The sequence below is a fragment of the Volvox carteri genome (assembly GCF_000143455.1).
Source record: "Volvox carteri f. nagariensis unplaced genomic scaffold VOLCAscaffold_89, whole genome shotgun sequence".
Taxonomy (NCBI): domain Eukaryota; kingdom Viridiplantae; phylum Chlorophyta; class Chlorophyceae; order Chlamydomonadales; family Volvocaceae; genus Volvox; species Volvox carteri.
This window is the reverse complement of record NW_003307632.1, coordinates 147,595-211,739: the sequence shown is the minus strand read 5'-3', so window position 1 is coordinate 211,739 and position 64,145 is coordinate 147,595. Positions and strand designations below refer to the sequence as shown.

General features: G+C 52.7%; 8 protein-coding genes across 8 annotated transcripts; 3 read left to right on the top strand and 5 right to left on the bottom strand.

The window, feature by feature from the left end:
• Window positions 1–18,042: 18,042 nt before the first annotated feature.
• On the bottom strand, window positions 18,043–21,959 carry VOLCADRAFT_108052 (uncharacterized protein; the record flags this gene model as incomplete). The annotated part of the gene is made up of 3 exons (XM_002958227.1): window positions 18,043–18,794; window positions 20,887–20,982; window positions 21,896–21,959. The coding sequence occupies 3 exons, from the start codon at window positions 21,957–21,959 to the stop codon at window positions 18,043–18,045; spliced, it is 912 nt and encodes a 303-aa protein (XP_002958273.1).
• Window positions 21,960–23,112: 1,153 nt separating this feature from the next.
• Window positions 23,113–27,347, top strand: VOLCADRAFT_99517 (uncharacterized protein; the record flags this gene model as incomplete). The annotated part of the gene is made up of 6 exons (XM_002958245.1): window positions 23,113–23,214; window positions 23,291–24,187; window positions 24,287–24,439; window positions 26,224–26,343; window positions 26,542–26,714; window positions 27,272–27,347. The coding sequence occupies 6 exons, from the start codon at window positions 23,113–23,115 to the stop codon at window positions 27,345–27,347; spliced, it is 1,521 nt and encodes a 506-aa protein (XP_002958291.1).
• A 4,315-nt stretch (window positions 27,348–31,662) lies between these two features.
• Window positions 31,663–35,359, top strand: VOLCADRAFT_99516 (uncharacterized protein; the record flags this gene model as incomplete). The annotated part of the gene is made up of 8 exons (XM_002958244.1): window positions 31,663–31,698; window positions 31,763–31,907; window positions 32,856–33,054; window positions 33,565–33,805; window positions 34,089–34,145; window positions 34,670–34,964; window positions 35,098–35,210; window positions 35,264–35,359. The coding sequence occupies 8 exons, from the start codon at window positions 31,663–31,665 to the stop codon at window positions 35,357–35,359; spliced, it is 1,182 nt and encodes a 393-aa protein (XP_002958290.1).
• Window positions 35,360–36,091: 732 nt separating this feature from the next.
• Window positions 36,092–36,511, bottom strand: VOLCADRAFT_119908 (uncharacterized protein; the record flags this gene model as incomplete). The annotated part of the gene is made up of 1 exon (XM_002958226.1): window positions 36,092–36,511. One exon carries the CDS (start codon window positions 36,509–36,511, stop codon window positions 36,092–36,094), a length of 420 nt encoding a protein of 139 aa, XP_002958272.1.
• A 694-nt stretch (window positions 36,512–37,205) lies between these two features.
• VOLCADRAFT_121696 (uncharacterized protein) lies at window positions 37,206–46,065 on the top strand (the record flags this gene model as incomplete). The annotated part of the gene is made up of 11 exons (XM_002958243.1): window positions 37,206–37,407; window positions 38,010–38,141; window positions 38,461–38,543; window positions 38,796–38,871; window positions 39,087–39,169; window positions 42,692–42,748; window positions 43,019–43,096; window positions 43,379–43,480; window positions 43,824–43,929; window positions 44,061–44,356; window positions 45,478–46,065. 11 exons carry the CDS (start codon window positions 37,206–37,208, stop codon window positions 45,658–45,660), a joined length of 1,398 nt encoding a protein of 465 aa, XP_002958289.1. The 3' UTR covers window positions 45,661–46,065.
• Window positions 46,066–51,589: 5,524 nt separating this feature from the next.
• Window positions 51,590–55,049, bottom strand: VOLCADRAFT_99514 (uncharacterized protein; the record flags this gene model as incomplete). Its single annotated transcript, XM_002958225.1, has 2 exons — window positions 51,590–52,212; window positions 54,914–55,049. The coding sequence occupies 2 exons, from the start codon at window positions 55,047–55,049 to the stop codon at window positions 51,590–51,592; spliced, it is 759 nt and encodes a 252-aa protein (XP_002958271.1).
• A 1,168-nt stretch (window positions 55,050–56,217) lies between these two features.
• On the bottom strand, window positions 56,218–57,110 carry VOLCADRAFT_108050 (uncharacterized protein; the record flags this gene model as incomplete). The annotated part of the gene is made up of 1 exon (XM_002958224.1): window positions 56,218–57,110. One exon carries the CDS (start codon window positions 57,108–57,110, stop codon window positions 56,526–56,528), a length of 585 nt encoding a protein of 194 aa, XP_002958270.1. The 3' UTR covers window positions 56,218–56,525.
• Window positions 57,111–60,913: 3,803 nt separating this feature from the next.
• Window positions 60,914–62,464, bottom strand: VOLCADRAFT_99512 (uncharacterized protein; the record flags this gene model as incomplete). The annotated part of the gene is made up of 4 exons (XM_002958223.1): window positions 60,914–61,021; window positions 61,529–61,611; window positions 62,195–62,290; window positions 62,377–62,464. The coding sequence occupies 4 exons, from the start codon at window positions 62,462–62,464 to the stop codon at window positions 60,914–60,916; spliced, it is 375 nt and encodes a 124-aa protein (XP_002958269.1).
• Window positions 62,465–64,145: the final 1,681 nt, after the last annotated feature.

Genomic DNA, 64,145 nt, shown 5'->3' with positions numbered 1-64,145 from the left:
CACGGCCGCCATAGGCGCCACCACAACTGCCACCGCGGCCTCCGTAGCGGCCACCTTGGTGGTTGTGATGTAATGTAATGTAATGTTACAGAGTGGGAGGCTTCTGGGCCGCTTTATCACATTGTCAGTTCTAGATCATTTATCACCTTATAGCACCATCCACCACTACCACACTGTACTTCGCCATACGAACTGTAAGTCCAAGGCGGCGGATCCAGCCTTCAGGGACCCCTCCTCATCCATTCACCCGAACACCCTAAGAGACAGAGGGTTCGGCAATCGCCACCAATCCAGCGTGCGAATCTGGTCCATCAAATGTGACCTCAACTCCAAATCTCAGCAGCTAGCCATAATCTCGCGCTCCCGACTAATTCGGGGGTCTCCCCAGGAATCGAACCCAGGACCTTAAACCGCTACTTGCAGTAGTGTCAACCCAGACCAGACCAGGTGGTTGTAGTCGGCCCAGTGGCTGTATCCACCCGGTTGGGTGTGCTTGCCGTGGCCGCCATTCTGTCAGGGTTGTGCAGGGGCATCATTAGTGGCTAAAAAGTTCTTGCAGTAGTGTCAACCCAGACCAGACCAGGTGGTTGTAGTCGGCCCAGTGGCTGTATCCACCCGGTTGGGTGTGCTTGCCGTGGCCGCCATTCTGTCGGGGTTGTGCAGGGGCATCATTAGTGGCTAAAAAGTTAAGTCATGCTGTTTGCACCTTGCCTGCCTTGTGGCTCGTTTGTGCACCTTGGGCAAAGTTAATTAATGTGTCGAATGCAAACCAGTTATTGCCGTTGGCATCCGTGGCGCATTCCTGCCGCAGTTGCGGTGGCGTACCATAAACAAGCCAAGTGCACAAGTCAATTTGAGACATGTTAGGGTCGCCACGCATAATTCCACGAAACCGTTGCACATAATTCGGTATGGACTCGCCAGGTTTCATTGTGTGTATGCCGGCCAGTAGTTGCATTCATACATGGTGAGGGGTGCAGCGGCGCACATCACTGAAAAGCAACACAAAGTCGTCACACATGCCCTGAATTGTGAGCATGGAGCCTTTGTGTGTGAATAGGTCATGGTACCACTCTGCAGCTTTGCCCATAACATAATATCGCATGCCCATTATGGGATTGCTGCCCGATCGCGTCATGTAGTCAACGGTAGTATCAAACCAGATTTCAGGTTTTGTGACCGAGGTACTGGGCACTCCTGTGAAGCAAGGAGGCTGCCTAAAGTTCTTAAGACTTCGGTGGTTGGCATTTTGCACACTAACGGATTGTACATCCTTGCAACCCACTATCCCACTATCATGGCCAGCTTGGGCAGCTGCTGGCTCACATGCGGCCGGTGGCGCACAGTTGGCAGCCGGTGCGGCAGGGGCGACAATTGATGGTGGCACTGGTTGTGGTGCCTGGTCGCTGGCCTGCGCCGGCTGCACTGGTGCAGTGATCGCCAGCAGTTCTGCAGCCGTTGGCTGCACGTTGAGGCCTTCTTCTGCTGGTATGATGGGTGTGGACGGAGGAGGAGGTGCGGCTGCTTGGGCCTGTACATGCGCCTCTATGACGTCCATTCTCCTCGACATTTGGTCGAGTTTTTCCAACACCAGCTTCTTGTAATCGTCACCACGTGGGGCTGCACCTGTTGGGTGTACCGCATGGTCCATAGTGTCAGTTCGCGCAATAATATGTGCAACATTTTGTTGTGGGGACCTAAGCACCAATCGACATGGTGGCATTGCGCCAATTGGGCGGTGTGGGTGGGAAAGTGGTGGCAACCCTCCCTCAGGCAGGACGAGGTTAGCTGCAGTGATGTCGTCACGTTCAACCTCTTCACACAACTCACCCTGCCATGTGCCGCGTTGCGGCTGGAGCATGGCAGTGGGCAAAGTTACAGGCTCCACAGTACATGGGCACGATGGTCCTGGACCTGTTGGGTCGTGCGCTCCATTGGCATTGTTGTCAGTGTCATGCGCTGCAGTGGCTAAACGCTCCTGCAGTTCGCAGCTTTTCTGCACACCTCATTAGCTTCCATTAGGAAGCCTAGTGTGGAGCGATAGTCTTGCTTGTCACAGAATTGTCTGACTTTGTCAAACATGCGTGACAGCAGTGTGATGCCCCTATGTTGGGCACGCCTCACGTACTTCTCACACATTTCCTGGACCCTTTGTACCAGTTTCCTTGCTTTAGAAGGGCTCACCTGGCACAGTTGGTAGTGCTCGTGGTCGGCCTCCGCCGACTGGGCGTGTTGGGGGTTCCTTGCCGGACTGGCCATGTGAGTCAGATAGAAAATTCTTTCAAAGGCTGAATGTGCTTGCGGAAGCGATGGAGTGCTTGACAGCGAGGTTGTTTGACCGGTTGGTCTAAGATACCAAATTGTAACAAAGCTCAGCAGTTGGCGAAGCAGATATGAAGAGAATTATCCAACGATAAAAGGTGGTATTGATAAATACCGTTTGGTATTGGAGTATTATGAATATTTCTTGGATGTACCATTGGCATCTGCCTTCATTTAGGGTACAAATCCGTTGCCAGATCCATACATGCTAAAACTTTGCCTGCTGTGCAAGGCAAACATGGCCACATCATTCTAATATTTAGCTGAGCAGGACGGTGCCCTGGATTCTGCCCAAGCCTCAGTAATTCTTGCAACTAGTCTGGGTAATTACCCAGAATTAAAGGGTGTTATAACACCCTTTAATATGTATAAAAAAAATTTAGTGCCCTTGGGGGGGAAATTTCGACCCCTCGTACCATTACCTATTAACGACAACATATTTGACAATCTGTGCACGCTTTGAACTCCGACCACATTACTTGTCGCACCACTGCGGTTTATTTTGGAAAATGAGCAAGGATAATGCCGCTTGTTGCTCGCCTGCTCTCGACCGCTTAGATAGCAAATATGTAACCAGTTGCAGTATCAGGGCTGAAGCCACTGCCTAAACAGCAAGTCGACCGCACTTCCAGCGCTGCATCCCACACGCGCAAGCACTGCCATCGAAAATTGAACATATTCTCAAGGTTGTCAAAAATTTCACCCATAGCGGCCGCTAGGGCAAACACCATCGCGGCGCGCCATTGCAGAAGGCAGGGCCACCGAAAACCCTTTAATTATACATGGTGACTCTAAGGGGATCTACTGTGTGTGTGTGTTGTGTGTGTGTGTGTTACATGGTTGGGGGTGCGTGACCCCATACCTGTAAGACTACCCATACGAGCCGAAGGCCCAAGGGCAATACTACAACGCCTAAAAGCCACGGAGAAAAGGAAAAACACCGCACATCAGCCCAGACTAGCGTCCAAAGGGGGTAATTGAGTTTCGGTGAGCCCACATACGTTCCAACATCCTCACCAGGCGTGCGGGTTCCCATTGCATGGCCTCCAACATACTCTGTTGATGATCGAATCCCTCTTCAGCACGAATATCATTATAGGCTGGGCATTCCAATAACACGTGTTTTTCATCCTCAATTCGGCTATTAGGACCACAACAGTGGCAAAACCGCTGCCCCCTGGGGACATGGTACTTGCCCCTTCGTGCTCTGTTCGCCTCCAAAGCCCAGCAACATAAACGAAACTGCATTAGCTTACGATGTGCTAAACGAGGAATGAAAACCTTAGCATGTGTTGGCCACATGACGGCTGCGGCTCCCGAAAAGGGCAGCCCCATCCAGTGCTTATACTTCGCCATTTGCACTCCCGGTTGCTTCCCATCTGATGGGTACTCCTCTGGCAAGACAGTCAGACGCGTATGGTCCCAGCCGCTCATCAAACGCTCTCTTAGTGCCGTTATTATCACTCCTTCTGGTAGAGGTCTACTCAACAACCAGTCAACACGCTCCTTTACCCCCACGACTTCTTGCGGTATTCCGCTCCAAATGTTGCACTCCAAGAAGGAAAACAGTCGTAACATTGAGATTCCCCAACCCTCCCATTCCGGGTTGGTCAGGGCATCGGTTATCTCCTGCCGTAAAACTGCATGAGCAATGGATCCCACTTGCTTTTGAAGGCGGTTCCAGAAACGGAGAATCTGCTTCACCATGTAATATTGTAAGGGGAGTTCAGCCAGCTCCGCGTACAACAGCCTGTGGGATGGCCGTGCCGTCCCCACTACCTGCCTCATGAATAAAATCTGCAGCTGGACTGCACTATCCTTCAAACAGGCTTCGAACATGCCCTCCGCAAGGTTGGCTTTATCCCGCCGCCTTCCCGCACTGTCCACGACCTCTGCCAGCGCAAAAGGGCCCCACGCCTGGCAGCCATACAACAGAATTGCTCGGACTTGGGTTGCAAAACACCGCATTCGCACATCGGGGGCAAACAGCTTCATTTTGTCCAGCTTTGCGCTTAAGGAAAACATAGCGGACCGACCTGTATCACACAACTGCTGACGGCACGCACTAAAAGGCCGTTCTGGCCCATATACCAAGCCCAGATAGCGAGCGCTATCTTTGGCAGGTACTACCTGGCCTGATAGCCGTAACTGTTGACATCTCCCGCTAAGTTCCGACTGCTGGGTGCCGTCACATGCAAAAACAAGCCTTTCACACTTTGAGACATTTGGTCGCATCCCAAAAGCTTCACAAAACAAGTCCACAAGATGTAGCAACTCAGACATTCGCTCTACTGACGTCGCTAGCAGACTAACATCGTCTGCATACAACAGTATGGAGACGCGCTTGCTGTCCACAAGGGGTGCGTCACACTTACGTGCACCAGCTTCTACAAGGTCATGAGTATCAATCAGATCGGCTAGTGTCTCGATGAAGAGTCCAAACAACTCCGTAGATAAAGGACACCCTTGCTTCACTCCTTGCTTAGACTCAAACTCTCCCCCCTCTTTCTCATTTACCTTCATCACCATGGACACCTTCTCGTACGCTTTTCTCAGAGCACCTAGCATGGGGCCGCTAATCCCCCTCTCCTGCAACCGAAGCCACATGTGCTCGCGAGGCACCCTATCAAAGGCCTTCTCAAAGTCAATCTGTACTATTATCAACGGCGGTTGTCCTGCGATCCGATGCCGCCTGACCAGGTGTTGCTTGACAAAGAGGTGGTGAGCAGTGCCAAAACCCCGCCTGAAACCCGCTTGGCATGGGTGCCGCAGGTCCAGTATTTCCCCAGCACGTACCAGGCGGTTAAGGATCACTGACGCATAGCATTTCGCAAGTGCTCCTCCAACTGCAATGCCCCGATAATTTCCTGCCACCAACGGGTCACCCTTCTTCAAAATAGGGGATACCACCGTTTTGGTAAACTGCTGTGGAAAATCACCAGTTGCCCTGAATCTACTGAAGTGGGCCCCATTACGGGGACCATGGGTCCATAGCCAGTTTACATGCTGCGTTGCGTTATGAAAACTTATAAGTAAAAGTGGGCCTGAGAAAGTTACCCAGTTACATGGGACGTTACGATGACGTTGTGTTCGTTGTTCGTTGGCACAAGCTTTCCATGGCCAAAACATTCCATAGCTTTCCATTACCAAAACTTCAGCAGATCCCCTACCAAACATAATTATCGGTTTCAAGAACGACAAAGACACGAGTGCTTCATAAGGCTGTCACAACAGGAAATGGCGCACGGGTGCTGTTATTCCAGTGAGTCAGTGGCGATGTGATTTTTTCGTTGGGATCACAAGCTTTGCAAACGCGCACAGCATGTGAAGCAGGCTGCCCATCGCGGGTCTGCTTGGTGACTTTGCGCTGTATCATGTAACGGTTATGTGGGCACTCCTTGACTCCCGGCATGTCATCTATGTGTTGCTCAGTTGGCACTTGTGATTTAACAACCATTTGCTACTGCTCGTTAAGTTGCCCTAGTAAACAGCTGAGCACACAGGGCACATGAGCACGTTGTCTAGGCATTGTTGCATGTGAGTTGCCAACTGATTCTTGAGATTTACATAGATATTAATGTCCTGGTCAGATATGGGGCATTTCCATCCCCACTCACCTTGATCTGTTTGATGTGCGGGTGGCAGCACCGCTGTTGTAGTTGTTGTTGATAGTTTGTGGATGCTGGTTCTGTACTGCTGATAGTGGTGCGGTAGTTGTCGTGAACGGGTGGACCATTTGTTGGAGTGGCTGTGCAATCGTCACGGCTGCAGATATGTGTTGCTGTGTTGATGGAGTGGATATGCCAGCGCTAGCAGTAGTGTCTACAGCATACCAGGATACATTTCGATCGTAAAGTCGTTGACACGCCTGCGTTTCCGCTGCTGGTTCTCATTGGTTGCAGATGTACCTGTTTTGACGATGCCATGCCATCAGTAAGAGGGGTTTATCTCGGGCATTAAAACAGCTGTGATGCACGGACAAGCGACCAATATACCGATCATACAGATTCATATTGCGAAGGGCACGGTATGTAAAAGAACATGTACAATGGTTCTTACTACCAGAGACTGCTCTTTATTAGTTCGCGGTTCACAATCAGTTATTGGAACAATGCGTTTGTACGCTTCAAAAGCGTTGTATGATACAATTCGAACAACGCAGTCATTCCATAACTCACCAGGTATTATCATCAGTAATAGCAGCAACCCAATAACAAGGACAGCAGCGCCCAGCGCTGCAAATGATGTTGGATGTTTTCGCCGTTCTTGGTCGAGCAACCGAGTATGTTGCATCGGCTTATGCCGTTGCGCACTTGCTGACAGAGCTCCTTGAACTGTAGGTCAAAATTTTCATGAGCATTTGATTATATTTCTAGATATAAATTAATCCACATGAATGAATGCCATGGACTGTAGAGGGTTTCGCATGCAGGTAGGCAAGGTGAACGAGGAGCACAGACGTGAACGTAGGCGCAGTAGAAAGCGATCTCACCGGCAGCCAGGTTGATTAGCGTTGCAGCGAAAAGTGCTGCTAAGGAAGTCGTTAAATGTGACAACGTAGATGATGATCGCGCATCACGTTAGCGACGGCCTCGACGTATACTGAATTCCTGATAAAGACTGAGTTCATTAGCAAAGAAGGTAGAAGGCATAGTAATAAGCTCGGTGACTTCGTACGACTAATACCGAAGCGCGCGAAAATGACTAGGGAGAATCTCCGACAAGTGCCTTTTACGACAGAGATTACGGATTTGCAGTTCGAAAATGACTGGCGAGACTCTCCCTAGGGGTGCCTGTACGACACGGATGAAAATGACTAGCGAACGTAATAAAAGGCGGGGGCATGTATGGGCGGGGGCATCGAGGGAGCCTCGTTAGAAATTTTTATGTCTTAAATCTAATAAAATGTTCGTGAAAATCTGAATCTCGTTGCAAACACAAAACGGCATAAGCCGATGCAACGGCAAAAGAAACCAATGTCATTCGCAGCGCTGAGCACGGCTGTCCTCGTTCTTGGGTTGCTACTATTATTGCACCCAAGGCTGGCGGGTGGCGGCACACTCGTGGTCTGGCGCAAAACACACAGCGGGCGTACTGATCCTCGTCTGGCAGGCCCTTGCAGCAGCCCTGGAGCCGCCACCGAACACAACCCGTCAAGCATGCATGTAAGGCCGGTTCACAGAGTGTGTGCTCCGCTGGAAAGGCCACCGCCTGCACATCTGCAATGTCTACCTCCCCACTTGCTCCTCAACAATGGCAGCAGATGCACGACGCCTTTTGTTCAGCAATGTCCTGGCTGCCACTTCAACGAAAGCTGCCACTCCAGACAGCGATACAACTCTCACCTGGTCGGGCGACTTCAACTTTGTAGAGAACCCGGAACTGGATTCCTCAGCGGGCCCAGAGGGCCGACGGGGAGACGGACCGATAGCGACATAAGGAGACAGGCGGGCCCCACCATGGTCGACACCCACCACCACTTCCACCCCACGCGCCGAGACTTCACCCACCTATACCGCGCGCCCACCCCGGGGGGCTCCCGTCTCGACCGCATATACATCAACCAGCCCAAGCTGACCTATGTCTGCCACACGTCCGTCACCTTCCACACACCGTCGGACCATAGGATTGCGACACTGCACCTACTGCCGTGCCGGAGTGAGGAGCGGGGCCCAGGGGTCCGCCGAGTCCGCCTTGCCTTCACGGCACACGAGGACCTTTCGTCCAGCATGGACACGTGGATCCGCAGCCAATGCAAGGAGGCACCATCTGCCGAAGACAACCCAGCTGGCCTGATCGCCTGGTGGCCAGGCTTCAAGCGCCGCCTTGCCACCCTGGCCCATCGACTCAACAAGGCAGCACAACAACGCCGACGACGGCCTGGCACCCGTGCCCGGGAAGCAATTGCTGCAGTCCAGCGGGCTCAGCAAGCAGTCGATGCGGCGCCCACAGCACCCCAGCCACTGCAGCAGCTAGCGGATGCACAAGCAGCACTGGCTAGGGCGCACCAGGAGGATGGCAGCATGGCAGCCAAGGAAGCACGGGCCCACTGGCTCCGGGCAGGTGAATGGACCGGCCCTGCCCTGACAGCCTTCCTTAAAGCCCAGGCGGCCGAACAGCAGCCTGCCCCAGTCGCACTCCAGGCGCACAGCGGCCGCCTAGTGACCAACCCAGCACAACTGCCACAGGTCGTGGCAGACTACTGGGCTGAGATCAGCTGAGCTCCTGACTTCATCAGCCCCAGTGCCCGACAGGAGGTACTTGCCCAGCTGTCTGCGGCCAACACCAGCCTCCCTGCAAATGCAGATGAACAGCTTGGCTCCAAAACCATCACAGCAGCGGAGCTACAGGTAGCACTGGTCAAGAGCCAACCCAGCAAGGCACCAGGATGGGACGGCATCCCAGCCGACTTACACCGCAAATTCTGGTCCGGCATTGGCAACACCATGGCGGGCCTCTTCACCACCATAGGCGCAACGGGCCAGGTGCCGACCGGGTTCCTTGAGGGCATTATCACGGTGCTCTACAAGAAGGGCGACCCCAAGCAACCCGGTAACTACCGCCCTATCACGCCACTATGCGCCGACTACCGCCTGCTCGCCAAGGTACTGGCCAACCGCCTGGGGCCGGCCCTGGGGCGCATCATCACCCCCGAGCAGTCAGCCTTCCTCCCCAAATGGCTCATCGGGGCCAGTGTGATGTTCCTGCACCACCTATCCCACCCCCTCTGCAAGCAGAACTGCCGGGGTCTCCTGGCGTTCCTGGACTTCGTGAAGGCATATGGCACGGTGGACTGAGGCTTCTTGCTAGCTGCAATGGAGGCGATGGGGGCGGGCCCGCAGCTGTGCAGCTGGGTTCGGCTGCTGCTCAGCAGCACGCAGGCACGAGCCATGGTCAATGGCTTCAAATCAAGACTGGTTGGGATGGAGGCAGGCGTGCCTCCTCGCGCCTCTGCTGTACCTCTTCATCGCCCAGGCCCTGCTCTGCTGGCTCCGGAGCCGAGATGTTGTGGTCAAACTACGGCCGAATGACCAGGACCGCGTCACAGCCTGCCAGTTTGCCGACGACACTGAAGTGGCGCTGGAGGGCGAGGAGTCAGTACCGTCGTTCCTGGAAGCCATGGAGACCTTCGCCCGGGCATCAGGCCAGCGCCTCAATGTGGAAAAGGTGGAGCTGTTGAGGGTGGGTGCCGAGAACCAGCAACAACAACAGCAGCCACAACAGCCGCAGCACCAGCCGCAACCGGTGGGTAAGCAGCAGCGGCAGCAGCCACTACATCAATAGCCGCAGCAGGAGACAATTGGTGGACTCATAAGTGGTCACCACCGCCACAGCCCTGAACTTGCCGGTAGACAACCGGCCCACACCCCCACAACCTGAATGGCCCAAGATACTGGCAGGAACCTACAAGTGGATGCAGCAGCTCACCCGCTTCCCACTGTCAGCCTTCAGCAGAGCCACCGCCACGTCCGCCTACGGCCTGCAGACGGTCACCTGGCACATGGAACATGGCGGACCCCCTCGAGCGGCTGACGGCCCGCCTGGTCGACCGACAACAGGGGCCAGAAGACCCAGGCCAGCGCCTCACAGGTGTACCCAGCAGCCTTCTAGTAGGCCATCCGTCAGCCAGGGGTTTTGGCCTGCTGCCGTTCCGACAGCACATCCACACACACCATGCAGTCTGGGCCGTGTGATTCACTGCACAAGCCCTGCCAGCAGCAGGTTGTGAAGGTAGAGTTGCGGGTGGGGAAGTAACTGGGGGAGCAGGCGGGGACGAGGAGGTGGCAGTGGCAAGCAACAGTGAGGCCCGGGCCTACACCCCTGGGTGCGCACGCTGTCCGCCTACCTGGAGCTCACCCACCCTGCACTCCAGCCTTGGGCTCTGACAACCGCCCGGGCCACGGGACCATGGCTCGGCAGCAGCGACCTTCCCGCAGACATCAGCTGTATCGTGGGGGCACTGGGTCACTTGCAGCCTTTGGAGGACATTGGCAGGACCGCACTAGAACCCGGTGATTGGTGCTGGGCGGCGGCGCTATGGGGCAACCCACTGCTGCCCAATTCGACCAATGCTGCAAGCACCGAGGGCCCCAGCCGTCGACCAGGCCTGGAAGCATACTACGCGGCACTGACACCATGCAGGAAACCGTGCACGGTGGGGGACCTGGTACGGGTGTGGGAAGCAGCAAACAATAGCCAAGCCACCACCCTCCAGGGAGCAGCCTGGCATTCGTGGGCCCGTGAGCACCTCGACCCAGCCACAGGCCCCGCCCAGCTGCAGGGCAAGGATGCCGCCCTTGCAGCTCTTGGAGCCCTGCACAGCTACATCAGCCCGGCCTGGCTGGAGGCAGCATATGCGGTGGAGATCAGGCTGCGACAGCAACAACCAGTGGAGGAGGAGGGGCCCCAGCAGCAACCACCAGCACCGGCAACGACATGGCCAGACTGCGCACAAGTGATGACCATGATCATTGGGCGCCTGGGGTGGCGCCTCCCTGGGGTGACGGACGCTGTGCCGCTCTGCCGACTAGCAGTCAGTCAAGCGACACAGCTACAGAACGGGCATGTGGACGACACAGCTACAGAACGGGCATGTGGACGAGTGGCGAATACGCCTGATGACCGACTTCGTGCATGAGGCCCTGAACACGCCCGACACCCAGGCCCAGCCTGACAATTCTCCCAAGCTTAGCCACTTTCAGGCAACTCTGGCACGCTTGTGGCATGGGGTGCGCTGCAGTGTTTTTTTAAGTAATATATTCCTTAAAAGGAATAAACAGGCCATTTTGGCCATTGGAAAAAAGGAATGAATTGAGGCCGATCCGTACATTTTCATTCCTCCAGCCAAAAACGTCCATTGCTGCCAGATTGCTCCGTAGTGTGCAGAACTTAGTATTCCAACCCGAGCGCTCGCAGTGCCAAGCGGGCTCAGACACAGCGAATCCGCAAGGGCCAGAGCGACGGTGTATGGCGGGACAAGCAGAAAGAGAACCCCCACAGATGGCAGATTGCCTGGGAGTTGTAACTTATCGGGGGGAGTCTGGGGGGGCTGTAGGCCCCCCAGCGCCCCACACTTAAGGAATAAATTACGACGACCCTAGCAACTTTGTTACTTAGGTCGGAATAAATTGAGACCCGCCCTAAATGAAAAAAATCACTGGTGCGCTGGGAGAATGAGAACAAGGAGACCATGTGGCGTCTCGCCGTGGATGGCGTGCCCCTACCTGGCAACACGCACCTAGCCCAGGTGCCCACTGAGCCATGTGGGTGTGGGACCTATGGGGGCGCCGCCGGCCGACCCTGCCCACCGCGTCTGCACCATTTCTGGGAATGTCCAGTCGCACGTGCCTTATAGGAGCAGATCGACAGGCACCTGCCACACACTCAGACAACAGTAGGGGCCACCACCACTGGCAGCAGCTCTGGCTTGCCCAAGCGCCACCCAGGTGCGAGCAAGGCCCCTGGGATGTGATCGCCCTAGCAGCGCTATCCGCCATGGAAGTCGGCAGGTGCTGCCTCCGAGCAGCAACCCGGCGACAAGGATGGATGGGGGCGACAGCAGCAGCAGCGACAGCAACAGCGACAGATGATGGGGCAGCCCCAGCAGCAGAGGTCCCGCCAGCGGGCCATCACAGACTTCTTCACCCCAGCTGGAGGTGCAATGCAGCAAGAAGGACCCCCCCTAAACGCCCCAGCGGATGACGGGCCAACGCAGGAAGCAGGGGCGGGAGGGGGCGAGGTGGCGGCAGAAGCAGCAACAGCGGGTGCAGCAGGAGCCTCGCCACTGGCCTGCACACGCGCCCGGGTGGTGGCAGACTTCTGGGCGCGTTCGCGCTCATTCGCGATGCTGGAGACCCCCAGACACGGCTGGGACAGAGTCGGGCCGCAGCACCCCATCCTGGCGGTCGTGGAGGAACGGATGCGGTGTTCAGCATCGGTGGAAATCACGGCCTAAATAGCCGTACTGGAGTGGAGTCACTGACTCTTTTTGGAGGGGAGCAGGGAGAGGGAGGGAGAGGGGGTGAGAGAGCCAGCAGTAGGGATAGGTGGGAAAGGTGAGGAAGCGAGGAGAGCAGGGAGGCCCTGGGCAGTTGGAGGGCTGGGCAAGAGAGCAGTGTCCTGGCCTAGGGTCGTGTGGTCTAGCAGAGGGAGGTGTGGAGGCGGGCTGTGTGTGTTTGTGTGCTCGTGTGTATGCCCGCTGCCCAGGAATTGGGGCCCGTCGAAGAGAGGGGACTGGGTTCTATACTGTCTGGCATCAGAGTAGAGACGGTGTAGGTGGCTTGTGGGAGTGGAGAGGAGGTGGGAAAGCGGTGGAGGAGAGTGGTTTGGAGGTGGAGAACAGGTGTTGCTGGTCCCAGCCGGTCAGGGTCAGGAGGGGAGGGGTCTCGGTGTGGTAAGTGGGAGCAGGCAGCGTCTGTGAGCCGTGCCTTTTTCGGGCTTTGTAGGGGGGCGCCGTGCTGGCTTGTCATCCCCCCCGCAGCAATAGGTGATTTTGCTGTGTCTTGCACTGGGCTGCACCCGGGAGCCTGCAAACCCCAGGAGGAGACTGACGTGCGGACCAGTTTTGCCTCGTTTGTGAGTGGACCGGCGAGGTAGTGGTGGCAGCCCTCGGGAAGTGTTCTTTATTCGGTGCTCGTGGTAGTCGAACGGCTGGCCTTCAAGGACCAGTGTGTGAGTACTCGCTCTGTGTTTGTCCTCTCGGTGCAACCGCGTCTCGGTTTGTGGCTGGCCACGCGAAGTGGCGCCTCTCGTGCGGCTCTCACTTGGTTCGGTTCGCAGTCTTCTGCGCCACTGTGTTGCCTAGTCAGGGGCTGGGAGAGTGTCCCGGTTGGCGTGAGTGAGGGAATGAGGCGCGCGCGAAGGAACAGAGCCGCGCGCCCGTCCCTGCGCTGTGTTTCGTCCCGGTCAGGGCCCCCGGTGCTCGTCCTTTCCCGGGCGAGCCGCCCACAGTGTAACACCCCATCAACCAACAACCTAACTGGCAAACACCAGTTGCGCAGGAACGCTTGCGCAGTAATATACCAAACAATACCATCTCGCCGCGTCAACCAAATGAGTGAACTGCCAAACATGACATCGCTGATACGGACACTTAGTGGCCAGCCGAGAAGTGCGTTGCACTCTTGGCCAACGTATATTGACACGATAGCATTAATAACAGACAACCAAAGCATGTCCAACAGTCGTCGTATGGCAGAAGGCAACAAACCAGTCCGTGCTCGTGGGACGCAAGGCAAACTGATAAAAAAATAATACGGAAGTAGCAGGCGGGGGCCCATAACCATTTACCCAGCCTACATTAGGGACCGAAAATTGCCCGAAGACGGTTGCCGGTTCTTGGGGGCCTTATCTAAAACAGGGCGTCCTTTAGGCGAGGCCATCTAGGCATTGTATATTATTATGCCTTGGCACCTAGTATGATGGCATTCCGCATGCAATTAATTTAACGCCATGTCACGCGAGGGTTAGATTTTCAATGCTCTGAGCTTGGTCGGTAATAGGCAGCACTAAAAATTTTCCCGGCTGTGCTAGATATGTTCCGTCCTGACGTTTGTTTACATGGCGCATAGGAATGTCAGGCATTATTTTAGGAGGGCCAACTGTTTCCAGAGCTCCTCGTGTGCTTGTGGCAGGAGCGCCGCACGTCGGTAAAAGTAAATTATGCCAAGTCTTAACCGGTACAGAAGACTCACCACATGGAAAATGCGTGCCTTGGACGATACAAACGAAGTACTATACTTCCAACGTGGAGGTCTGTGAAGTGGAGGTCTGTGAAGCCCAAATCACTACCCTGCCCGAGGCGCTTTTATTGGTCTTCAACCTGTCGGCACCCAATACATTTGAATCGCTACAATCCTTTGTAAAGAATATTGACCTTAACGTGGTGGAGTTCAAGTTGCTATGTGGAACTTATGCCGATGCATTGATTAAACCGGGCTGTACAGCGGATAGCTTAGACACGGCATTTCAGCCTGACTGGTTCCATATGGCAATGCGTTGGTCTTTTGATAATGGGTTTGAGTTCGTAATTTGTTGCCCCTCTATGCCCGAGCTAGATGCAACGCTAATCCTCGACGGAGACAGACATGGTGTCCTCCGCGTAATGGAAGCTTTGCGCACGCATCCATGGTCTTTTAATGGTCCGGTACCTAAGGGTCTGTTTGAGCCGATTCAGGAAGAGGCGCCGAAACGGCAGGATTTGCGACGAGGAGGAGTGTTTGCAGACATGGGATATAAGGAAGCGGTCAAACCAATTGAAGACAATGCTGGTCATGTGGAGCCGGTGTATGATGAACGCATAATGGATGGGTTTGAGCTTCTTATGGCGGATATAGTAGGTAAGGCTTCTGTGAACGTGCGCGAACTTGGTGCTTTTCAGGAATCCTTAGCCCGCTGTACGTGTGGCAAATGCAAGCCTCTGCGTCCAAGTAGAATGGTTTACTTAGGGTCCCTATACACAGGTAATACATCGCCCCCAACGCGGCTGCGCCTGTGGCCTCCTTTCCTGATAGGTTTCTAATGTAGCTGCGGCGCGTCTGCTGCCTGTGCTACTACTTTTTGCCTATCGAGCCAATGATGCATGGACAGGTCGGCTTGCGGGCGGGGTCAGGGGCGTAAGCTAGTACAGACCCTTTAATAAGTATGGCTGTAAGCACCTAAGCACCCGCGCTACCTTGCAGACCCATTTATTCATCCCTCTTCTTGTTTCCTCTTACTGCATGCTTTGTATTTGTGGGCGGCCAGGACACAAAGCGAATTTGGCAAGCTTGCCCAACGAGGAACGGCGTGAGCAGGCATCATTGCTTGCCTTGCGAATGCTCGAGGTGCTGGGCTTCGATGACGAGCAGAATGAAGGCGATGATGCTTAGTGCGGCGTTCAGCCCCGGTGTGTGTGGGTTAACGTAGCGCCTGCGGTTGCTGTTTTCACGAAGGTGCCCACAAGTACACTTCGTGTGATGGTTGAGAATGATTTGTTAGTGAGGGAAAAAGACATGTTTCTGAGACCTGGTGCTGCTCCGTATGATTGATAGCATGGGAATGCTCTGGTGACTGGGAACGGAAGGCTAGAATTTGCACTGGCAAAGGAGTAAAAAACTTCATGTTCTCTTTTGTTTTTCGTTTAGTCGACCAGTAGTCATCTGTTGTGCCATTTTTCGGCTTTCAGCCACCTCGACTTGGGAATATATACAGTATTTATAAAAGCTTTTTTTGCGGAATAATTGCGAATTCGGATTAAATAAATAAAAAATGTTCGCGGTCCTGAATATTAATGTTCCGACCGTACAAGTTCATTCCTCCAGCTAAAAATGGACTGTCCATGCCAAAGCCGCTAGAATCTTACAGGAGGCATACATGTTAACCATATCATAGTACTTTAATGCCATGGCTACTGTTAGGAAGGTCACGCCCGAAAGTCAACGAGGAATCAGACTGTTTCTGACCGGACCAAACGCTGCAAAATATTCGGACCCAAAGCTCCCTAAACGTGGAAGGCCATTAAAGAAGATATTAAACTTCACTGAAGCCATTAGCGAAGTTAATAAGACGGCGTAGAGGTCGTAGGCAATGTGGACGCAATGCTGCAGCCAGCCGACGACAATTACGCCACTCCGGATGTCAACCGTGAGCGGGCCAAACGTCAACGTTCTTCATATGGAGGCAATGGCGATGGGACAGGATACATTTTTGCCGGTTAATATTCCAGTCCGAACGGAGGAATAGGTTTTTGGTCGCGGGAATAAAAGTATTCCGAATCTGTAAGGCGCTGGGGAGGGCCGGAGCCCCCCCCCGACCCCCCCTCGATGAGTTACAGTTTAGTTCGTGCAAACGCAGGGTTTGGGGTATATCGCAACACGCGCACACCACAATCTCTCAAGCACTGATCGAATAGAGCTTGTTCACCATCGTTCGTCTTGCATCATGTTGAAAGATAACACTACACGACTTTTCGGGTAGCAAAAGTAATGATGCATAGCAGCATCGAACCGGAACCACCAAACGCAACCTGTTTCCTGGGCCATCGCGATTGTCTCCATGTGACAACGTTGATGTTTGGCCCGCTTCCTGTTGACAACCGGAGTGGCGTCATTGTCGTCGGCTGGCTGCAGCATTTCGTCCACATTGCCTACGACCTCTACACCGTCTTCATTAACGTCGCTAATGGCTTCAGTAAAGTTTCATATCTGCTTAATGTTTAATGTCCCTCCACGCTTTGGAGCTTAGGGTCCGAATGCTTTGCAGCGTTTGGTCCGATTCCTCGTTGACTTTCGGGCGTGACCTTCCTAACAGTATCCATGGCATTAAAGTACTATGAAATGGTTAACATGTACGTCTCCTGTAAGATTCTAGCGGCTTTGGCATGGACAGTCCATTTTTGGCTGGAGGAATGAGCTTGTACGGTCGGAACATTAATTATTCTTAACTTTCAGAACCACGAACAATTTTTCATTATGAGTTCGGAATTATTCCGCAAAAAAATAACGCTGCTCGCGAGCCTGGCTCGCGGAAGGGTGCCGGTGAATTACTAATCACGCCGTTTTATTCCAGAATGGGCATTGCGGTCTGAGTGGGTTTTTATAGAAGAGGAAAACGCAGCACACAAAAAGGGAAAAACCAACACGCTCTCAGTTTGACTCCAGAGTGCTGTCATTGACAGTTTACATGCTTCACGTCCTAAGGCTGGGCACAGGAAGGTAGTAATACTGGATTCACATGCTACGTTGAGTTGCGAAAACTTTTTGGGAAAAGTGGGCCTGAAAAAGTCACCCAGTTCACATGGGACATTACGACGACGTTGTGTTCGTTGGCGCGAGCTGTGTAAACCATCTCCATTTTATGTCTTTCAATGGCCAAAACTTCAGCACATCCCCTTAGAATCGCAATATATAATTGAAGGGTTATTGGCAGCCCTGCCTTGTGCAATGGCACTGCATCCGGCGCGAGCCGCGATGGCGTTTGCCCTAGCGGTCGCGATGGATGAAATTTTTGATAACCTTGAAGATATGTTCGATGCTCAGTGGCAGAGTTTGAGCATGTGGGCCGACGCGGCGCGGCCCATGCCTGTTACAGGGTGTTTCCACTTGGCCGTACACTACCTTTTTAACATTATCTTTAATGTGGACTTAGTGTGTGGCTAGTGGACAGGTGTTTCCACTAAGCGCCCCGGAACCATACGCCAGGTTGCTATTAAGGCACCAAACCATTGTTATAGTAAGATTGGTGTAATTAATGCGCAAATCATTACAGCTTGGTCGGCTAATTGCTGGAATGTGGGCAATTCGACCGGTTCTGCTGTGAGTTCCACTGGCCAGCGGGCTATTTGCGGCTGTGGATATAGGAAAATAGAAAAGTCAACGAAGGACCTTGAGAAAGGAAAATGGCTGACTATGAATTTTCCCGCTCGGAAGTTAATGTCCACTTTTATCAGTTCGCATAATAAGCTCCAATAGTGTAGGCAGAATGCCGGAACTATGGAGCTGTCAGCTGAAATAGTAAATTCGAAATCTCAGCAAGCCGTACGGCTGCCGTACATAACTTAGCTTAGAGGCTGTACTCGCTTTGCTCCTGCCGCATCTAAGCTACAATTATGTCCTATAACCTTCATGGCTTGCTGTACGGTTGCGTTCGAGGTGCCGGATAGGACAGGGCGAGGCGGAACCGGGGCTGCCAAGGGCCTTACACTACTGCAGACAGAAAAGATAGCAGGAGGGGCCCCCTGGCTCAGGCGAGGCCCAGGTTGCGCGTGGTTTCTAGTGCGGCATCGCCCTCCCGCCGGGTATATAGCTGCACCATTGCGTCCGTCTTCCAGCGACCGTGCGCCTTGCGGGCCTCTTCAGATACCCCTCTGGCTGCTGCCGCGCTGTTTCCCCCGATGCGCATGGAGTGTGGAATGATTCCGCGCTTGATGCCCACGGCGCTGCACATGGCAGCAAGCTTCTCCCGGAAAGAGGTATCGCTGAGGCTGCGGATAGGTGACTGAACAGAGCCGGTCCTCTGCTGCAGCTGGTGGCCTTGCTGTGTCGCCTTAACCCTGCGCAGCAGCGGACCCACATCCTCCACGGGGGAACTGGGGACACGGACATAGTTACCAAGCACCAGCAGCCTCTCTGTCAATCCCACTGGCCAAGCCACGCCCACGCGCGCGATCCGGATGGTCTGCTCTTTGCCCTCCTGGTCCGTTTTGGACCTCGGCAGTGTGATGGCCATGTGAGTGTCGTGCAGGGTGAGCAGGTCAGACTTGACGGAGATGTGGGCTAGGTCGTTGAACCTCAGGAAACCCGCGAACATAACCGATATGGCCGCTACCATCATCAGGTCTGGCAGTGAGGCGTCCGGCCCAGCGAAGTGAGCGGCCAACATGCGGACATGCTCTGGTTGCATGCTTTCCCTGTGCAGCTTCTTCCCTTGCAGTGTGCGCCTGCCCAGGTCCCGAACGAGGTTGCATGCTGGGTGCTCCGTTGGTGAGGGGCGGCCTGCGAGAAAGAAATGGCAGGCAATAGCAGCGCTCGCTCCCGCGACGCGACCCGGACCTACTTCATCCGCTTGCACGGTTTGGTAGACGTGCATCAGGTTCATGGCCACTATCTCTGGCCTGATGTCGTAAATGTCGCTCGCCCGAATGTGTAGTAGCTCTGCCCAATCTAGGAAATCCTGCCATGGCTCCTTGTACTGGGCGACTGTGCTGCTAGCTCGCGCCTTGTGTGCCGCGTGCCCTTATTCCTGTGAAAACCGGGGGGCATAACGGTCGGGTGGTACAGCGATCTGGCACGGGGAAGGTGTTTGGAAATCGATGAGAAGTGCGTGCGATAGCCAGTTCGCGGACCCTTTTGGGACCTCGTTTCCCGAAGACCCTGGCAGGAAGAGATCATACGCCTTGCCCAGCTCTCTTAGGCCGTGGACGCAAGGCGCAAACCACTTCCCGTCTTGAGTCAGATAGGACCACCAGTCGCGCGTCGGCCAGAGGGGAACGATCAGACAGATGCGTGCTTTGCACAGCTCTGCGTGCCGCAGGACTTTAAGTAGCAGACAGAAAGGCGGGTTCGCCCAGCAATTCCGCCCCCAGTGAAACCGAAAGGCATCTACACCCACGGTATCTGGCGTGAAGAAGCGGGAATAGTATTGTGGCAGCTGGTGATTGGTGTGTGACGCGAAAAGATCAATGTCAAAGGAACCCCAGGCGGTGTTGAGCCTCTGAAATTCCTTACGGTTCACCATCCAGTCGTCCCGGTCCTGCAGCTTTGAGAGGTAGTCCGCCAGAGTGTTTTCTTCTCGCGGCCGCCACTCCGCCTGCAGTGTGATACCCTCGGCAATACAGTACCAAAAGATTTCGCAGGCAATCCGGTACGAGTCCTCGGCTTTTGCGGACCCTTTGTTGAGGACGTTGGCGCAATTGAGATTGTCAGTAATCACCCGGACGACTTGATGTCGTAGGCCTGCAGGACCGTTGAAGGATTGAAGTGCGTGTAGGACTGCCTGGAGCTCCTGGGGCGTTGACCCCATCGAACTGACCCTTTCTCCACAATTACCGCGGGCTTGGGCCAACTTCCCGTCATTCAGCGTCCAGGCACCCCAACCCCCGAGGTGCTTGGGGGATTTCCCGGCTGCATCGCAGAAAACCACCGAGTGCACCTGTGTGGGCTCCCAGAGGGCACGGGTTCCGTTAAACCGGTCGAAACAGCGCAGCCAGAACTCGAGCTCTGCAGTTGCGTCGTTAGATAAGCGGATGTGGGTATCCCAGGTGTGGCGCGACTCAATATCCTGCCCCAGAGCCCGGGTGTAAAGGCGGGCTACTTGCCCGAACGCCCAGGACATGGACAGAAGCTGCTTTTTTATGGAGGCCAATTTTCTCGCCTTGATGCGCCGTTTTTCCAGAGCCGAGCGGATGCAGTCGAGCAGGAAAGTGCGCTTATCGTCAGGCACAATGTACACGCCCTTAGCTGTATCTAACAGCATACCCAGATACCTCACTTGCTGCTGGGGTTCGCCCATCATTGACTTGTCACGGTTCACACAGAACCCCAGGCGCTCGAGGAGGTCGAGGATTATGGTGCGGCGGGCGACTTCAGGATCGTGAATTTTCACGAGGTCTCGATACCAAATGTAGCAGCTGACCGCTGAAAAGGTCTCTCGTGTTGCTGGTGGTCGCGCTCTGCGCGTATTTATAGCACCGTACTGTGTACCGGCTGCTACAATGCCCAACAGGCGGAGGCAAGGCCAAAAGGGAGTTGTGTAAAGACGTAGAACTGGCCTTGCCATTCAACGTCTGGCAAGGTTTGATGGTCTCTGACTCCAGCAAACCCTCGTTGGTAGAAGACACAAAATCCCCGTGGTCCTGTGCAGATTGGTGATTCTTGCCCCAGTACGGCCGGGGGGTTGGTCCTGAGTGCCACATCAGAGGAAACCCTTGCAGGACCCAGCTCAGCACGAGCTGGTTCACAACTATCGCCTTCCAGACCGCGGCACAGGCTCTCAAGCACCCCCGCATCTTAGGCCTATCCTTGCTACCCGTGCTAGGAGGTGTGGCTTCACAAGGCGGATCAACAGGCAAAGGTGCTGGGTTCTCACCTTCTGGGACCGCTTGTTCACTCCTCATTGGGGCTCCTGGGCCTGGATGTGGTTCCTGGGCTTGGCGGGCGACCTTGGTCCGGGGCCGAGTGGGCTCTGCGGGGCCGGGTGCAGGACGCTTGGCAGTGTTCTTGGTCTCCACTTGTGTGTTGTCGCGTTGGGCAGGTGGGGGCTGGGTTTCGCGCTGGAGCCCCGCCCAAAAATGCATGGACAACTCCGATGATGGACTTCCCAGCTACATTTGGTGCTGCCTGTTTGGTTTGCTGTGGGACGCGATGACTAAGCAATGGCCAGGCTTATGATGGTGCAGCCTGCAGGGACCGCTTTTGGTGATATGTGCTCGCTTGTGTGTCAAGCGGGAAATGTGCTGTTGTGGTGCTGGTGAAGATGAGCATGGGCTATATTTGGACAGCTGATTATGGAGCTGTTCGTTATGGCTGGTTCCACATGGGCAGGGGCACCTTGCTTTGTGAAGACATCCTTCGGTGTTCAGTTTACCGTATTGCTGACCCATGAGTTGAAGTGTCCACGAAATTGACCTGGACGTTTGGTACTGGCATCGGTGACCATGTAAACGCTTTCACCGACTCTGTGAAATTGGCCATAAGTAACAGCACATCATGTAAGTGACTATGGACAACGACACCATCCGTCCTCCGTCTGTTGCAGGCCCGTCCCTATTCGCCATTCTGCAGCTGCAGCCTGCCCTCATCTTACCTTGGAACCCCCATCCTAATCCTCCATGTGTGTCCCAATCCTCATCCTGCGGCGGCGAGCCCATCCTAAACCTGCGACAGCCTGCAATCCCCATCCTGCCAGCCAGGGTCCCATCCCCATCCTTGGCCAGGGTACCCAATCCCATCCTTGGTCAAGGTTTCAATCCCCATCCCTCCGACAGGGGATTCCCATCCCCATCCTCGCCCCGACAACAATCCCCAACCTGAAAGTGTAGCAATCCTAATCATTGCCTTGGCCCCTACATCCAATCCCCATCCCGCCTGACCAGTACCTGCCCCCAAAATCCCCAACTTTGCAACCCGATGCAAGGGCCTAAGGACTATATCAGTCTTCATCTTTAAAGGAATAAAGCTGCTCGCTTAGCTTTGTACAATCTTTGCAACCCTCCGGTTTCATACGCCTGGATTTAGGAACGGAATGACGTACAACATTTGCCATTCCGTGCATAAAATGCAAAAACTAGTATTGCCGGACATTGAAACGGCTATCGGGTATCAATATGATGGCCTTGCAGCACGTTTGAACGACACCCACGGTGTGGTGTATAAGTTAAATTTTAATGAGGAGCAGGAAGCGCAAAGCTTCCACAAAACTAGGAACACCTGCAGCCTTTATAAAGGATAACCTTCCAACCTATCAATCAGGTTTTTAATGAGGCGTTGTAAGGCGTGTTAATCCGAGATTGTCAATTTGATACTTGGTGGCCACCAGATAGCAAATCTTCCCACCAAGGTTGAGCCTTTAGTATAGGAAGAATGCTCGCATTTCATAGCATATTAATCTATATACTTAATCCGCGAGGAGCGCGAATACGGGCGTAAATTTCTATCTAATCCACCCAACCTTAATCCGCCTAATCCGTCCTAATCCGCGTGGTGTTTACATATGCGACGGATTAAGCCTTAATCCGCGACTTTTAATCCAAGTGGAAACACTCCCCTAGTGGTAGGACCGTTTCCAATAAGGCCCGACAATCTTCTCCTCCCACGTGCAATCGCATGCCTAAATTGTAAAATATCCATTACCATGATAGTGTAGCACTATGCAATTTTGTTCCCTGCGAAAGTTGCTACCAGCCGCGTGTAATTTAAAGCCTGGACTTAGAGGAAAGATCCTGTTACAGCGACCTCTAACTTTCAAAAGCTATTCAAAAGTAGGTGGGGGGCCATAGCCTTTTAGCTTGCCTCAATGTCTCTACCTGTTCATGTATCTATCTGTATCTGACTTTTGGCGGGAACATGCCCTGTTGTCCAGGAGTACGTCGCTGAAAGACGAGCAAGCATTCCCTAGCGCCCGCCGAACCAAAAGCTTGGAGAGTGACAGCGCTAAAGCATGGAATGTTCACTTGATACCTTGGACCAGAGGCGTCGTTTTTCAGCAGCTCGTACTGTCACTTTAGCAGATTGCCGACATGAATCCCCACGGGTCGCGGTCGTGGCTTTCCTGGGATTGGGCATTGCCAGTGTAACTGCAGTGGTCAGTATAATTATGATGAAAACGCGCTCCAGGCCGGCTGCGAAGGGTCCTCCCGCCAAAGGCAAGCTGCACAAATCCACAAGAACTCGTTCTGTGTCTTCTGAAAATCCACAGGTACGCAGCATGTATATGCTCATCCTTTTCAGACAACGCCTGATCTCGTGACTCGTGTCGTGCTGAGCCTTTCCAGGTAAAGGGTCTACAAGCCTCAACGCGACCTACCATGTCACCAAGCAGAGACTTCCCGCCAGATGCCACACATTCAAAGCCTGCTGTGTTTGCCGAGGGCAGCACGATCACGTGGTACACGCCCATCACGAATGGCAGAGCACCCAGCAGAGACCCAACATCACAGGTCCCTGTCCAGACGCCTGACACTGAAATTCGGCACTCTATACTCCCTTTGCTGGCCGTATCATTAAATCCAATTTCATCAGCAGAGGAGATGGCAGCAGTCAGGGGGCTGGTGCCCCCTCTGATTCCGGGGCAAGCACCATCTTCGGAGTCAGATTTGACCCCAGCCCAAGACGTGGCCCAGAAAAGAGGCCTGGCGCCGCAAGTGCCTCAGACGCCAGCGCCTTTGCCGCCTGCCACGTCCACAGGATGGGTGACCTCTGTGGATTCCAACTTGCCAACACCCAACCTTGCTATAGCTAGCAAGGGTCTGGCGCCGTCATTTCCGCGCATATTTGCACCGTGCTCGTCCTCAGCCGAGGAGCGTGGCTGCAATTACGATGCTGAAAGGGTTGCCTGTGAGGCAGGCCCTTTGCCATCATTGCGAAGTGCGGTTGCGACTGTTGGAGAGAGCGTCATCCTGCAGCACTTGCGAAGGACGGATAACTTTTCCGTTCTTGAGCAGGAACAACAACGGGCCAACCAGCGGCAGGAAAAGCCAGAGGGGCAACCGCCTAAGGATTGCATATTAGACCAGATCCAGCCGAAAGGGGCATGTCGTGTGGCGGCCCTGAAGGTTCTGTATGGGCAGCTGCCGCAACAGAGCATGGCGCAGTCAGTTCCTACACCTGTGGCGTCCAACGCCGTCGTTACAGTATTCCCGCCCAATGTTGAGACTGTGCAGACGAATCAGGTAAGGGAACAGGGGCACATGAGCATCTTGGTGGACACGCCGTTGCACGTACCTTCCATGAAATGGTCTCAGTGGGCATCCTTATTCCCCTACCCCTAGCATTCTGCCGCAGATGGCGTAGAGTTGGTCAGGGCTGCCCTCATCCCGACCGATAGCCTGGAGGACGCCATGGATAGCTTAGAAGCGAAGTCACCTGCTGTCGACATGGCCTGTATGGAAGCTGCGCAGGCGCAATTCCGGGCAGAGGTGGAGGTGAGTGGGGATGGGAGCTTGGGGCAACTATAGGGTGTAGGCTTTCTATGTGCTGGGAAAGAGCGAGTCCCCTCTACGTCCGTGCAGACCGGTTACTTGCGCGCAAAGAATGGTTGGATAACGGGGTCTGCCATGCAATCGGGCCCAAGCCAATACATGCAAAACCGACGCTTTATGATGGATTTGGCGGCAATTTGGTCGATGTGGCACGGATGTCGTGGTCAGCATGCATGAGCGACGGGTGCACTGGATAAGACGTATGGCATTCTGGTCAGGCTATTGTTCTGCACATTATAGCTTTATTGGCAGTGTACGGAAAGGCTATGGGTTTTTCGGAAGCTGGCCGTATGCAAAGGGGTGGTCTGGAACCCAAACACTTAATTCTTTGCCCTCTCAAAACTGTTTTCCGACGCGTCAAATAGTCAGGTTGAAATCATTACTACAATCCTAGAGCAATAGTTTCTTAAGCAATTTTTAAATAATGTACGTTGTGATGTCCAGTGGCGTCATCACCACGGAGAACCCAACATTTGTAGGATGGAACCTCCGGAACCTCCAAACCCGTTAAGACGACGTTTAAATGCTAATAATCTTATCGGGGCCTACGGTGTGTCAGGTTCCTTGGCGGCTGGCGTGCATGCAGAGGAAATATTTGGTCCATGGCCTGTGGCTGGTACCAATTAGCATCTTTAGACAAACATGACATGGAGGCAGGGATTGTAGGAGGCACCGTAAGATGGTGCAATGGCTGGAAAGCAGGCAAGCAGAGCTTAAATGCTTTGTGTGCGGTCCTAGGGGTGCGGGCACTTCACGCCTTTAAAGTGATCACGGGGGATGCCGGAGAGCAGCCTGGGGCCGGCAGTGATGACGGAGGGAGGCAGCCAGCTGGTGGGAGAGGGTGTGGAAAGGGCCGCGCTGGTGGCGAGGGCAAGCGACGGGCGTGATATGTAATGGACATGAAAATCGCTAAACAACGCAGAATTAAACAGTATGTTTCGTAGTTATTCGGATAATGACATTAAGAAAGAGAATTTTAGCAAGGTTGGATAATGCGGTTTAAATTACCACAGGAACAAATTACGTTAAATTAGGTAACATACAAAGAGCTCGTACTTTGCTAGATTCGACCTTGAGTTTGCGTAGTCATGAATTTACATGCATGCCAGGTGACATGCAGGTGACAAGCATGAAGGGCAGGTGAGGTATGCGGCAGGTTTATGAACAAATAAGCGCATAATGTGCCTGCAGGAGCTTTGCGAACTTTCAAACACCGCGTTCATGGTCCGCAAGTACAGGTTATATGGTACTCACTAAAGCTGTATATGGTACGCGATGCTGTGACAGTGGCATTGGTGCATGGTCGCAATGGAAGGCGTATATGCTTATAAAAGCATTGGCTGCCATTCAAATTTCGCTTCAAATAGAGGATACGCAAACAGTCTTAATTAGAGTCGCAGATGAGCCGTAGATTCTATTTGGTCACTTTGGACGGATTGACAAGGTTGCTATGAGACGCTTCGAGCGGGGCCCTTTCCCAAAAAGTGTGGGTGGAACAAGTCATAGGTGTACGGGATATCTGTTGGCAGGTGCGGGGCTTTGTATGGCATATCTTTCCTTGGCATATCATATACCTTTCGCTCCCTAAATGGTTATGCAGGAGGCTCGGCTTCGGTTTGCCTGAACATTATTTACATACAGGTGGTAAAATAACCTGTTCTCGGCACCGTGTAGTGCCGCCCATGCGTCCCTCCATTCACTGCCAGCCGATTCCCCTTTCCCAACAGGCGGAGCATCTGTTGCTGGACGCTACAGCAGCCTGGCACTTGGAGGGCAACAGAGTGCACGGAGTTATTCTGGCGAGGCGGGCGTTGGAAGCACTGCGGTCAGGGCCTCATCGGGCCAAGGTGCGGTGTTAATACAGTGCTGCACTAAGAAAAAAGGGTTGGAGGAGGGCGTAGGTAGAGTGTCTGACTGAGAGCTGCTGCCGGCTACTCTGACGGGAACCCCTCTTGATGGCAAAACTTTAATGTGTTTGTGCTAAATCCATTCCAACTCACCTACGCATTGTGTGCTTGTTGCCGGTGCTCTTTGTCCCGTCAAAGTATCGGTCGGAGGTTGCTTCATCTCTGGCCGACATGCTTCATGCCATGAATCTCTGGGATGAGGCCCTTGACGCGGTGGACGAGGCCCTGCAGGCGGCCCAGCAGGCTGGCGAATGGGCCCTGGCTGTTAAGCTCAGTAATAATATGGGTGCGCTGTACAAGGAGCTTGGCCGGTAAGCTGGGTGGGTCAGGAGGTGGCCAGGTTCCAACTACGCAAATGCGGGATCAGGGGATGGAAAATTATATGGATTTTTCCACATCGGCGCATTACGATGACCCACTGGTTGTTGGCGGTCATTCTCAGATCCTCATATGTGCTGCAGTCGTACTATACGATAATTCATTTAAACTAAAGAGCACTATTCGCAATTTGGTATGATTTTGGAATTGCTCCTTAGCCTTAGCCTTACGAGAGCATCATGTGAAGGCTTTTGCTGCATTCTCGGCAACTCTTTTACTTGTCGTATGCCAACCAGTGTTGTTTCTTTGAGCGATATATCACTCACAAGCGAGAAAAACTCCCTCTGGAAGCGAAAACGAGCTTCGGCGCTATACATTCCATCGCTCACCCTGTTCGGCCCGTAAGGGCCCGTAAGGACCCGTAAGGGACAGGGCAAACTATTACGAACCATCTTTAAAGGTGTTCATTTCAGTTCATAATTTTGACCTACGAGATGTCGCAGAGAGGCATAGGATGCTTCTTGATGGGTCGTAATGCTGCAAAATACAGGAATGTAGCTGAGCCAAACCACACGCTACGCGTAAGGTCGGCTTGCCCCAAGGAGGGGCACTGTCTTAGCCTGTAGTGGGTGCGTTTGAGGGTGCCGCAGTCTATGTTGTGATGAGATTCTTGATAAACTGTACGAGCACGGTGAGTCTAATGAGGTGCTATTACCGATTGCAAGCTTATAAAAAGCAAAGCTCTAGCGATGAGCTAATTAGCTAATTGATGAGTTGTGTTCGTGTAGCAAACTTCCCTCTACCAAAGTATGTTTTGCTATTGCCTTCCCTGGATGTGGAAAATTAACCTTCGCTTCCTTCGCACTACCTTATGTCCGTGTTTTCATGAGAAGTCTTCGTTACAAAGAAAGAACCTGCAAGCAATAAAAACAGCCGTTGTGATAGGGTCGGGCCGGGTGTGGGCGCACTAACCCGAAGCGACAAATAGGCCTGCAGTCCAACCGCTTCAGGGCAGCAACCAAACGCAGCTCTACGCAAACCCGAGGTAACCAGCACAGTCACTCGCAGCGACACATAACTACGCCATACCGTACATCGTACAATGGCACTTCACAGAAAACCTTAGTTTTCTATATGTTTCGCTTGGAAAACTATCAGTTCTTTCTCGTCCCCCTCTTTTTTATCTTCTCTGTCCTCTTCCTCACGTTCAATTCCCTTTTCGTATTTATTTCTCTCATTTCCGTCCATTTAGTCTTCTTCCTTCTCTCCCCCTCTTTGTAAATCCCCCTCCAATATCTCCTCTTTCCCTTCTCGCCCTCCACGCTTCCCTCTCCTTAGGTTCCTATTATCCCTCCTCTCCTTGCTTTCGTACCTCCCTTACCTCTCCTCTCCTACCTCTTCCTCCTTTTCGTCATGTATGTCCTCTCCCTACTGCCGCAGTGTTTAATTTTTTAATTATTGTCTTATGTTACGCTCCTTATTGACACTGTCAGGTTTTCTTGATGTTGAGCTTTGCATATTACCGGGTTTCCATATTTTTTTCATGGACTTTGCATATCGGTGGTGTTACATGTATTCTAACTGGCATTTAAAAGCTGTCCAGGGGCTGATGTGCAGACCAACAAAGTGATAAGGACGGCAGTGTTCTGTTGCTCTTCTTCAGCTGTTTTCTCCCCGGACGTGGGAGCTCCCGATACCTCGAGGTATCACACACACGCAAACTAGCCATTTTATTGCACACACGCACACTCTCCATCAGTTAAAGTCTATCCATACCTGGTCTGATGCGATTGTTGGGGTTGGAGTGATCAATTCGGCAACCTCGTACATACTGTACACTACCCTAATAACGCAAGAAATATTAAAATAAAATTGCGAAGACCGTGTACCTTGCGGCATCGTGTGATTTTGCGCCGCAATAGGATATGCATGGGCTTTGTGAAGATGGCCTTGTCCGCAGACGCTGGAAGGCTTCAGAGGATAGCAAGTCCCACTTCAGCATTCAATATCGCAAATAGCGCCGGAAAGACTGCTGGCGGAGAATACGAAAAGGAATAGCATTTACAAACGTGTATTAAGCAAACGAAAGAATGGTTGAAAAGGCGGGAATACTAAGTCACGTCCCATAGAGGATGCACTTTTACGTACTTACATGCGCGAAAATTTGCCGTTGCAGCAAGGCTGCTGAGTCCAGTACTGTGAAGCTGAATTCTTCTATCTCGTACCACTTGTCGATGTCATAAATATTGTACGGCGTGCCGAGCAGCGCTATCTTTGGGGATTGCGCTGGTATAAAATTGGACTCCACTTTTCAGGATGTCACTTGCTTGGTTGGGGTATTTCAGCCTGAACAGGCAATGCATCGATATTCACCACGCAATCGACACGTTAATTGATTGTAATGATATGTACAATTGCACAATTTTCTAATTACGTTATGAGAGTCATTGGTGAAAGCTTAAATTGTAAAATACAGTAACTGTGGGCTCGTGGTCGCACCTGTATACCACGGCAATGGTTTGAATTTCAAGGGGCTTTTTGCCCAGAAGAATAATGCCTTGGTGCATCTCCGTCACGAAGGGCGATGTCATTGTTAAATGCACCCGCATTATAAGCAGCCAGCATGTCGGCTCTGTTGTTCATCACGTGATCAGGTAAAATCTTGAAGAGGGCGCGTGGCGTCCCACATTCTTTGTGGGGATGATGACCAGCTCCACTGGAGCTGGTGTGGGGGAAAAAAGATGGGTAAGATGAGATAGGAATTTGGGAGTGGTGATAATTGCTCGCAATTTGTATGAAACTAACTTTTTGGAGGATGGCAAAGACGACAAGGCACCTGTTAGGTGTGTAGTACTCTGGGTATCACGGGAAATTGTCATCCGCCGATCGGTTCTTTTCTGCAAAAGACGTGATACAACAAGGTGCAACTACGAACTGCCAGGAACGCCGTTCACTTCTGGGGACTCCCTGTTCATGAAACATTTGTTGTGAGTTCCTGCAACGTGCAAGTTAGTGTTGAGACTTGCTGCATGATGGCTAGGCACGGTTAATAGGATTAAATTTTGTAGAATTATGGATGTGAAAACCACGTTTTAATATGGTGGGTTACGTTTCAGCTGCACGCAAGGAGTTGCTGCACCGTGTGAGATAGTGTTGAGACTTGCTGCATGTAACCGTCCTTTGCTCGGCCACTACTTCACACTACTCGTCTGCACTTAGCAATTTACCATGATTCCTCTCTTCCTTCTCCCTCCTCGCCCTCCTCGCCCTCGCGTTCCATCCCCACGTCTTAGGCACTACGAGGCTGCATGCACATGCCCCTAGTGCGCGCAGGTTGGCGGGAGCAACGGGTGGCCCCGGCCCGCGCACTTGCGCTTCTCTTCCTACCAACTCCCTCTCCTCCCTTGGGCCTTTCTTTTGCGTTGGAAAGAACGTTCGTGTTTGCGTTCTTTCCAACCCACTTCTCCATTTCTACCTCCTTAGCGTTCTGCCGGCGTACACGTCGTCCAATGCGTCATCCCGTCCAATGCGCCATTCCGTCAGCTCGTACGACACCTTCTGTGTCGTCCTGCGCCGCCTTTGCAATTGTTTTTTTAGTTCCTGCGTTTTCTTCCCTTTTCATAGAGGTTCTTTAGGGCTTCTTATTTCCAGCGTCCCCGGTCAGGCACCTTAATACTCCCGTTCAGCAGCATTTGCATGCGTTCTTGTCTTTTTCGTTCGCTGCTCACAACTCTCCCACCTCTCTGCCTCGCATGTGCCTTTTGCCACTACTTCTGCGGCCTGGCCAGGTGAGTCCAAAGGGTGGTTCGAGCTTCTTTGGTATATCGCGTTGGCGTCGGTCGGCTAGCCGGAATAGAATAGTTGGGTCGGTCGGGTCGGTCGCGCGTTTTAGTTTTTGGGGGGTTGGGAGGAGCACTTGCATACCGACAGCCTTTCAGTATCAGCAAATCAGCTATTTGTCCAGGCCAGCAACTTTATGCCAGCTTTACGACAGCACTACTTTACTACGTTTCCGCCGCCTTCACTACTACTTTTCTACACCTACTTCTTTACGGCTTGGCAATACTATTTCTTCTTTTTTAGTTCTGGCGGCTTAGGTAGGTAGTCTTTCCGACATCTTCTTCACTTCTTCATCTCGAGGTCACGGTCGCCACGGACGCCTTTCGGTCAGTTCTACGTTTGATACTCTCTTGCCCTGGCAGCAGCTTCAATCGTGTGTGGTTCGTCTTTCCCTCCTCGCCCTCCTCTCCCTCCTCGCCCTCCTCTCCCTCCTCGCCCTCCTCGCCCTCCTCATCTTTATGATAAGCTACAGCAATCAGCTTTTTTAGATATTCGCCTTTCGCGCTTTGTTCATGCATCCTCCTCTGTTAATGAGGCGGCAAAACGAAATATTTTCATCATCCAATTCCGTAGATTACAGCGCATTATCACGGACGTTCAGAATTTTGCGCATTCCGTGGCTAACCTCATGGCACAACTCATCGCTCAAGGCTACCCGCGACGGCGCCTTGAGATACAATGTGCTCAACAACTCTTCTACTGGCCACAACTCTTCTTAGTACAACGTCGCAATGGCTTCGATATCCTTTCTCACATCCTTAACCTGCTCCCTACCCTGCTTCCTAATTCTCCTTCCTCTCTTCACTAACTCATGTTCCTGCAACTCTCTACCCTGCCCCTAATAACCTCCACTCCTTTGTAGTTCTTCTTTCCCTGCCCCTAATACGTTTACTCTTGCCCCTCCTTTTAGGCACCACGGAGCTGCATGCAAATGCTCCTGGTGCGCACGGTTTGGCGGGAGCCATATGTGGCCCCGACCCACGCACTGTTTTTATCCGCCCCCGCGTTTTTGCACACCTTTTTTGCACAGCTTTGTATTTTTATGTTTTTAAATTTTTTTCCCCAAATTGCTCTCACCCCGTTACGCCTTTACTACCTGTTATGCAATCGTTCATTGCGTCATCATCCCTTCATCCGGTACGACACTTCGCATGCTTTTCCTTTCTTAAGCGTTTCCATTTCCTTTATTTTCCCTTCTCAGTCAAAATTTCAAATCAGCCAGCCAGTTACTACTTTTCCTCAGCAGCATTCGCATGTCTCCTTGTCCTTTATCGCACCCGGCTCACCTCTTTGCTACCCTTTTGCTTTGCATGTGCCTTTTGCCACTACTTCTGCGGCCTGGCCAGGTGAGTCCAAAGGGTGGTTCGAGCTTCTTTGGTATATCGCGTTGGCGTCGGTCGGCTAGCCGGAATAGAATAGTTGGGTCGGTCGGGTCGGTCGCGCGTTTTAGTTTTTGGGGGGTTTGGGAGGCGCACTTGCATACCGACAGCCTTTCAGTATCAGCAAATCAGCCATTTCTCCAGGCCAGCAACTTTATGCCACCTTTACGACAGCACTATTTTACTACGTTTCCGCCGCCTTCACTACTACTTTTCTACATCTACTTCTTTACGGATTGGCTATACTATTCCGCTTTTTTAGTTCTGGCGGCTTAGGTAGGTAGTATTTCCGACATCATCTTCACTTCGTCATCCCGAGGTCACGGTCGCCACGGACGCCTTTCGGTCAGTTCTACGTTTGTTACTCTCTTGCCCTGGCAGCAGCTTCAATCGTGTGTGGTTCGTCTTTCCCTCCTCTCCCTCCTCTCCCTCCTCTCCCTCCTCTCCCTCCTCTCCCCCCTCTCCCCCCTCTCCCTCCTCTCCCTCCTCTCCCTCCTCTCCCTCCTCTCCCTCCTCTCCCTCCTCTCCCTCTTGACGCTGTACAACGTTCATGTAATACAACTTTCATTATTACTTGTCCTACATAATAATTACTTCTTATTACTTGACGCTTCACTTTGCCATTGTCCGGGTATCACCTCCCATATGCCTGGTAGTTTTGCGTCATAGGTACTTTTGTAACCGCCTTATGCTCGGCCACCTCTTCAAACTGCACATCTTCCGGACTTCTGCGCTTTGCATTTCACCATCTTTTCACTAATATGTAATAATACCGTACCAGGGCCAGGATCACAGCGCGTCGTTTTACGACGTCCTTGCCGGATTGCGTAATTGTGCCTCAGTCCGAGTAATTGTGTCTCAGTCCGAGCATGCTCGACCACTTCACCAATATCTAAGTTCTTGCCCACCTTTTAGGTGGGCAAGCCAACGTTAACAAGGGCGGAAGGCTATCAGCTTGGAAACGGTTCTCAGCAATTAATCCCATAAAGATTAAGAAATGCAACTTGCTAGACAAGCACCTAGCGCTCTGTGTGCACATGTTCACGCAACAGCTGTTAACGCTCGATACCTTCCCGTTTAGGAAGGCCGTTGAGGTTTGTGCGGCCAAGCCCCGGTATCCGTCTTGTGCAACGGAATGGCCACAAACAGATTTCGTTGCAGGGGTACTCAGGGCGGAGGGTGTGTGGTTTTACCAGCCATGGACCGGCTTGACACTCGGCTCAGGAAGGGGTTTGCACCCAGATGCAGTACTGTGCACTGTGTTGGTTATGAAAGCCAGCCTAGCCCTCCCCCAGCCGCCTGGGTCAGGAGCGATAAGCGACACCCTCCCGCAAAAACCTCGGCTCCAACAGTGAAAAGAAAAACACTGGCACGAACATCCGTCCAGGACTTGCAGAGCAAAAAACGTTGGGTTTCCGATCGTTGGCCTACTATTAGCAGTTGAGCAAACAGTTCACTTGTAATCCGTTATTATTTGGTTGTCGTGCCGTAACGGTTATGAAGTCCGTAGTTTCAGCGTGAAGTTTGTTGCCTGAATTGTTTTGCGCCTTATTACTGTGCCGCGTTGTCTTTCAGTTTTCCATGCCTACAACTTGCAATGGCTCCTCACCTGTTCCCCTGACAGCGTCTTCGATGCTGAGGCTCTGCATCGCTCCTGCTACTCAATGGCAGTTGAGGAGCTGGGGATTGCGCACCCCTTGTCTTCGCTTACCCGCGCTAACTTGATTGAGGCGCTTATGGTACAGAAAGCTTGGGAGCCGGCCGGGTCTCTAAATGTCAAAGTTGCTGATCAAGAACAGCAGGGCCAGGAGTGTGACAGCAAGGAGGAAAAGGTCGACATGAGCGAGGCCAGGCAATTGCTGCAGGTGGGTACCCTGTGGGCCGCGCCTTCCATGTGCCGATGCTGTGCCTCCACTGGAGTGCCGCCTTACCTCACCTCGTGGTGCTACTACTGGAGGATCGGCGATCTTTACCGATCGGCGATCTTTACCGCGTGCTAGCGCTTCCAATGCCTACCTGACCTCTTTCTGACGTGTTACGCAGGAAGGGCACAGGCCTTCTATGCGAACTATTAGGCTAGCCAGTGAAACTGCTGACCGCGTCAAGGCATCATGCACCTGACGCACTCCTTGTGTCATTCCTTCTCAGGCTGCTCTGTCGCAGCTGAAGGCAGAAGCCGAGATCTTGAAGGTGGCGGCTGCAAACGTGAGTCTAAAATTTGGTGGAGCGGAAATCTTTGCGCAGGGACATGAACTGTGGGGTTACAGAGGGCCTTCACAACATGGCGTTTTGGTGTGCTGCGTGTTGCGGGTTACTTTGGCGGCAGCCGCTGCGATTGGCTTCAGGGCCCCATGGCGTCTGTCTTCACCGAGAACATATAGAACCGGCACCAACGCGCATTTGCAGTAACCTTACTTTTCCTGTACCAAATCGGTGATACAGCTTTCTGTATGGGTTGCGCGCGACCATGCGGCGATCGTAAGGCTTCTGCAGCAAAACATCCATTTCTTACTATTTCCAATGGGGACCGTATTGACGTGCGATCGTGGTACTTGCCACTGGAGTGAAGGCGCTCTGACAGAAGGTCATAATATTTGAGTGTCAAGTATCCCATTGCGTAGCTTTTGTGCCCTGTCATCATTTGTCAATGCCTACAACGGTTATGCAACCTTTGTCGCGCACCATGTCTCAATTTTTGCCTTTGCCTTTCCCCTGACGGGCGCATGCAGCCCAGTGCACTGGTTGGAAAGGGTATCGAAGGTCTCACCCAGAGCGATGGCTTCAGCAGCGACCAGTGTGAACTGACGGCCACTGCATTGTATTGCCGCACATGCATTGCTACTGTCCGCACCTATATCGAGCTGGGACGGTTGGAGATGGAGGCAGGAGAGGACCTGGCGGCTGCGGAGGATGCATATCGCGCGGCGGTAGAACTGTGTGATGAGGTATATGGAGCGGACAGCAGGGAGAGCCAGGGGACGGCCTCTAGTCTAGCGAACTGCCTACGAGCTGCTGGGAAAAAAGGTAGGTAGTGAAAGGCAGCTGGAGTTGTCTGGTATTTGTACGGGCCCGGCTGGATATGAGCACGCGTCAAAAGTATAAATCCCTAGGTCTCTCTCCACTCATCCACCTCCTGCCAACTGCACAATGTTTACAGAGGAGGCCAGGGTACTGTATGAGAGGCTGTACGACCTAACATTCAAGCGCAACGGCTGCGGCGAGGCGACAGCTGTGCACTTGGCCCAGTCGCTTGCAGACCTGGCAGAGGAGGTGGGTTTGGCGTCCTTACGCACCTGCGGAAGATCTTCCTGGCCTGGGAGCAGGCTAGGGGTCTCTGCTTAGTCTTTGGTAGCCCGTTGCTGGCATTTCATTCTGTTGCCTGGCCTCAGTTTGCAAGTCTTTCATTTTTCGACTTTTAATCCCTCGGTTCCATTGTCGGTGCAATCCCCGCCACGGAGTGTCTTGAGTGGAGCAAAGCCTACTAAGATAGGCGTCCAACTGCGTCTCTGCATAGCTCGGCAAAATGTACGATACCAGACCAACAGCGAATAGCGTGGCGGCCTTATGGTACTTTCTACGAAGAGGCATGTCTCCGAAGATGTCAAGAACTGTTTCACGATACTTGATTTGTTAAGGTCCGCCGTTGTCCTATGTAAGGTTTTCAGCAGGCTCTTTGCGTTGGCTCTGCAGCCTTGAGGTACCGTACGATTGCAACTAGTTAGCAATGGCGACCGCCGCGTTACCAAAGTCGTTGCATAGTGAAAGTCGCTGTTATAGATTTTTCGAAGCTGCTATGACTTTCTTGCCTAGTGCTTGCACTTGGTGACAACTGTATGGTTACCCGTACACGAAGTCGCGAAACCTGCATGGCCGGCTGTTTTGTTGGCCCGATTATGCGAAGTTAGTACTCCACACGGCATGCTTGTTGGCGCAATTGCATCCCAAAGGGAGGATGTTTACAGTGTGCTTCCTCCTGTCCTTCAACGATGTCTTGTATTTCTATCTTTACAACATTTATTATATTAATATGGTCTCTTTTTGGTTCGGTTCATTATCAGGTCGCCCGCCAATTTGTAAGGTAGCATTACGCATGCTAAGATTTTCCTACATCTGCAGGAAAGTGGCAAGTGGAGCAAGTTATCCCCCTGAAATTATGTAGTGTCCGATAGTATTGTACCAAAGTCAAGGCACCGACTTTTGCCTTGGGCCAAGTTCGCCAAGGAACCGAGCTTAACAAGGCGAATATACCTCTTGCCAGTATGGGTATTGTGATCGTGATGTGATTGTGTTACCATAAAACTGTAGGTTTCCACGCCTAGTTCCAGGGCACACGTATGGGTCTGCACCCATCCATTTGGGAGCGACCCCATGTCAGAACACCCTACATGGATTGTGACAATGGTACGAACTAATACCGAGCCGCCTCCGATAGCAAAGCCCTCTTCAGCCTGCAGGCAGGTCCTTTTCGCTATCTGTCCCTGCAGTCCCTCTTGTGTTGCAGTCCCTCTTCGTTTAGCCACGGTCAGGGGTTCTCTATACTGCCCTCCAGCTTTTACTGATGAGCCCGACATTTTACGGCATCACAATTTTACCTGCTTCCCGCTCGCTTTGCCTGTTAGTCCTTGCCTGCTTCTCCCTATGACTTGATTAATATGTGTCCAGCCTATGGTTGGCATCCTGCATTAGGCTTTTTTGCTCAATTACTTGTAACCCTTTCTCGTGCTGTAGCCTATTGCTCCAGCGTTAGCGCTTTCTTTCCAGGCCACTAACCGCCCATAGACTCTTATCTTCAGACATGGGGATTGCTATCGGCGTGTTCCGAACTTTAAGCTGTCTGATTTTGTGGCTTTACGCCTAGATGACTCTGCGACGGCAACCTTGCAGACGGTTTTGCTTTGATGAGGCATCTTCCCCAAAGCAGTTCAGCAGTAACACAACACCTAATGTAACTGGCCACCTCTTAGAAGTCGCACCTCAGAAGCCTTTGATTAGCAGCCATATCATATGGGGATGGGCCCGACAATGCAAGCCTCAACAGCAAACTGGCTATTACCATGTCCGAACCGCGGTCGGCCGACCAGTTTTCCCAAAATGTCTTAACGTAACGTAGCATGTAAACCCAGTGTATCCCCTTTGAGAGTCACAGTATATATCTGAAGGGTTTTTGGCGGCCCTGCCTGGTGCAAATACGATGGATACCGCGCAAGCCTCGATGGCGCTTGCCCTAGCGGCCGTTATGGACGAAATTATATATACCTTGAGGATATGTTCAATTCTCAATGGCAGTGCTTGAGCGTGCGGGCCGACGCGGCGCGGCCCAAGCCGCCGGAAGTGCGGCCGACTTGCTGTTTCGACGGAGGCTTCAGCTCTACTACAATGGTTTACATGTTTGCTATGCTAGCGGTCGTGCTCGGGCGAGCAACACGAGCGGCGTTGTCCTTGTTCATCTTTAAAATAAACGGGAGCGGTGCGGCAAAAATTGCGTTCAGAGTTCAAAGCGCGCACTAATTGTCAAATATGTGATCATCAAAAGCGATTGGGCTTGGCCGTTTGTTACAACTCGCAAAATTGGCGACGCAATTCAGGTAACCTCTGAACGTAAAGTTGCAAGTAACTCGGTATTTTACAACGTAGATAATGTTCAGCAGGCCTTTAGAGCTGGTCTATCTTACAAATGCACTCCAATAAGCATAAAAGGGTGGCGCCATATATAGGTTTCGGGGCATGGTACTGCTGATAGGAAACTGGTCGACTGACAGTCGAACGCCTGTCCATCGCCTATCCACCGCTAGTCCATCGCCAGTGACATATGCCCAACTGGCGGCGCCGCTGATTGGAAACAGCTTGATAATTGCAATTCTTGGACGCCATGGACGCGAAATCTTTGTAAATGCAAAGCGATTCTACTGTTACATTCACGTTTTGTAACGATACTTTATTCCAACGGTGGTCATAAGTCTACATATCTTATGCAATAGGACGTGTAGGGCCCTTGTGGTGGAACTTGGGCGTATATTAGGGAAGGCTGACCTGTTCCCGTTTCATCTATTCAATTTCCGGCTCAACCAGTTGGTCACGGAGCTTACTTAGTGCTACTTAATCTTCGTGTTTTTGGCAAGATGGCCGGGCCTAGGCGTGAGGATTACAGCTATGCATATGCTGATGGCGAGGACATAGAAGGAGATGGGCAGCAGGACGATGGTAGGCAGTGTGTGGTCATATTGCCCGAATCCTTGCGACGTACGTGTTCAAGCTCGCTGTGGATAAATTTAAGATTCGTTACTACAAAGCTTCATGTTTGGCATAGTGATACTATGAAGTTTCATGTTTGGCCTGTGCGAGCAAGTTATGCTTCTAGCCGCCCTTGAACCTGCACGACAGGGACGCATACCGCTTTTAGATATGGTGCGGCATTGTGTTCCCAAGCTGTGTTGATGTCCTCGTAGCTCCTGTCGACTGCGTGAGCCAATTCACTGCTCTTTCGCTGCTATCGCGCATGAATGTTATATACCTCGGAAAGGTGCACAACAGGCGGAAGGAGCAGAGTTGGACGCCGGGGTTGCAGATGACGTTCAGCCGTGGACGGGACTTACACTTCTGCCGGTATGCGCATACTTTAGGAGCCGCCTGTGGACGCATCTTACCCACGCGTCTGCACGGGATGGCGTATGCTGGGATTGCATGTTTCGCATGTTCGCGTGTACTGTCTTTCCAATTTACAGCATGAGATCACTTCGTTGCTGGGGGTTGCATCTCCTGCTTGATGTGTATACATTAGAAGCCAAAGCACGCATCTTCCGTGCTTAGGGTTTTATTATATCATCGCATGTTCCCTCTCTTGCTCTTCTCCTCCAGGAGAAGTCAGACGTTACAGAGCTACTGAAGGACGTGCACAAGGCTGGGCACAAACAGCTTACAGTTTTATTGCTAGGTGAGCAGTTGTGGGGGGCATGCTCTTAAGCTTTCCTCACGATTTGCAACACAGGTAAAGATGAAAGTGAAAGTCGGATGCGTGGTACTAGGATGGTAAACCGTCGGCTTTTCATAGGTATAAAACAGGTTTTTGGTTGATTCATCCTCCTACCAAGTCTTTGGCGTCATCCACACACATCGGCGTGTTTGTTGTGTTGCTGTGTGTGCATGCAGGGAAGTCAGGTGTAGGCAAGAGCAGCCTGGTGAACTCGCTCCTTGGGGAGCCTGTAGTGCGTGTGCAGGCCTTCAAGTTGCAGGTGGGATTTGGCGGGCGGCTTGCTAATGCTCGCTGAAACGAATCCATCTTTACTCTGTTTGGGTCAGAGATTGTGTTAGCTGGTGGCATGCCATAGTTGGAACATTCCAACGGGTCGCTTGAACAGCACCCGGTGCTGTAAGGGGAACACCCACCGACAAATTCACCACGTAGGTGCTATATAATTCGGAGAAGGTGGGATCGTAGAAGGGGCTTGACCGACCTAAAAGCACTTGAATCTCGGAATTGGACTGGGGGGACTCGAGATTTTGGTAATGTAGTGTACTCTGTGGTTTCCGGTGGCGGGAGGTGCAAAGGCCAATAGAAACCCAAAACCTCTTTCCTGGAGAGCTATTAAATTTTTTGTCATTACCATCAATAGGATACCAGATTACATCTTAAAGCTGGCTCTTTCGCAGAAGACGTTGCCCTGAAGTTGAAGGCAGTCAACCCAGCGCCAAGCAAGATGCCTCAGACCAAACCTCTTGCTTAACTCGAGGGGGTTGCCTGTTTGCATAGGATCAGTAGGCTTCCGTATGCGACCAGACATATGAAAGAGAAGCTGAGGAGTGCTGGTATACCTTCTGCCAAAAGATCATCGGCAGTTGCGTGCAGCCTATCAGCAAGGTACACATGCAGGTATGCCCTATTCTACGCGTTCGGAAGAGGCGAAGCTCTTTCGACACCTATCATAAGAAAACCCGGGGGAGAGGGTGTGCAAGTAGCTAAAGAGGCGCAGACGGCCATTATTGTGAACTGGTATCCTTAAGGAAGACTTTTGTTACAGACGAATTAGGGTATACACGTTAATCGCGTTGTTTACTCAGGATAACACGCGCCGTTGATTTCATATTGTGATTCCTACAGCCTAACAGCGATGTCCTGCCAAATCCTGTTCCTTTACTGAACAACCAAGTATGTCCCAAACGTCACGAACAAGTGTGTGTGCTTGGAGCTGAAAGATTCGCGGTTGGTACCTGACTATGGAGGCCCCTAGCCAACGTCTTGCAAGGTGGTTCAAATGTTGTCTAGCTCTCGGCCGTAGCAACTCCATCTCACCTAAATGTGAGGCATGTTCTAGTGATATCACTGAACGGGGCACGGAGATGACAGCGCGTTACCATGTTGATGTTACAAACTTTTAAAATGGTTCAAGAGTCGACACCGATTCTCGTGATATTGCAGGGGCCGAGTTCCCTCGCCCCCCCCCTAGCAAACGGTCAAGATCGTCCTTTGTTATATGATGTGTGAAACAGGGGGGTATATCACCACCCGTGGCAGCTATCCTGCGAAACCCTGCCTTCCCTGGTATTTCGGGGCACCCTCATCCAGTCACCCTAGTCAGTGGATCGCTCAGGTTCCGCACCCACCACTAGCATCCAACGGAATCTGCCGGGTCGACAGCGGCACAACTCCATTCCTGGTCGGGTCGCAGGTTAACTTTATCCCAGGTCACCACCGTCCATCAACTAGGGGCGCAATATCTCCCACCATCGGGAGGATTTTCGACCCTGGCAGGTCTCGATCCTTATATCACCGCCTCCCTGAAGTGCCGTCAGGTTTGGGCCACGGTGTAGGCTCGAGACGAGGAAATGGGGTGTATGGGCATGGTGTACGGCAGCGAACATGTGCTGATAGAAATCACATGTTGCATTGCCCCCTTAAGAGGCACTTCTTTCCGCAGCAAACATACACTCTCCAAAGGATACCCTTTTCCTCCATTACGAATTCTTTGCACATGGACAAAAACGTCAGCAGCTGCAAGGGTGTGGTTTGCAAGCTGGGGTTTGAAATTGTCGTCTGTAGCGTAGTTGGTCCCCCGAGGTGTGACTTCCTATTTGTAGTGGGCCAGGTTTGCTACGTTACCGCAGGTTTACGCCAATCTGCCAGGCACACGAATTTATTGTCTCTAGCGCTTCATACGGGTGGCACAAGTTATCCGCCGGAAATGCTCAGCCGTACCTTGCCAGACACTTCTTATGGACATCTATAAAGCATGTGAGCACTGGCACAAGACCTTGTGACTTTACTAGAAAGACTCTGTTCTGCATACATCATCTGGACACTGTCTGATGCACGTGAATGTGCAGAAGCGCTTGGTGGAATATACGTGCGGAAATGGTACTTTCCCAGCAGCATAGTGCGCAAATTGTATGGGTTAATGCTACGGAACTCTATACAGCGGGAGGACCAGTGACGGACTCTGCGCGGTAAGTAGTGCGGTTAGTGTTGGCTTTATCGGCGAATCGTCACTCCACATCCATTCATGCCGGTTGAGCTTGAACATGCGGGATGTCCAAAGGGCTGAGGTCGCTGTCTCTGCCCCAAATCGATCTGCATGCCAATTGTCCCCGGGCGTCCCTTCTCGTGGATGGATGCATCGAATCCAGTATAGTGGAAAGACACGCGTGGCACAAAAGTTCATTGTGAGGGAAATGAAGCAGCGGTTTTTTTGTCAAGGTCATGTGTCGGCTTTCACCATGAAAGGTTATTGCTGACATAAAGCTTTACTTGATGTCAGCAGTCGTTCAGGGAGCCTTCCATGCTGCTGTGGACAAACAGCAGCTATGATAAGACTGGTTTCCAACAGTCCCGGCCACAGACAGGTTGTAAACACGACTGATGCCTCGTCCCAAAAGTTAGGATAGGAAGCGATGCCAACAACCGGCTGGGTGTGTGCTGCAGAGGCATGAGGAACCAGGAGTTCAAATGGGTTTCATATTACTTGGAAGCTAACCTTTGGGCAGGAGTAATAGCGCAGATATTTCGCTAACGCGTATCGTCGTGAAGTTTTACTAGTATAGCCGTACTGGATTTATCCAAAAGATTCCTGCTGGCCAGATGGAACTTTAGGAAATTTGCTCACGGAGCAAACCAATGTGCATCATCAGCATGCATGGCCTATTTAGTAGCAACTTAGTTGCTTCCCATTTTAGGGGATATTAATGGGCGTAGTACCTCACGCAAATCCAAGACAACTCGGATTGTTCTGAATATTAGCTGAAGATACCATGGGAACCGGCACCGTATGATGTGTGAAACAGGGGGGTATATCTCCACCCGTGCCAGCTACCCTGCAAAACCCTGCCTTCCTTGGTAATTTGGGGCACCCTCATCCAGTCACCCTATTCAACTTCTCAGTGGATCGCTCAGGTTCCGCACCCACCACTAGCATCCAACGGAATCTGCCGGGTCGACAGCGGCATAACTCCATTCCTGGTCGGCTCGCAGGTTAACTTTATCCCAGGTCACCACCGTCCATCAACTAGGGGCGCAATATCTCCCACCATCGGGAGGATTTTCGACCCTGGCAGGTCTCGATCCCGGGATGTCACGGGGGCAATGGTCGCGCGTTACCAGTAGTGCCAAACCCTAGCACCGTATGTTAACTAAACTTAATCTTCACTTTGGAACAGAACGCCGACTTACAAGCTAGGAGAAGTGTACCGACTATTATGACGATGCCAATAGTCATTGGCGAGTCAAAAACCATTTATTGTTTCCACTCGTCCTGCATCTGCAGGCCGATGCAGAGGCTACAATGACCATTGTACGGCACATAAGTGTCGGAGATCCAGAGGTGGGTAGCCCAGGGTTCGGCAATCCAGTTCGACAGTAGCACGTAATGTGGCGACCAACCCTAAGTTTCCCGTGCAACTGTCACTGTTTGGCATGCAAAGCGAATAGACACAAGCAAACCATAGCTTCGTTGGCCATGGTGTATGCTCAAAGGACGAGATGGAGCTACCCCAGGCGTTTTTCTTGGCATCAGCAGGCATAGCATCGCACGTTTCGTTTGGAAACTAATTCGATGGCGGGCTTAATCCTACAATCACGTTGCAAAATATAGATCGATGGGCTACGCATCAAGCTCATCGACACGTGTGGGCTGGAGGATCCGGAGGCAGGAGATACGGTCAACTGGGGGGTGAGATGTATGGTGGAAGTACTGTTATGGGTTCGCAAATATTCGGCTAGGATTTCATAAGCCCGATCGTTTGATGTCACGTATTCTTAAGAGTTTGGATTACATTTTCCGCCGCCGCCGCCGTCTATTCCTCTGCTTGGGAGGCTGGGAACTTCCGCCTGTAAGAAGCTATGTGGGCAAACGCTTCTTAGCGGGATACTGAGGGGCGCTCGGGCCAGGATGGAAAATGAATGGAGATCGCGGATGAGGTTACTAGCCCATCTGTTGCCAACCCGTTCCTAGGCCCTGTCCAAGATTGCTGAGGACATCCGAGGGGTCTCCATTGATGTGGTATTGTATGTCGACAGGCTGGACTTGTACCGGGTGGACCCTCTGGACAAGGCGGTGAGAGTGGCGAACGTTGATGCGATGAAGGCGAAGAAAATGATGGGCTAGGGCGGAGGGGATGCGACGGAGGGAAAACAAGAGGGGATGTCGATGTGGGCTAAGGTGGATGGGCGGGTCAACAGGGGCGTGGCATTGGGCTTACGTGGAATGACTTATGAATGGAACGAGGACAGTTGTCTTGCATTGCCGCTGAGGGGAAGCGGTGGGGTGAAGAGAGAGGGCAAAGAAGCCGCATTTGTGGCGACCTGTCGACACCTTTGCGAACACGGGTGAGGAAGTACATTCTAAGGGTTTACGGCATTGCCTCTCCACCCGGCCTCTCCACGTAAACATTTCGCAGATCATCGCTGCAGTCACACACACGTTTGGTCGCCAGATTTGGTGCCGGACAATTCTGGCGCTTACACATTCAGCTCTGATGCAAGTGCCACCAGGAACATCGTATGGTACGTCGCTCTCACTAAGCCATGGAATAGAGAGAGCTCAGTTCGCATATGCAATGATACCAACACCCTACCTGTTCATTCCTAGTGCCCACATCCATATGTCCTCGCTGCCTGCTCTACACTGTCGCCAGACTCGTTTGTGGACGGCCGGATCCGGCTTCTCCGTGGCGTGATCCCTCGGGGTCCGTTGCCCTTCCTACGGTCCCCGTTGCCCGCCGTTCTCGTGGAGAATTCAGAGACCTGCCCCATTAATAAGGACAACGGGCATCGAATGCTGCCCGACGATACCGAATGGCTGGTGGGGATGGTGAGCGAGGTGGTTGACCTGGTCCTTGCACGGCGGCAAGCGTACAAGTACAACCCCAGGATGACCTCCAAGCCCAGCCAGCGCTTCCGGTGGCTGTTGCCGCTGGTCATTGCAGCAGAGGTGCGAGTGTCGCGGTGGATGGGTTGCCTAATATTGAACGTCAATGGGTGAATGAACCATACGTCTGCGCTACTCAAGTTCCATCTATTTTTTTCCGGCCGCGCGGCAGACTAAGACCAGGACTACTAATTCCGTGAAAATCGGCCTACCAAGGAAGGATTTAACTTACCAGCCCATACGGCACGCAGGCAGGGTTTCGCGGCAAACCCTTCGTTCTTATCGTTAACGTTGTGGATTTTAATAATCGCACATGTTTCTTGACGTTTTGATGCCAAAATCAAGTACGGTTAAGGATAGTCATGTTCGAAGGTGCTGGAGAGGACCTTCGATAAAGAAGATAAAAGAAGGGATTGCCTGAGAGTATTCAGGCGGTGATTTTTTTGGCGGCGATTCCTACAGTGAGTTCCCCCCATGTGAATTCTATGACTGTTTTTAGGTCGAAGCCATTTGGCCCGAGGTAGATGTTGACAATTATGTGTAGCCATTACAAAAACGTTTGCAGCTGCTTTGCAGAAATTGTCCTTTTTGGCTGAACAACCTGACACAAATTTGGTACACACAAAGCAATGGGGTCTAATACGTACACAGCACGTTCCGGCAGGGCCTGTCCGAGTTAATGTGCCCGTAACCCGTTGCGACTACGGTACGTAATTATCAGCTGCAGAAGAAAATATTAGTACCGCTTCATTATAGTTTAGGTATTAAGACGAATTCATCACCTAAGGAAGGAAAAGGCCAAAACAACCTGAAGGGGATCCCGCTGACCCCAATTTTGCTTTGGGGTCCAATTCACTTAAATCAACTACAACCAGCGCAAATCGCCTACATGTGAACATGTCATAATATAAAAAACGGCCAATGTAATCTCCAGTGGTCAGAACATGATTTGGCTGCCTTCAAAGGAGAGCAGCTTCAACCTCGAAAGGGTTTCCCCATCTATACTGAACACTTTTAAGGCCAATCACGTACCTAATGCACATTGGATGGTCATACTAGAGGGCAAGGCCACCGATACTGGTAACTGCCAAGGTCTGCGACTAAAACCTCAACTTCCTCAACTGCATGGAATATAAAGCTGCCGATCTTGCATCCTCTTAACCAAGGCCTCTTGATCCTGGCAGATATTTTTCGGCCGGCGTTTGCTACGGCCAGCTCTGCTGGCAAACCGGCATCGGGTGGAGGCTGTGGAGGACGCGGTCTGGTCCTTGAGGTGGCAGCAGCGAAATGTGCTGGGCCTGCACCCGCCACATCGGCCAAGCAAGGAGGCCGCGTGGCGCTTGGAGCAGATGTACGATGATGACTAACTGGCCACGTTTGCCAGGGAGATAGCGGCGGCGAGGGGTAGCAGAGCTCCGGGATAGAGTAAGCGGAATGGAAAATGACGTTGCACAGCCATTCCTGAATGCAGGGGGTAAGGCTGCTACAGTGAACTGGTGTATGCTGCGTGTTCAAATTGGCAGTTCTACCATAAGGAAACTACTGCTCAAGGTCGTTGTGGATTGACACAGCGACACAGTGCTCCCGCTCGGGATCCTATGGGTTGGACTCCTTGTACTTGTGGTGAACTCCGCGCGTGATTTTGTTGTGGGCACGTGGACAACAGGGCATCTGGGCTTGGACGATTTTCTAGTCCGGCAGCGCTGCCACAGCTGGAGCGAAGGTTTGCGTATCGAAGTAGTAGTTTCGGGATTTCTGTAAAGTCCCTTCAGATTCACCAAGGCCTTTGGCCAACGCTCTAAGCCGACCTTCTTACCTAGCATCCATCTAAGGGCTCTCACTGTTTTATGGATTACTCTTACATAGCGATGATGTCGAGTGAAAATCATAAATCGCGTCTTAAACTGCCAGGCCATGCGTCATTGTGGAAACTCACACCATACGCACGGGTGACACTCCTTCGGCAGCTATTCGGATCTAGTAGGCAGACTGCAGACCAAGTAAGTCTCCAATGCCTTCCACCAGGACCTTTCACCGCTCGTCAAGCAGTAAGATTTGGATGGATATATTGTGCGTACCGTACTCACTGTGGGGCCGTTACAGAATCAGTAACATAGTAAAGGGTTGAAATAGTTGAAGACGCCCACACCCATAATGACGCAGGGTTGCTACCGTATTAGTTTTGACCGTACGGCGTATTAGAGACCCCAAAATGTTTACGCCCGGCGTATGGCGTATCAATACGTCAGTTCAAAATCGAGGCGTATTACATTTCTTACGGCGTATTCACCCTGCAGTTATTCTTGCAAATAGCATACGCATTTTAATGGTGATCAAGAAAGCGTATTATTTGAATAGTTTGGCACTGCTCGGACGCGGCGCGACCAACTGTTGACTCCACCATGGACCTCTTCCGCCACGCAGAACTTATGACAAGAACAATAACTATCGATGGTAATGACATAATCGACCACGAATGTAAAGAATTGTTCCGTGTATACTCTGTCGCGTGGTACAACTTTGGCCGACCGTAACCGGCCCCCCCCCAGCAGCCAACACCGCGACAACGGACACGCATCACCGCAACATCAATGCTTCCCTAACCTTCCTCCCCATTCCCCCACCTGGTATCCTGACCAGATCCTAAAAAGAATTAAACGGAAACTCAGCCTCCCTAATCACGAAACTCCCTAATCACGAAATAGATAACCCCCTTAGACCCCCACCACAAAGGACAAGGCCTGCTCCCCGGGGGCGAGCTCGGGTCACCTTGCTTGTGATCAAGTAGAGATCATATCAGGACAATGTAGCCATATTCACAGTGGTGGCTTACACAGGTTTTCGCTTGAGAACACGGTTTCCATGATACTTTGGTGGCCTGTACGACAGGAACCGGTTATTTATTACGCACAGGCCTCACGGGGTCGGAATCCCGGAATTTGACGCCTAGCTGCCTCTCAATCCCGGGGATGCTGTCCGCGACCCTTACGAGTGAGATGGTTATCCCATATGAAGAAAACGTACAGTTCGTATTCGTTTTCTTGCCTAATTGTTGCACGTGCCGGTTCAGTTCATCAAGGGTACCTGACTGAGCCTTTCGGAGCCCGTCCGTCGCCGCTGTCTGCCATCGCTCTTTGCGGCAAGCGCCGGCTTTGGAAAATAACTCTAATACTAAAAGTCTAGTTGAAGACATGCGGCGCGAGGACTGACTGGAACGAGCATAACATGCCGCTAGAAGATATGCAATATATTGTAACGGCTGCGCATGGAATTCTTTGCATGGCCATGTTGCATGATGATAATTGTTTTGGGGGGTTCAAATCCTCAAATCCCGATGGGATTTGGCCCGGAATTCCTTGGGAATTCATGAGGTCAAATTCCGAGATTCCGATCCCGTGAGGGGCCTCCGTAAGGAGGGTAGGATCCGGGCTGGAATTAGGGAGGAGCTCTGTCGCAGAATTAGCCTGGATTTTATTCCTGACAAAAGAATTGCTCTGCCCGACAGTTTGTCCTACCCTCTACTCCGTAATAGGAACACCGCCAGGAACACCCCAGCATTATGCCGGCTTTAAAACATCAAACTTCTCGGCGTATTCGGTGTAATAATACGCGCGTATTCCAGGCGTATTAATACGCAATACAGTAGCAACCCTATAATGACGCCCACGCTTGTGCGATGTGCCTGCTCACACCGGAAGGTATGTCATCTTTGTCGGGCATTCGTAAACTGTAACCAATCTGGAACTCGAAGTATCACAAGCAGGATTGAGAGGTATAGATCTCTACCGTTAATCGGCCGTAAGTCGACCCGTTGACCAAATTTTCGGCATGCGGTTCCCTCAACTCAGGATTGTATACAATACATGTGGGTGTTCTGGCAACGGCGAATCAATAGGGATTGATGCAATCTTAAATGCAAGTTAAGCGTGGCAGAGCGGCCGGGGATGTCAAAGCCATCAAGATATCTTCGCGCACAGACCCGCCCAAGACCCTCGACGCTCTTAGGAGAGCCTGCTCTGAAAACGAGCAGACTCTGGATAGTGTTGCATAGGTCGGGCGTAGAGCTGGAATTAGCAGGTCGGGACGGGGCACTTAAGCTACTGGCCGACCTGGTCTTAGGTCCGGAGCGGCGGTAAGTGCCTGGATCTTTTGATAGGAATATTTATTGGCTTCGCTGGCGGCTTGTCGTGGTCCCCAATTTGCTCTGCCTACGTACGCGTGTTCGTCCGCCTCCTTGCATCTAGGCTGCAGCTGTGTGCCTTATCCTTAGGTTTAAGTTTCAAATCAAGGCATGTTTTGGTGCGGCAATGTTGATAATTGGGCATTCACAAGTGATTGGTGAAGACATGTATGTTTGCGTGTGTAGGCAGGCGCAGGTGAATGTAAACATAGGTTACCCTGTCTGTTACCCATAAGTACTATATTACCCCGACTCCTTTGTTACCCATCGGTAAGGGGTTACCCCTACCCCGGGGTTAGGTTACCCACCTCCGTACATAGTCACATGGGTAACCCCTACCCCTACACCCTGGGTTGCGCTTAAGGGGGGGTTACCCCCCGTTTTATGCCATAGGGCCGACCATCCGGAAGCAGCACACGCCGCGCCTTCGAATACGGTTCGTAGCCTATGAACACCTTCTTGCTAACCGGCTCCAGCTTCCTTTACTCTGGGTCTGGCATGTGCACATACGCCACGCAGCCAAACAGTCGAAAGTCTTCTACATCCGGAACCTTGGGTAGCCTGTCCTGAGGGGCGGCCTGTCAGTACTCTAGCACCTTGACAGCCGCCACTCAACAGCCTGACGTGGGGCCTTTCACAGGCCACGGGGCGACACGGCACACACCCTTCATACCAGCATGCCCCCTCGAGTTGCACCAGGGGCCTGACTGCAAACTGCCAGCACTGACGAGCTCGCTCGGCCGCCAAGTCCGCGGTCCAGGCCGGCTGCTCAATGCTCAGCAGACACAATCGCAGCTTGCCAGCCTTCAGCCTGTTGGCTTTGCGGTCTGGTGCCCCAGTCCAAACACACACGGAAAACAGCACTGCACAGCACCGTATGCACTGCCTACGGTGCCCCTTTGGGCACTGAGCTGCCCATTCGGGCGCCTGCCCACGCGCCCTTGGAGCCCTCCTAGCTCGACACACTTCCTCTAAGCCCTAAGATTTTTTCCACTCCCCCCTCGCACGGTGCTCTGGCGATCTAAGTGACGCCCAGCACCGTGCAGCAGCGTACGAACTTGATTTCGCCCAGTGCCTTGGTGAGAATGTCAGCCACCATGTTGTTGTTGGTGCAATAGCTGAGCTTAACCTCACCGTGCACGGCCATTTCGCGCATGATGTGGTGGTGCACGTCAATGTGCTTGGAGTGCACCGACATGATGGGGTTGCTGCCGAGGCTGAGCGTGCCTTGTGAATCCAGCTGGATGTTGACGGCGCCAGGTGACAGGTCCAGGTCGCCCGCCAGCTTATGCAGCCACATAGTACCTCATGCACGGCTGCTGCGGCGGCCTGGTACTCGGCCTCCACGGACGAGGCAGCCACGGTGCGCTGCAACTGGCTGCTCCAGCTGACCGCTGCACTGCCGAGCAAGAATGTGTAGCCTGTGGTGGACTGGCGGGTGGCTGGGTCGCCAGCCCAGTCCGTGTCGCTGTACCCGCCGGAGTTGCTGGTGTTGCCGCTGCTGTCACCACAGTACCGCAGCCCAAGTGCGTGGGTGCCAGATAGGTAGCACAGCACGCCCAGCATGAACCCCATGTGGGCCTTGGTGGGGGCGGGCATGTGTCACGCGAGCATGCTCAGAGTGTGTGTGATGTCCAGGCGTGTGCTGGTGGCAAGGTAGTTCAGCTCGCCCATCAGCACACGGTAGCCGCTGGCATCAATCACTGTCGGCTGGGCGTCACTGGCTGGCAGAGCACGTGTGCCCTGAGGCAGCGGGGTGGCGCGCGGCTTGGCGTTCTCCAGGCTGTGGCACTGCAGCAGCTGCTTCACATAGCGCTGCTGCGTGAGCACGATGCAGCGGTTGGGGCCATCCTGGACGATCTTCATGCCGAGGTAGTAGTGTGCCTCGCCAGGGTCACGCACTGAGAAGCAATTGGCGATGGCTGCCTTGGCGGCCACGACCACATGCAGGTTGTCCGCCATCACCAGCATGTCGTTGGCAGTGTGAGCCGCACTGTTGCCTCCACTGCCTCCACTGCCATCGAGCACTTAGTGCTGTCAGCAGCAGCTGCTGTCGGGGGGGGCCATCACTGACCGGGGCCAGCGGTGTGTGCAGGGACTGCCGTTGACTGCGGGTGTTGGGGCAGAGGTGGTGTTGGGGTCGCCAGGGGTGGGGTGGCCACTGGGGTCGGCAGCATGGCGGGCGGTGTAGAGCCACCGTTGGGGTCACTGCCGCCAGGGTGGGCGGGGCTAGTGCCGAAGGGGGTGCCCACCCGTTGTGAACCAAGCCGTGGCGGTCGTCATTGAAGGTGACATCGCTGCTCACAGTCACCTTGCCCTCGACGAGGATGCGGTGGGTGGCCGTGCCGTGCTCCGGTCAGCGGTAGGTTCCCGCCTTTGTGCGAGGACCGAGTTTGTCCTGCTGGCTGGCTGGGATGCGGATGTAGGCCAGGCAGCCGAAGGTGTGGAGGTGGCTGACGTCGGGGGGGACGCCGTGATAAGCTGCCCATGGCGTGGCCTCCTGGCCCTGAGAGGGGGCCACATTGTGCAGGAGGTTGGTGTAGAGCACAGCCGCCAGCAAGTAGCTGTCCGAGAGCACGGCATTGTACAGCATAGCCCACACACGGTCGAGGAGTGTGTGGTTGAGTCGCTCCACTGCTCCGTTCTGCTCTGGTGTACGGTGCCGAGTGGGTGTGTGCAGTGCCATGCTGGTGCAGCCATTGCTCCAGTTGCTCGATGACGTACTCACCATCGTTGTCGCTGTGCAGCGTGTGCACCCGTGCATGGTTTGGGTGGGCCTCCAGCTGCGTCACCATGCCCTGCAGCACTTCGCCCACTTGGCTCTTGTTGGCCAGCATGCGGATGGCGGACAGACCGGTGGCACTGTCCAGCAGCATCAGCGAGTAGTGTGTGCCCCCTCGGCCCGTGGTGTAGGACCAGGCAAAGAGTACTCAGTTGGGAGATGCCCATGGAGGTGATCCCTCTTACATTCCCTCCCCCCTCGAGCGAACATCCTCGGGCGCCCCCAGGCATATCCCGTAGGATTTAGGTTGTTTGAGATCCCGTAGGATTGTGTATTTGTTTGTTATTGTGACATTTCGTCAGTCCCCGTCCGAGATGGAGGACTTTGATTTTACTCAGCTGGTAGACTTCTCGCCCGCCCGGGCATCCACCTTTGGGGTAAGAGTATGCTGCATCATGCCTGGTGTGCGATCTGTTCCCAACCGGATTCGATTCGGGGAGTTCCCACCTCCTAGCAATTCGCACCAATGTAAGACCAGGCAAGAGTACTCAGTTGGGAGATGCCAGGGGAGCTGATCCCTCTTACATGTGGTCGGCATGGGCACACACAGGTCAGAGTGTACGACCTCCAGTGTGTGCTGTGGCCGGTTGCGGCAGCTGGGGTGGATGGTTGCGGTGGCCTTCACGGTGTCACAGGCCCTGCAGACAGCCTCCACTGCCTGGCACAGTGCTGCTGGAGTGACCTGTGGTCCCTGCACCAGCTGCTTGCTGATCAGCTGCTCCAGCACGCGGTAATCAGGGTGACTGTACTGGTGGTGCAGGCGCTGTGCTGCCGTGAGTTCGACAACTGAGCATTCGGTGGCCCTGGGGCCGCCGTTGCCTGGTTGCCCTTTGCCGTTGCTGTTACCGTCCGGCTGGCCTCCATCGGTGTGGCCGCCGGCGGTGCTGCCGCCGCGGGTGCTGGGGACAGCGGTGGCACTTCCTCCAGCGCTGCTACTTGCAGCCTGGCCCCCCGGCTCTGTCGCCCATGGTGCCGAGGGCATTGACGGTGACGTCGGTCGGCGCCTGCAGGTCCACGTCCATGCATAGTGCCCACACTCACTCCATGTGGTGATAGACGGTCTGTTGTGCAGGAGGCCGATGTGTGAGAACCAGCAGCCCGTCTTGTCTGTGCTGAATGTGATTGAGCAGCCACATGTCATGAGAAGGTCGACAGATGTCAGGGTGAGGCCCGAGCTGGGGACGTGCAGCACATTGTGCAGCCAGACATTGTGTCTATTGCGTGTATGCAGGTGCAGCTTCCCTGTTCCCATGACATCGGCCGGCTGGTTGTTGCCCCACTCGATCAGCCATGGCGTGCCGGCGGGGACATGGTTGTGCAGCAGGGAGCGGTCACCCGTGAACCTGAGTCGAGGATGACTCGTGAGCTGCTGTCACTGCCGTTGATGACCAGCACTGTGGCACGGCTCTGGCATGAGCTGCTTCTGCTGCTGCCTGAGCCGCTGCCATTGTTGCCGCCTGCAATGTCACCACTGTTGCGGCAGCTGTTGCCGCATCGAGCACGGCTGGGTTCGCATGCTCGGTTCGCATGCTCCGTCGCCCCAGCTGTTACCGCCATTGCCGCTGCCAGTGCCCCTGCCGCTTCCATCACAGTGGTGGTTGCGGCTGCCTCGACTGTAATGTAATGTGATGTAATGTTACAGAGTGGGAGGCTTCTGGGTCGCTTTATCACATTGTCAATCCCACCACTACCACACTGTACTACACCATACGAAATGTAAATCCAAGGTGGTGGATCCAGCCTTCAGTGATCCCACCTCTGTCATTTACCCGAATATCCGAAGAGTTGGAGAATTCGGCAAATTATCTCTGACCTCAATTCCGCATCTCTGCATCTAACTATAATCGCGTGCTTCCGACAAATTCAGGAGTCTCCCCAGGAATCGATCCCAGGACCTTATACCGCTGATTTCAGTAGTGTCAATCCAGACCAGACCTCAACTGATGTTGCCAGTTGTGTGCAGCTGCTCGAATGCGTTGCTGCAGTGACGTCCGCCTGCTTAACGGGGCACTCGCAGATGTAGTGACCAGGCTGTCCGCAGTAGCGGCAAGGTGTCGCCGGCCCCCACGTCACCTGCAGCTGCCGACTCTACTGGCGGCACAGCCAGGGCCGACAGCTCCCACCAGGCTGGTCTTGCTTGCTTGGGTCTTGAGGTTGTTCTCCTTCTCCCACAGCATAAGCATGAGCTGTGGGGTCGTTAAGTTGGGCTGATACATCGCGAACTCGATGGTGATGGCTTACTGTGGAGGCATGGCATGGAGAATGGCATGGCGCATTGTGCTCTCTTCCCACTGGCCGCTGGCCATGACTATATTGCTACGGTCTGGTCTGGTCGACATTACTGTCTTATACATTTAAAGGTCCTGGAATCAATTCCTGGGGAGACCCACGACATTGTTGGGAGCGTGAGATTATGGCTAGTTGCTGAGATATGGATTCTGTGCTCCTGCCTCCCTAAACCATATTCTCATGGCCCTGGCAACTCAAACGTGCTGGCTGACCGTGCAAAGAATGGTAGAGACGGAAAACGGGGAGACCAGCTGCCAAGGGCCCTTACACTTCAGTAGAACACAACCCCAGCCAACCACGGCCACGTGACTACGGCAGCCGACAACCCTTTTCCCCCAGGGGGCAACACGTGCACGACAGACGACGCAAAACGCGAAACCAGAGGACGCCCAACGACCACCACAACAAACTCACGCAACGGCGACCCGAACATATAGAGGGTTTGGCACCACTGGTAAGGCGCGACCATTGCCCCCGGGAGATCCCGGGATCAGTACCCGTTAGGGTCAAAGTCCTTCCGATGGTGGAAGGCATTGCGCCCTTAGTTGATGGACGGTGGTGACCTGGGATAAAGTTAACCTGCGAGCCGATCAGGAATGGAGTTGCACCGCTGTCGACCCGGCAGATTCCGTTGGATGCTGGTGGTGGGTGCGGAACCTGAGCGATCCACTGAGAAGTTGACTAGGGTGACTGGAGGAGGGTGCCCCGAAATACCGGGGAAGGCAGGGTTTCGCAGGGTAGCTGCCACGGGCGAAGATACACCCCCCTGTTTCACACATCCTGAAGCCCGAGCAAGAACACCCCTACAGTGAACACCTCCCACCAGGACTCTCAAGGCCACACTACTAGGCTGAAAGACCCAACCGCAACCAATTCCTCCTCAACTCCCGACCCGCCTGCTGTCTAGCCACCCCTCAGTGAGCGTTTTCCACCAGTCCGCCGCTAGCCGAGCCCGGTGCGGAGGTGTCTGTGACTGACCGGTGGAGAAGGGAAAAGAAAGGGGGGATGGAGGAAGAAGTAGCGACCACGAGTCCATGGGGGGAAGGTGGGCGGGAAACTGTCAGCTACAAGCTGAAGCTCGACTGAGTGAAAGGCAGAATGCCTGTAATGAAGGAGCTGAAGCAAGTAATACTCGCCATTCCAATACGGTTGTACGACAGTCGCACAGAACCAAACTTAGAGACTCCAATCACTTCACTCCATCATATCTAAGTCAACAATTCTGTGCTTCTGTCTCCCTTAACCGTATTCTCATGGCTCTGCCGACTCGAACATGCTGGCTGACCGTGCAAAGGGTTGTAGAGACAGGAAGCGGGGAGAACAGCTGCCAAGGGCCCTTGCACTGCAGAACAAAGAGGTACCCACTCACCGGCGAGGCCTAGGCGGCGGGAGACTTCAAGTTTGGCCGCAATGTCGCGCCACATGTAGTGTTGTACCATAGTGTCCGTGCGCCAACAGCCGTGTGCCTTGCACATTTCCGCTGGCACTCCACGGTCCGCTGCCATGCTGCTCCCGCCTATACGCATGGAGTGAGCCATGATGTTTCACGTGATGCCTGCCAGGGGTACCATTTTTAGCAGTCGTGTGCGGAAGGCCGCGTACGACAAGGAGTGCACTGGTGCTTCCCGTGTACCAGTCAGGGGACCTGAGAGGTACCCACTGCACTGCATCCATTGGACTGGTCAGAGGAGCGGTCCCACGCCTTCGTTACTGGCCGTCTGCAGTAGTCGCCTAGCTCCAGCAAGCGCTCACTAAGACCTATCGGGCAGCATGGGCCCCCGGAGTGACTACCCAGTGGCCCCGCATAAGCTGGTCTATCTTCGAGTGGGGAATGAAGATTTCCATGTGGGATGCAGAAATCAACAGCAAGTCCTCATGCACGTAAAGTTCAGCAGGATTGTTGAACCGGAAGAAGCCGGCAAACATGATAGCCACCGCTGCCACCATCATCAGGTAGTCTAGACGCGCCTCAGGGCCCTCCACTAGCAGGTAGAGGGCTACCAGCTCCCCTGGGGTGGAGTAGATGTCTCCTGGAAAAATGTGTGCCTCCAACCAGCTGTGAAACTGGCGCCACATGGCAGCATACTCCTTGGTGGTCCTGGCTGCCAGTGATTCTGGTGGCTCCTGCACCAGTTGCACAGCAAGGGCTTGGAGGTCTGTGGTGATGCAGTCCCCCAGGTGCCCCAACAAGGCTTCTGCACATGCGGCTAGATCTATGGATGGCAGGTGACCGGATCAACAGGGACACGGATGCGTGTTTTGCTGGGGCCAGAGAAATCAATGAGGAGCGCAAGGGTTGCCCATGCCGCTGCACCTTTTGGGTCCGTGTTGCCGTTGGGGCCTGGCAGGAACAGGTCCACAGCCTGGCCCAACATCATGACTCCATGAACAACGGGTTCAAACCATGCGCCGTCAGTGGTGACCTGGCCCACCAATCCCTGGTCGGCCAGTGTGGGCCTTGCAAGCCTCGGCATGCAGGAGTAGGGTAACCCCTAAGTTTAGAAAAAAAAGTCTTCTCATCTCAATCTATTGAGATCTCATTAGATCTCAATAGAATGGGTTATATTCTAATCTCAAGTTTTGGCAGCTTTCTGGGAAATGCATGACTGGCTCTGAAACTTTGTAGGATGATTCTGTATGGTATATTTGTTATAATAATTAAGTTTTGGGACGTTGCGAAGCACAATTGCACGACAGAAACAAGCAATTATACTCCGCCGCAGTATTGACCCATGGGTCACAGCATGCGAGGGTGCACTGGACGGTCGAGTACACGCCACAGGCGCTTATCCCTTTGATGCTTCTTAAACTCCATATCCTAAGGGTTAAAGTTTCAACGAATCAGGGCCCAGATCATCATTCCTAAGCCCTGGCAATGCACAAAAGCCGACATGGTATGCCATCAAGATCCCATGCTGGCCAAGTTCAGCAGACATAGACTGCTACCAATGCCGACCGAACAACTTGAATCCCTAGCTACTTCACTCCTCCTCCTCCCCGGCCAGCAGCTGCATCACCACCTCCTCATCCGACAGGGCGTTGCGCTTGGCCGCGTAGCTGTCGTTCTGGCGGATGAAGATGAGCTTCATCGCACGCATCTGCCCCAGGCGGTTGCGGGCCTTGTGGAACAGGTTGCCCCACAGCGACCAGTTGCGCTCTGATGCGCAGGTGGTTGCGTGCATGCGGAGGACGCGGTTGGCCACGAAAGCCAGGGCCGGATACGAATCCGCCATATGCACCGTCCAAAACTTCAGGCGCAACGGCAGCCCGGCCAGCTCAACCTTCTTCACCTTCGACTTGCCAACCGTCTGCTCGACCTCCTTGCGCGCAGTCAGCGTTGGCATGAAATCACGGCACTCATCCGGTACCCCGGCCAGCAGGAGGTTTCCAAACTCCTTCAACAAGACCCCCTTCTTTGCCGCCTTATTGCGCTCCCTCTGCTCCTCAGTGCTGCCCTCACCATTGCCCGCATACACCTCTGCCGCCAACTGCTTAACCGTCTCACGCTGCTCGCGGGTCAGCTCCTGGCTCTGCCCCTGGTTTGGGGCAGTGCTAGTGTCTGCCATTTTCGGTATTCAATTTTGTTCTGAGTGTCTAGTAAGGAAATATATGGCTTCTAAAGATTTATAAAGAATTATAGTGCCGTACATTAGATAACGACCCAACCGTCTCCTCAAGTGCCAAAAAAGACCTTCTAAATTCTCAATGAGATTCTCAAGAGAAATAATTAGATTAGAAAAACGACTTTAGATGAGTGCCAACCCTATGCAGGAGCACCTTAAGTATCATGCTGAAAGGCGGATTAGCCCAGCAGCTGCGCCCCCATGTGAAATGAGAGGCATCAACCCTATTCCATATATGGCGAAAATCGTCCAGTCATTCTCTCCCTCAATCTCTTTTATTGAGTGGCCGAGTCGTTTATCCACTTTTTACGGACAAACGAATGTCCAGGAACAATCTTTAGAGGCTAGGCCACCTCGAGGCATTACACGTTTCAGAGGGTTGCAAAGATTGGGGATTGGGCGCAGGTACTGGTCAGGTGGGATGGGGAAAAGGGTGACGACGTCAGGATGGGATGTGGGGCCCAAGGCAAGGATTAGGGATTATGGGTGCTACACTACTTTTAGGATGGGGATTGCTATTGGGGTGAGGATGGGGATGGGAACCCTGTCAGAGGGATGGGGATTGAAACCTTGACCAAGGATGGGATTGGGAACCCTGGCCAAGGATGTGGATGGGACCCTGGCTGGCACGATGGGGATTGCAGGCTTTCGCAAGTTTAGGATGAGCTCGCTGCCATAGGATTGGGAACACAGTTGGAGGATTAGAATTGGGTGTTCTGCTGTAAAATGAGGCTGCAGGTGCAGAATTGGGAATACTGACAGGACTGCAACAGACCAAGGATGGATCGTGTAGTTGTCCATAGTTGCTTACTTGGTGTGCTGTTACTTATGGTGCATCTCACAGCGTCTGATGAAAATGTTTAAATGGTGGCCAAAGCCAGTGCCAAACATGCACGTTGTCATGGTCGATTTTGCTCACACACTTCAACTCATGGGTCAGCAATATGGTAAACCAAACACCGAGAGATGTCTTCACAAAGCAAGGCACCCCTGCCCAACAGCACCATAATCAGCTGTCCAGGTATAGCCCATGCCCATGTTCACCAGCACCACATCGGGCCTCACATTACCCACTTGACACACATGAGCACATCTCACCAAAAGCGGCCCCTGCAGGCTGCTCCACTGCTGTCTGCCAAAAGCCTGGCCATCATCAGTGCATGCACCAACATCAGCCATCTCACCAGGCCGCCATGCATTCAATTGTTAGACCTCTGCTTATAAGTCGCGTCCCATAGCAAACCAAACACAAACACAAGGAAGTTCTATGAGTTGGCAGCACTGAATCTAGACTGGGGTTTAGGGGTTTAGGGTTTTAGGGTTTTAGGGTTTAGTCTAACATCAGTGTCATCCATGCACTTTTGCTTCACACAAATGGCTGGCACTCATTGCAAACAACACAACAAACCAGGGCTTGACTCATTTAATTCATGCAGTGTTACTGCCCTCCTCACCCCCTACCGTGGGGGGGACAGGCCTGCCATGTGCCCACGAGTTCATGCCTGGCATGCTCCCAATGCGACTAAACAAGGTGACGAACCTTTAAACGGCAGGGCATTTTTTAGAAAGGAACAAAACATGAACACATAGCCAGCATATGACCATTGGGAACATGACTGAATTTACACATATGAGTGGTGATTCATGATCAGTCATGCTGCACAAGGAGCATGACAACTGTCATGACCATGACTCTGCCTCATGACCGGTAACATGACCGGTCATGAGGCCTCATGAGTGGTCATGAGGCAACATGACCAGATCTATGACAGGAAACCCCCCGCATGACCACATCCATGACCAAGTCGTTCCCCGAGTGGCCCATATAGGCAATGACACTGCCGTGTGGATTCTGTGCACGGGCTCCCCATTGAAGCTCATCACTAGTGCCCACCTGCTGGACAAACGAAAGGCGCTCCCAGAGAAAAGACTAGCCAGTTCAGCACATCATTGAACCAGCTGTAGCCTAAACCTGCCTTCAATAGCACCACGGCCTGCCTCACATTCCCCGCCTGATACTCCCACACACATCTCGCAAAAAATAGCCCTTGGAGGCTGTGTCCTTTCCGTACACCAATAGCAGGTTGAGAATCACATTTCATCACCATTCATTGCCCTCTGCCAGTCCATCCGTCGCCTCATCGTATATGGAAGTGGCATGCACCCGCGTGTTTGCAGCAGCACAAGAACACGGATCCAGGTCGATGCAGCCCGGTGCAAAAAGCTCGTGCACCAGGTCCAAGATGAAATCTGGCATGTACCATTCCTATGTATTGCTTTGGATGAACAGACGCAGGCCGCCATATTGCAGCGCCATATTGCAGCGCCAGTGCAATAGGTGCAGCCAATGCTTGCTCTCGACGTGGGTCTTGGACTTCACCCGGCCCATGCATTTCGACTCGTCAACCATTGCAGGATATCCTATTTTAATTACATGGCATGGAAAGCGACTTGGTGTAAATGAGGAGAGAAGTGAACCGTTGGTGCACTCCGCCAGTTCCACAGTCAGAACAACATTCTTACCTTGTCCGGCCCACACACATCCACGGCACCAACGTATGCGCCAACATATGCCTTAACAGAGGAGATAATGAAAGATCGTCGAGCTGTTTGACAAACATCTGTTCACTGATGACCGGCCCTATTTGCCTACAAAACCATGCTAACAGATTTCCAAAATACTTCATCAGCAAGCAAATCGCTTCCTGCTGGCAAAAGGTAAATAGGGCCAGTCATTCGTGAACAGTCCTTTGTAGTTTGCGCTAAACAAAGTGTTCGCTTTCCAAGGCAGAGTTTGGGACACTGTGAACAAGGCCAGAACGTTTGTGTGTATCCTGCAGTCCCTACTGGCGGTGTAATCACATGCTGGCCGGGAAGACGGCCGGTCACATCATGCCGTACCGCATCCCGAAGCCACTATGCACAATCCTGAGAAGATTTCCAGTCTTCATTGTTTCGTTGTGGCACAACTCCACGCAACTCTGCGCATGGGACAAAATGTGGTAGTACATAGGAGCAAATCTTGTGCAGTTGTCCAAGTCGACTCAAAAGCATTCCAATCGGAACGCCTGGCTTATCATAAGCTTATCGGGCTGTGCACTTTGGCGTATTTAACGTGGAATATTGGTGCCCGACTGTGCAGCTAACCACCTATGCTGGGGGTGAACCACTGGTGCACGCCGTCCTTCTTCATTATCCCGCGTTCCAAACCATGGGCGTTTTGACAGAACACCCTTGTTTGTTCTGCCATACTAACCACAGCATAATAATTTGTTGTTGTGGCCATCCGTGAAATGAAGCAGTCTCCATAAAAAGAACCGCGTACATCACGTGATATGAAGGCCCCTTTCAGCCCAAAATGAAGCAGTCTCGATAAAATGAAACATGTACATCACGTGATCTGAAGGCCCCTTTTAGCGCAAAATTAAGCTTTTTCATAATGTCCATCGCGCCATATGGACGCGCCTCCAATCCTAACTAGGAAGGCGTGTTCTTATCACATGATGAACAGTGTCTTGATACGGATTTGCTTATAAGCCAAGCCGTCTCAAGACCCTGTCCACTATGTGATACGAACGTGCCTTCAGCCCTAAGAAAAGGCACCTGCACAAAAGAAGACAATGCAGCTGTCCATCACATTGCATGTGCATTCATCCCAAAATAAACGTGCATCCATTACCACCGTCGTTTCTTGCCCCCCTTCCCCTTTGCCTTTGTTTCCATGATCCGCTTCAGTCAAGACGACATCAGGTGCAGAACGGCTGCGCTTTGAGGCCTTTGCTGTCATCATGGCTGTTGCAATCTCCACCGCCCACATCTGTCGCCCACTGCTTCACCACGTCCAAGGTGGTTGACTGCAACAGCAGCGGGACATGTGTCAGTCAGTTAGTTATAGACATATAGGCTTAGTGGAGTAAAAATGGACAGGTTGCTATACTGAAGCACACAATTAACACAATGTCGCAAAACCATGCAATTCTTGGTGAGCACCCAACCAGCCTATTTGTAACCCTGACATGAAACCAACACAAACTTTGACAGGAACTCACTTTCTGATTTGCTGCTAGGTGATCTGGTCCAGCGCTCGACATTCATTGGTCATGGGGTCCGGCTGCTGCTTGAAACAGCTTCAAGACACTGCTCTGCCTCCTCGACACTCATAAACCTATACATAAACCTCTGTGCTGCGAGTTCTCCCTCGGCCGAGATCCGCTTCAAAGAGCGTTTGTCGCTTCAGTCTGCTTCGGAATTTGACGCTAGAGGGAATAAGCCATAGAGCAAGAGAAAAATACCTCGCGGAAATAGAAAACCCTGGTCATTCCCCTGATTTACGCCTAAAGAGAAAGCCGATATCACAGCACCTGTGTAAACGTAAGGAGTAGGTTTGTAGCTGGCAAGGGATGGGGATGGGACCCTGGCTGACAGCTTTCGGTTGTGAACACAGCTGCAGGATGGGGATGGCCCTGGTCGAAGGGATGGGGAAGGGACCCTGGCTGGCAGGATGAGGATTGGGGGAACACAGCTGTAGGAGGGGATTGGAAACCCTGGCCGAAGGGATTGGGGATGGAACCCTGGCTGGCACGATGGGAAACCTGTCTCGAGGGATGGGATTAGCACCGGCCCTTAAGATGGGAGTCAGTCACCCAGCCAGGATGGGAGGATGGCTGACCACTACCAACCCCCAGGATTGGGGGATTAGACCCTTTTTGCAACCCTCTGGGCAAACCAGGGCTGTTGGGTGACTGGAGCCATCAGCGGAGATGGATGGGTGCACCACCAAGTACACAGGGATGAATCCGTATCGGGGCGCTCGGTGGTACTCCCCCTGGATCAAGCAGATTCACCGAGCTGCCTGGATGAGGAGGAAGGGGAACCAGGGATGCAAGGGATTGTGTTTATATTTTGAGGAGTTGACAGAGCATTGGGCAGTAGCCAGTGATTATAGGTGTTATGATTGGATGGAACACCTGGCAACAGCAGGTACAAGGCATGGTGAGGCGATGCTGCACTGAGCAACACCAACCCACCACCATCATCATCATCGCTGCGATCAGATGAGATTTCGATGATGGAGGTTCCTGGCTGGGGCTTGTGTTGCTGTTGCAGTCCTGAGGTGTCCGTGCCTACAGCCAGCAGCAGCAGTCTCAATTGTCAAAGGAGATGGGTGGGCACCCAACCATGAACCAGGCAAAAGCACATAGCAACCCACCCGTAAAGTCCATGGCGTGCCGTTGTGAAGATCCAGTGCCATTGATGCATGGACCCGAGGGTCCACTGGCCGGGCATGGCAAGCTCATGGCTCATTGACGGTACCCAATGGCATACTCCAGGCCGGTTCCGGCCTGGTTCCGACCTAACGGGTCCAGTTAACGAGATGGGTAACCGGTCGGTAGGATTACCGGGCGAACCGTTATCCGTTAACCGTCCCCAGTAATCGGTAACCGATGTCGGTAACCTGGCATGAGCAAAAATGCATTTCTGAATGCAACCAGTTTCTTTGTGACAATGCCCATTGTCACAAGGTTCATGCCCACGTGTCACACCCCGACAAGCTTGAGGAGGTTACGGCAATGTGAATGCCGGGTGACAGGGGTGACAGTCTTGTGCAGGCACATTTGGAGACTAGTTTACACTGAGATTGGGGTGATGTTGGATTAGAATACTTGCAGTTCATGAAATTGAGGAAATGTGTTGCATAGGCATATCCAAACGTTTCAGAGGGACGTTGTTTCGCCCGTAACAAACTTGTTACGGGCGAAACAAACTGGATTTCCACAGTCCCACCACTCAAAGAGCTCCCCACACCATCGCAAAGTCCCTTTTTTATTACAGACACATGTAACAAGTTGTCATAGCTTGAGATTGTCGATATATGACTGCTGGATTGTGACCAGGCCATCTCCTTACATGTCTTGCTGCACCAGCATGAGCAGTGATCCCTTCTGTTCAAAATTTTCAGGCAACATCGCAATGAGGCAAAACATTGTGCCGAATCTGCCGTACAAAGAGTGTTCAAAGCTTCACGCTACTAACGGACGAATACATAAGCATTCATTTACCTTGAAAGAATAAAGGAATTCTACAGCTTCATGCAAATTCGCCTATCAGCAACTCTCCCTGGTCGTTCAAAAGTTGCTTGAAGATTCTACCATCTCCATACTATGAAGGAGCGCTTCTTCATTTCTTCATTTTATCTGAACCTTAACGTATCCTTCCAACACAATGTCCATGGACAACGGTAATGAGGTCGGCGCCTACGAGTTTGACCGGAACGCCCTGGACAACATCGCCCGTCGGCGACAAGATCGCCCACGCAAGAAATACAGCCAGCATCGTCCAGTGGATGAGTTTGGAGTACATAAGTTTGCCAGGGCAAACAATCTAAGTCAATTTACCGCGTGCACGCGCCAATTGGAGGATGCCTTGTCCAAGGAAAGGTGCCATATGGACGACCTTGTCAACCTATTGCGCCAATCTAGTGACATGGATGCAAAGCAGTTGCTTGGGGACATCGGCTTGACACCACTTCATGTTGCTCTGGTCGTCTCAAAAGTTTGTCCTAGCATAGCTTGCGTAGCTAGTATTGCCTGGTTTTAGTTGTTGCATGTAAGCTTGTGAGTTGGTGGCCTGGTTCATGCTTATGGGCGACAATTGAAATGCCGGGACAATGACTTATTAGGGACAATGACACGGCATTTCACGCCCTCAAAGCAGGAACAAACGCTAAAACTAAATACATACATAGTTCTAAATCTTCTACTAAAATTTTCCTGCAGTGTTAGAGGCCTTTAATTAATATTGGCGAACGATGCTTCCCGCGCTACGTCTGTATTTTTTCGGGCATTGTATAGGCGAGATATTCGGGAAAATAGGTGAAAGGTATATAGGCCAGTTAGGTGTACACGTATTATACGAGAAATAAAGGCCCAGACCTAAAGAGGGACATATGTACATGTTTGCCTAATAGAGGACCCTGTA